The 72,089-nt window shown below is 38.2% G+C and overlaps 2 protein-coding genes and 1 long non-coding RNA gene across 4 annotated transcripts; 2 read left to right on the top strand and 1 right to left on the bottom strand.

Annotated features, from left to right (window-relative positions):
- Positions 1 to 11,707: 11,707 nt before the first annotated feature.
- LOC139941865 (bone morphogenetic protein 10-like) lies at positions 11,708 to 15,388 on the bottom strand. Its single transcript, XM_071938500.1, has 2 exons — positions 14,998 to 15,388; positions 11,708 to 12,627 (listed from the first exon to the last, which is right to left on the bottom strand). The coding sequence occupies exons 1-2, from the start codon at positions 15,386 to 15,388 to the stop codon at positions 11,708 to 11,710; spliced, it is 1,311 nt and encodes a 436-aa protein (XP_071794601.1).
- Positions 15,389 to 25,885: 10,497 nt separating this feature from the next.
- On the top strand, positions 25,886 to 29,263 carry LOC139941716 (uncharacterized). The gene is made up of 3 exons (XR_011786618.1): positions 25,886 to 26,410; positions 27,049 to 27,349; positions 27,689 to 29,263. It is a non-coding gene; the product is annotated as an uncharacterized lncRNA (long non-coding RNA).
- A 5,028-nt stretch (positions 29,264 to 34,291) lies between these two features.
- On the top strand, positions 34,292 to 67,245 carry LOC139942030 (uncharacterized). Of its 2 annotated transcripts, none has more exons than XM_071938701.1 (4): positions 34,292 to 34,488; positions 53,675 to 54,043; positions 59,901 to 60,008; positions 63,576 to 67,245. In XM_071938701.1, the coding sequence occupies exons 1-4, from the start codon at positions 34,383 to 34,385 to the stop codon at positions 63,944 to 63,946; spliced, it is 954 nt and encodes a 317-aa protein (XP_071794802.1). In that variant the 5' UTR covers positions 34,292 to 34,382; the 3' UTR covers positions 63,947 to 67,245. The 2 variants fall into 2 exon arrangements, with proteins under 2 accessions (XP_071794802.1, XP_071794801.1); XM_071938700.1 differs by lacking the exon at positions 34,292 to 34,488 and adding an exon at positions 49,437 to 49,628.
- The last annotated feature ends 4,844 nt before the right edge of the window (positions 67,246 to 72,089 follow it).

Genomic DNA, 72,089 nt, shown 5'->3' with positions numbered 1-72,089 from the left:
AGTTTGTTTTTCATTTTATTCAATGGATGAATGGCAGGTGGGTCCATTTTTTCATTTGATGGTGTTGCTATCACATTTTGTGGCCCACAGGCCACATTTGACGTGATTTACAACAATTAAATAATTTGTGTCTCTCGCAGTTGTCTTGATTTGTATACACCTGTACATGTACTGTACTGACTTATACTGCTCATGTCAGCATGTCCTAAGCTATGACATGTCGTGTTTACAATTCTAGTGTATGTGGCTTGCTCTGTTTTCTCCTATTTGGTGGGGTGCGCTCCTAGGCACACTGAGTCCTTACTAGTGCTACTATTGGGGGGGGGGGTTGCTTGGTGCACTTGGGGGTTTCAAGACAGTCTTTTCTTCTCTTGCGTTTCTGTTCTTCTGTTTTTTCTTCAGCTCATCATTGGTTCAGTGTGGCGGATGAGCTTTGGAAGTGGACGCAACTCAAATTGTTACATTATTGGTGCTAGAGGAAGCACCAGGTGTTCCTTTGTCTAAGGTTCGAGGTGCTTCAGTCTCGGTAGATGTTGGTGCTCTTATTGGCAACAAACTCTGCATAAAACTTGGGAAAAGCGATGCTTTATGGGGCTCAAGAGGTCCAACAACCAGGTCATCATCTTCCTCCTTATCGTCGATTGAACCTTTTTCAAACTTTTGAAATAGTTCACAAATTCTTGCATCTCTTAGCTCCATCAGTCATAAATCGCTCCACCAGCTCTTCCGAGCCACCATAGTAGGTTTAAACAGCAGTTCTTTCTCATTGTTTTCACAACAAGCTAGACTTCAGCTCCAGTTATTTGCCAAAGTTCATGGGCTTTTTTAAAATTGTGTTTTCGCTTCTACGGAGTTGACCTCTTGCCCTTGCTACCGCTTGCAAGACGCTTCAGTAGGACAGTCTTCCTAATGGGAGGGCGCCTTCTGTTGATTTTCTTTCGCAAAAGCTAGTTTTGAACTAAATATATATATCCATAGGTTTCACTGCTGCCGACTCTACACTTTCAAAATGATCACAACACAATTAAAATTAACTGATCTGTCCTTATATGAACATTTTAATAAACCTTAATAAGTATACAGTTATTTGAAATATCTGAAAAGGTGAAAATAATTTTTTGAAAAATGACATTTGAGGTTGTAAAATGGTCCATATTTCAAAGAAGATGCCTTATACATGTACTGCACTGATTTATACTGCTCATGTCAGCATGTCCTGAACTATGACATGTCGTGTTTCAATTCTAGTGTATGTGGCTTGCTCTGTTTTCTCCTATTTGGTGAGGTACACCCCTACATGAAGTCCACTGATTTCTTACTAGTGCTACTATTGGGTGGTTTGCTTGGTGCACTGGGGGGTTTCGAGTCAGTCTTTTGTACTGTCTGTTTTTTCTTCAGCTCATTGGGTCAGTGTAGCGGAGTATTGGTGCTAGAGGAAGCACCAGGTGTTCTCTTGTCTGAGATTCGAGGTGCTTCAGTCTCGGTAGATGTTGGAGCTCTTATCGGCAACGAACTCTGCATAAAACTTGGGAAAAGCGATGCTCTACGGGGCTCAAGAGGTCCAACAACCAGGTCATCATCTTCCTCCTTATCGTCGATTGGACCTTTTTCAAACTTTTGAAATAGTTCACAAATTCTTGCATCCCTTAACCCCATCAGTCTTATATCGCTGCACCAGCTCTTCCGAGCCACCATAGTAGGTTTTAACAGCTAAGTTCTTTCTCTTTGTTTTCACAACAAGCTAGACTTCAGCTCCAGTTAATTGCCAAAGTTCATGGTTTTTTTTTTAAATTGTGTTTTCGCTTTGACATAGATGACCTCTTGCCCTTTGCTGCTGCTTGCAAGACGCTTCAGTGGGACAGTCTTCCTTCTGCTGATTTTTTTTTGCAGCTATCTGCGGTGAACGCCTTCTGTAATGTATAAAATATAAAAAGAAATTCATATCAAATTAATGATTTTAGTTCCTGATTTATAAAGACGTGGTCAGAGATCAAATTAAGTTTTGTGATGCACTCTTTTTAAGAGGAATGGTCATCATGAAAGTGAAAGGGGTTTTGAGACAGTCTTTGAATTGTCTGTTTTTACTCTAGTTATTGGGTTGGTGTGGCGAATGAGCTTTGGAAGTGGACGCAACTGAAATTGTTACAGTATTGGTGCTAGAGGAAGCACCAAGTGCTCCTAGGTCCACGAGTCCTTACTAGTGCTTCTTATGAGGGGTTTGCTTGGTGCACCTGGGGGTTTCGAGACAGTCTTTTGTACTGTATGTTTTTTCTTCAGCTCATTGGTTCGGTGTGGTGGAGTATTGGTGCTAGAGGAAGCACCAGGTGTTCTCTTGTCTAAGATTCAAAGTGCTTCAGTCTCGGTAGATGTTGGCACTCTTATTGGCATAAAACTTGGGAAAAGCGATGCTCTACGGGGCTCAAGAGGTCCAACAACCAGGTCATCATCTTCCTCCTTATCGTCGCTTGAACCTTTTTCAAACTTTTGAAATAGTTCACAAATTCTTGCATCTCTTAGCTCCATCAGTCTTAAATCGCTCCACCAGCTCTTCCGAGCCACCATAGTAGGTTTTAACAGCTAAGTTCTTTCTCGCTGTTTTCACAACAAGCTAGACTTCAGCTCCAGCTATTTGCCAAAGTTTATGTTTTTTTTTAAAATTGTGTTTTCGCTTCGACAGAGTTGACCTCTTGCCCTTGCTACCGCTTGCAAGACGCTTCAGTATGACAGTCTTCCTAATGAGAGGGTGTCTTCTGCTAATATTCTTTCGCAGCTATCTGCGGTGAACTCCTTCTGTAATGTATAAAATATAAAAAGAAATTCATATCAAATTAATGATTATAGTTCCTGATTCATAAAGAGGTGGTCAGAGATCAAATTTAGTTTTGTGATGCACTCTTTTAAGAGGAATGGTCCTCATGAAAGTGAATGGGGTTTCGAGACAGTCTTTGAATTGTCTGTTTTTACTCTAGTTATTGGGTTGGTGTGGCGAATGAGCTTTGGAAGTGGACGCAACTGAAATTGTTACAGTATTGGTGCTAGAGGAAGCACCAAGTGCTCCTAGGTCCACGAGTCCTTACTAGTGCTTCTTTTGGGGGGTTTGCTTGGTGCACCTGGGGGTTTCGAGACAGTCTTTTGTATTGTCTGTTTTTTCTTCAGCTCATTGGTACGGTGTAGCGGAGTATTGGTGCTACATGTAGATGAAGCACCAAGTGCTCCTAGGTCCACCGAGTCCTTACTAGTGCTTCTTTTGAGGGGTTTGCTTGGTGCACCAAAATCTTGTTATAAATTTGGGTTTCCATGAATCTTTCATAAACTTTCTTACACAAAAATTTATGAACATTTCCAAGTCCCAAAACAATAGAGAATTAACTGAACATGCCTCTTGAATACATGTAAATGTAATAAGCATTGAAAATAGCCATGACTTGCATTTTCCCAACCACATCAATTTAAAACTAAGCTTCTTCTTGGAACAAAATAAGCATCATGCACTTGATTTTAGTGTGCAATAAAAATAAGAAATTAACTTACGGTTTCCATAATAGTGTAGCTCTTAAAGTTCAGCTCTCAGTACTGTTGTCTCCTCACTTCAACCAGTTTGCCTTACGATTAATAGCAGCCTGAAAATCTGCTCTGAATTTAGCAATGGCGCACAATCACAAAGATTTGCAGAGACTAACACCCAGTGCAATTTTCTGTCACTGGATCAACAAGGAACACATCCTCTCTCTATCTAAGACGCTGCTAGAATGACCACGCTCTACAAAACACAGCTAGCATACACTCACTCTCCCTGACCGCACCCATGTACTCAACATACCTCAAAATTCCACCCATTCAAAACTTCATACTTGAACGGAACATAATGGCCTAAGGAATTTCTGGGGGGTAGCTTACCAATGCAGACCCAAATAAGGCAAAGCATTTAAATATAACAACGACACAGAATAACTACTTACATGTAATGGCCCTGAATTATTCATGAGGTCAGCAAACTGTTACTGAGCTCACGGCTACTGAGGAGGGAAATACTTTATACACATGTTTACTGTACTCTAAATTGGTCCTTGTTTGTATTTGTTTGATTTTTTTCACACTTTGACTAAGTTACACTGACACTAAACTGTACACGATTTGAGATATAATCCATGGTCTTTGTTGTTCCAGACAAACTAAAGACAAATATAAGGCCAACTCTTTGGAATACAAATATATATTCTGACCCCCCCCCCCCCACAATATCATTCGTTATAACTTATACCATCACCCATTACAGCTCAAACTCACATAAACTTCACTGTACAGTACATTCTACCTTTATGTACATGTATGACTATAAAACAAAAGTGTGTGCTTAAGTTTTAATGAAATCATAAAAATCTCTCATTAATTCATCATTGAACAATCTGAATTGTGATCTATATTGCACAAAATGGTTATTTTAATCTGAATGGAATTCAAACATAATCTTGTTATAAGATGCAGCAACAAATTTTAGAACAAAGTCTTACCTGTAGAGTCAGTTCATGCAGTGAGTTAAGTCCCGGTCACACAGGCCCCGATAATGAGGACGATAAATATGCACGCCCTCGATCGTTCTCGTTATCGTTCTTGTTATCGGCGCCTGTGTGACCGGGCCTTTACATGTAGCCTGTGCATGACAACCAGTTTTTAAATTAGCTTGCAATTCATGTGTTTTAGAATAAATCATTAAAAATTAATTTAAAATACATAAAACCAAATACCATAAACTTATGGATGAGAATTATCATTAAATAAAATTACAAAATACCTAGCATAAAGTAAACTACAATAATGAAACTAATTTATGTTAGATGAGAAATAAGCCAACTACAAGTTCATAGCCTCAACAATACAAAGTTGTTGAGTTTGTTTGTTCGGGTTCCTCAACTCCAGTACAAAATAAAACAAGAGTGTGCAGGTGAGAATGGGCCATTTGGGCGTGTCTGGCTGGCCCAACCCACCACTGAAAATGTCTGGCAGTGTTCATTCATGATACCTGGGACTGTGCCAAACATGTTCCAAGAGGTTTCATCGGGTTAACTCTTCAGCTGATCTAGCTCAATTTTTGGATACTGGTTATGTACATGTACGTCTGGCTGGCCCCGGCCACCACCCAAAATGTTTGGCAGTGGCCATGATACCTGGGACTGTGCCAAACATGTTCCAAGAGGTTTCATCGGGTTAACTCTTCAGCTGAGCTAGCTCAATTTTTGGGCCCTTTCCCAAGGCCCCCATGACCACACCCACCAGAGTGTGCTCGGCAGACGTCCATTTCCTTACTAAGGCATGTACACGCACCATTGCCATATGCATGATAATTGGTTAACTTTCCAGCTAGGCTGACCCCCTGGGCTTCTGCTCTATTGCGACTTTGTAATGATCACATGACGACGCCTGTCGTTTAAAACATAAATCATATACTATATTGCATTTTAAACAGCGCCCGTTTGAACAAAAGTGAGCCATCCTGAGCAACCTTGTTTTAAAAGGTTTAAAGCAATTATTATTAACAGTAAACAGCGTTATTACTGTGCATAATGTCTACATAACTCAAAGTGCGCTCTCAGTGGTCACATGTAAACTGAAAAGAATATGTGACGGTTCATTAAAACCAGTTTTACCATAGAATAACAACAAACAAAAACAACAAATTCTTATCTAGCACATTTTACAATAACCGTATTTCAAGACCGGAACTGAAACCCACACTTACATGTAGCTGATTAGAAACAAATGATGCTTGTTATAACGGCCTCTACATGTAGTACAGTACATGTACATAATGCCCAAATTTGCAATGTATTTGGCAAACCCTAGGAACATTTTGAAAAAGGCTGATTTCAACAGAATGGAAGGTGTGATTGTCAGGACCACAACAAAAAGTGAGAAAATAAGGGGGGGGGGGGTCTTGACCCAACTATGCCTAAGGTATATTATGTTACTCTCTAAATGTAAGAGAGTGAATACACCACTCTTTACATTTCGAGTTGTCCCTTGTATAGCTATTTAAAAAGAGTGGTGGTTATTTCACTCCTTTAGAGGGGTTTCCCTTCAGGACAGATTGAAAAATCACTCAAAATGATGCAAACTTTAATCAAAAAGAGTGGATGACCACTCAAAAAAGAGTTGTCCCTTATAAGGCTCTTCAAAGAGTGTTTTTTCACTTTTGCATTTGGAGAGTACATGTAGGTATCAAAAGAAGGGAAATCTAATTTAAAACACCAAATAAAAATGTTCAAATTAATTTGACTTGTACAAACCTAATTTGGCTCAGTGCTATTATGGTAATTACAGTTTTATATCCATATGATCAAAAGGTCAATAATTGAATAGTGCCTACCAATATGAAAAACAAAAATCCAAATAAACAAATTTTAATTAAAATGTTCCAGGTAGCAATTTAGTGTTTCCTTTCGCCAAACAAATGATATGCAGACCATAAACTCTATTTACCAGGAGCTCCAAAATATGCAAGAACAAGTTGAGTGAGTTCATATTTATTTCACAAAATGACCTTATAGTCCTGCCATCGATTTCACAAAACTCTTCTTAACTTAAGACTAATCTTAGGACTTAGGATGAGTCCCAACCCTGCACTGAAGCATGCAGACCTAAGATTGATCCTAAGTTAGGAAGAGTTACTCGTCCTTAACTCAAGATAAGACGAGTCCTAAATCGACCCTAAAGCAGACGATGAGTCATGTACGTATATCTGTACAATCTTGAGCAACTCACAGAAGGAAGTGTTGCAGTATAGTCTAAATTAAGGCCATTATTACACTTCTCGATGTCAAGAATTGCGGATTTATTTTAAACATGAAACATGCGGAAACAAGGCTGGGTTTTACCGTTATTTTCTCCGGACCCCCGATGACCGATTAAGCCTAAATTTTCACAGGTTTATTAATTTATATATATAAGTTGTGGTACACGAAGTGTTGGGCTTGGACAATACTGTTTACTGGTAGTGACTTTGAACCTGGGAATAATTGTGTAGCTAAGCTTTGTTTTGCATTTACGTTGTATTGAATCATTAACTTTTGGATTACATTTGTATATTCCATGGTTGTCTTTTTATTGTACACTTTTGTAATGTTACTTTTTGTTTATTTGTAGCATATATTTTTGTACTTGTATGTTTTTAGTTGTGTGTGACCCTTGGTTCAGTTCACTTGTTGTGAAATAGGCCATAAGTCATCGATAACAATATATTTCAGTAGTGCTATTTATAAATGTATTAAGTGTTGGTGAGTTTGACTGCTAGAGTGCTGGACCACCAAGACTTGTAACATGTTCGTTATTAAAGCTCAGTGCATTGTGTATCCAACCCTGGAGCAAATACAGACTCGCAGTCTTTCCAAGTGTTGAGCGTTTAAAGGCAGTGGACACTATTGGTAATTACTCAAAATAGTTATCAGCATAAAATCTCACTTCGTAACAAGTTATGGGGAGAGGTGGTTAATATACACAAAATGAATGTTTTTGAGTGCAATGGTGCGAATGTTCATGAGTTGAAATATGGAATGTTCTATTAAACGATTACAGCGGTTAAAATGTTTTTGAAAAAGTTTCCTGAAGTTATTATGTGTTTGTTTGTGTCTTTGTTTGTTTGTTTGTTTTTTGTTTGTTTGTTTGTTTGTTTGTTTGTTTGTTTGTTTGTTTGTTTGTTTGTTTGTTTGTTTGTTTGATGTAGATAAGGCAATCAATGTGTTGTGAAGAGGTTTTCAACTAGTGGTTTAAACCCAACGAGGCTTTGTTGTTGATAATTTTACCGAGACGAAGTCAAGGTAAATTATCAAGAACCAGGCCTCGGCGGGTTTAAACCACTAGTTGAAAACCGATTCAACACACTTTGATTCCCATTCATAAATACCTTTGCTGTCAAAAGACATCAACACTTTTGGTCAAAAAGTGAAATAAATGCAAAAACTATAATTGTTCAATGATTTCACCCCTCCAGCTTGAAATGGTAAGGCCCTCCGCCGCCCTCGAGTAAACAACTCCTTATAAGGGAATGCTGTGCAGGTTGCGCGTATTGCGTGATGTGGCACAACTGTGATGTGGCACAACTGTCCTGGCTGTTGCTCTTGACCAATAGGAATGAAGAAACTGTCTTATAAGCACAGGTGCAAGCTCGTGTGTCACGCCCATGTTTCAACACTTTTTACTGGGCTTAAACACAGGTTTATACACACCCACGTGACGCCCTCTCCACCAATAGAAATAGCGAAAATGTCTGAGGTATTTATGAATAAAGTTTAAGACAAAGTGAATATAGACCAGAATGAGGTGTTCAATACAGCAGATAAGATATATTTTTATATAGTGATAAAACAAAACAAGAAGACTACTCAACAATAAATGAATCAATTATAAAGCTGTATCTAAGTATAAACAAATTACGACTACACAACTTTGCTACTATTATTATTGGTATTTATTCAGCATTCAAACACGTACAAAATACAAGCATCAAAACAAAATCTAGGAATTCAACATTTCATCCCAAAACTCATAACAATCATGAGTTCAGGGAAGTGTTGTTTCAGATAGTTTGTTTTAAAGCCATTATACACTTTCGGAACAAAGATAAACAAAGTTCACAGATTTGCAAATAACTGATAGGGTTTACCGAAGGCTATGGTAAAAGACTAATCTTGAAATATTATTCCATGAAATCCTTAATTTTTTAAGAAAACATTAAAACAATGATCAATTCTCGACTACGAGAATTATGGATTTATAGTTAACACATTTGTAAATTTCCAATTTGTAAATAACATGGAAACTAATTTATGTAAACCTTAGTTATTTTTTTATTCATATTCCACTCATAAAAACACATATTGTAGTGACAAAAACTTTATTTTGACAAAAAACGACTTCCAGAAGACTTTAAAACAATATCAATTCCCAACATCGAGAATTACAGATTTACTATTACACATGTCATGACACGGCGAAACGTGGGGAAACAAGGGTGGGTTTTCCCGTTATTTTCTCCCGACTCCGATGACCGATTGAGCCTAAATTTCCACAGGTTTGTTATTTAGTATATAAGTTGTGATACACGAAGTGTGGGCCTTGGATAATAATGTTTACCGAAAGTGTCGAATGGCTTTAACTTGGCCTTTTCTTTCATTGTTCCACGTAAACAAGACTGCCCTTTGATCTACATCTCTAGTGCTTAGTACACTTCCTGAAAGCCCATAAGTTCCACACCCTCCCTAAGGAGGTTAACTCAAAGGTTTCAAAATACATCACGCATGCAAATATTCAACTTTTCAGCTGATCAGCTACTTCCCTCTTTTTCTGTACAAAAAGTCAAGTGTGATCTGCCATTTCCTCTCTTTTTGCAATTATTAGAAAGTTGCATGTCAGATACATGTAGGCCTTACGTCATTAAATTTTGATGCTATATGTTATTTACAAATTGGGTAAAAAAAAATGCCCAACTTTTTACCCATTTAAGGGCGAATAGTGAACTCCTCCAACTTTTGGGCAAAGTATTACCCATCAAAGTTGGGTGCTCTGATTGCCAAATAATTGGGTAATATTTCATCATCAATAGTTTGGTATATTTTGGTAACCAACAGTTGGGTAATTTTTTGTTTACCCATTTTCTGGGTAATTAATAATTATCAATTACCCACTTATTGGGCGATGATTTTATTCATGATCTAGTTAAAATGTTTAACTATTTTCGGTGTTATCCAACAAATGGTGAATGTATTTAACCCTTTGATTTACAGTTTCTCCTGTGATACGTCATACAACCAGGCATATAAAATATATTTTCCACGATGGCAAACGGTGGTGAGTTGTGACCTTGGCATCTCTCTCAAAATCGTGAGGGTGCTCAGTGGTTTGTAGATGCTTTGGAAGGTTAGTTTTAACTAAATAAAGTTTGTTTCCTGTTCAGTTGTTGTACACAGTCGTGACAGTTGCAGCGCAAGCAATGCAGTGATAGTTCCATGCATGTATTTCATACACGAAGCAACACAACAACCACGCATACACATGCCACAACCGGCGTTGCACATAATGGCATGATAAAACTGAAACTATCACAGTAGTGTCAATGTGTTGCTCGCTCTGCAATTGTCACGACTATGTACGACTGAATAGTAAACACAACTTCATATTTAGTTAAAAAATCACCTTCAAATTGGATCTATATCCACTGGACAACCCCTCGCGTCACAGCCACTCCTCCACTCGCCATGTTAGAAAATATCTTTGTTCTACTGTTTAATGCCCAACTTTTTGGCAACTCTTTAATCGTAGTGCGCATGATCGGACGATTTTGACCAACTAATGTGCATAATTTTAACCAACAATCGAGATTACCAAAAAGTTGCCCAATAAATAAGCAAAAGTGTAACCAAAAGTTATGATGAATTCAGATTACGAAATATTTTCCCAACACTTGCCCAACTTTTGTCCCGCTTTTTAAACAAAGAATGGGCAAACAAAATGTTTGCCCAACAAGACCAATTAATGGTTTTGTTGGGCAATTATCGACCAATAATTGTTGAAGTTACTTTGCCCAACAAATGATTTGACCAACGTTTTTGCAGTGATACGTGTTTTGGGCAATTATCGACCAATAATTGTTGAAGTTACTTTGCCCATCAAATGATTTGACCAACGTTTTTGCAGTGATACATGTTTCAGACCTTTGCCAGAAGTGACTCTCATCTCTGTGGGAGCTACATTAGATAAGCAATAATTACTAGATATTTGTAGATCAATTTAAAGAATTCAAAACCAAAATATATTTTTGTTCTTCAACTGACAATAATTACCATCCTCATGTTAAATGTTTAATGTCGCCATTTTAAGAATTCAAAACCCAAATATTATTTTTGTTTTCAAATGACAAGAACTTGGATGGGCAGTTTCGGTACAGAAAAAAAAGTTCACATGTTTACAAATAACTTAAAGGGTTTAAAAACAGAAGGTAATGGTGAAAGACTTCTCTTGAAATATTATTTCAGGAAATGCTTTACTTTCTGAGAAAACATTTATCAATTCTCGATGTCAAGAATTGCGGATTTATTTTAAACAAATGTCATGAAACATGCGGAAACAAGGGTGGGTTTTCCCGTTATTTTCTCCTGACTCGGATGAGCCTAAATTTTCACTGGTTTGTTATTTTAAGTTGTGATACACAAAGTGTGGGTCTTTGGACAACACTGTTTACCATTAATGTCCAATGGCTTTGATCCTATACAAACCTCAAATACAAAGTCTACTGATAATGCTACTAAAAGTGGAGTTTACTGTTACTGTTACTTATTATTTAAAGGCAGTGGACACTATTGCTAATTACTCAAAATAATTATTAGCATAAACCTTACTTGGTAACGAGTAATGGGGAGAGGTTGGTAGTATAAAACATTGTGAGGAACGACTCCCTCTGAAGTGGAGTAGTTTTCGAGAAAGAAGTCATTTTCCACGAATTTGATTTCTAGACCTCAAATTTAGAATTTGAGGTCCCGAAATCAAGCATCTGAATGCACAATTACTTCGTGTAACAAGGGTGTTTTTTATCTTTCATAGTTATTTCGCAACTCCGACGACCAATTGAGCTCAAATTTTCACAAGTTTGTTATTTTATGGATATGTTGAGATACAGCAAGTGTAGAAGACTGACAATTACCTCTAGTGTCCACTGGCTTTAATGACATCCACATTTTTTGACCACCATGCCCTCATAGCGATACTTGTACGTCAGTACATTGTCCTCATCTAGATATAACATTGATATAGGACCCAGCTCAGTAGGTACACAACATGGATTATCTATATGCCTCGGGTTATGTAAATGAACAAGTGTTTGAATGATTGAGTGTGTGGTTGGATTCCAGTGATCTGTTAATGGAAAAATACACTTTCCTGAACATTTAAAAGCTTCATATCGTCTAGGAGCAATTACCCATTCATGCCATCCTATATCACTAAAGACAACTTCCATCGGTCGCCGCCTACACAAGCTTCGCCGTTCAGCTAAGTCTCTCGCACTTCGAAGCAAGGTGGCGCTGTTGCCTAATTTGTCTGCAGCTGTTGAATAAACATCAGACATTCGATCATTCGCTTCCTCGATGTAATTTTTCAGTTTTCTTGTGCCTTGAATGTTGTCTTTGGTGTTTTCCTCTGTGAAAACTACTAACAGAGGTTCATATATACTATTATTAAAAGCAACATCTAAATATGACTCGCTGTCAGGAACAGTTTGAGTGTGAATCTTAAGTCTTAATGGCTGGAATAGTTTGCGTGTTTTGGAATGAATCCTCTTGACAACTAATCTTATAAAGTCAGTTAAGTCCAAAGATTGCCATCCACTGCGAGGTATGTGGACTGCACTTGACCACACCATTCTGGTATGAGATGTGATATCTTCATAGATTGTGAACTTGGTCATGTCTCCTTCCAGATTGACGTTCTTGGTATTAATGAATATACGAAGTTCAGCCTCAGTCACGTATTCTCCCGGTGGTATAGTCAAATTAAAAAGTACATTGAAATGCATTCTCTGTTGATCCTCTCTATGCAAAGTGGTTCCAGATCTCAATTCATGTATTCCACTAGTTACCGTTTCTGTCGACAAAATGAGAACAATCGAGAATAAGCACACAGAACAATTCAAACTTTAACAATGGTATCAATGCATTACGTGGGATGTGGATCCCCCACATCGAGGGAACTTATGTTGGTTTTTAAATTTAAAGGCATTGGACATTATTGGTAATAATTGTCAAAGACTAGCCTTCACAGTTTGTGTACCTCAACATATGCATCACATAACAAACCTGTGAAAATTGAGCTCAATCGGTCATCGAACTTTCGAGATAATAATGAAAGAAGAAAAAAACACCCTTGTCACACGAACTTGTGTGCGTTTAGATGGTTGATTTCGAGACCTTAAGTTCTAAACCTGAGGTCTTGAAATCAAATTGAAAAATACATTCAGAGGGAGCCGTTTCTTGACAATAATAATAATAATAATGATAATAATAACCGTATTTATAACGCGCCTTTTGCCAAAGGATACAAAGCGCCAGGTATTATTACTGTAAGGAGTGGGACGAAGTTTGAGATATAAGACCTAATCCTTAAGCGCCATGTTATGGTTTACAAGGTGCCGTGGCGCAATATGCTGACAATCCAGCCAGGAACACCAGGGCGAACCCCTTCTCTTTTCGATACGGGCACTGTGTTCTTTTACGTGCGTTTACACAGCACATGGGACCAACGGCTTTACGTCCAGTCCGAAGGACAAAGCAATGGTTAAGTGTCTTGCTGAAGGACACAAGTGTCACGGCTGGGGATTCGAACCCACACTCTGCTGATCAGAAACACCAGAGCTTGAATTAGTTGCTCTTAACCGCTCGGCCGCGACACTCCCACGATTTTTTATACCATCAACCTCTCCCCTTTAATCGTCACCAAGAAAGGCTTTATGCTAGTAAATATTTTTAGTGTTTACCAAAGGTGTCCACTGCCTTTACTAATTATCACTGGGCATAAGTCGGGAGATCAAAACACAATTGTACCAAGTTGAAGTTACTATTTTTAGTAATACAGTTTGGTGGAGATGGGTGCCCAGCATCGGGGAGGTATAAGACCTGTTCTGCCGTGGTATTTCGGTCCACAAAGCTCTTTTTTTACTATACAATTTTTTTTCAGAGTTGTTAGGTATGTTACTTGCGTGTTGAATAATTTTTGCCATATCACGTGAAGACCAAACTAAAATATTTCGGGTCCTGCGAATGCGATGGGTTGCGAATTTGGCGTGAATTTGACGTCACAACAAACAAACAAACAAACAAACAAACAAACAAACAAACAAACAAACAAACAAACAAACAAACAAACAAACAAACAAACAAACAAACAAACAAACAAACAAACAAACAAACAAACAAACAAACAAACAAACAAACAAACAAGCAAGCAAGCAAGCAAACAAACAAACAAGCAAGCAAGCAAGCAAGCAAGCAAGCAAGCAAGCAAGCAAGCAAGCAAGCAAGCAAGCAAGCAAGCAAGCAAGCAAGCAAGCAAGCAAGCAAGCAAGCAAGCAAGCAAGCAAGCAAGCAAGCAAGCAAGCAAGCAAGCAAGCAAGCAAGCAAGCAAGCAAGCAAGCAAGCAAGCAAGCAAGCAAGCAAGCAAGCAAGCAAGCAAGCAAGCAAGCAAGCAAGCAAGCAAGCAAGCAAGCAAGCAAGCAAGCAAGCAAGCAAGCAAGCAAGCAAGCAAGCAAGCAAGCAAGCAAGCAAGCAAGCAAGCAAGCAAGCAAGCAAGCAAGCAAGCAAGCAAGCAAGCAAGCAAGCAAGCAAGCAAGCAAGCAAGCAAGCAAGCAAGCAAGCAAGCAAGCAAGCAAGCAAGCAAGCAAGCAAGCAAGCAAGCAAGCAAGCAAGCAAGCAAGCAAGCAAGCAAGCAAGCAAGCAAGCAAGCAAGCAAGCAAGCAAGCAAGCAAGCAAGCAAGCAAGCAAGCAAGCAAGCAAGCAAGCAAGCAAGCAAGCAAGCAAGCAAGCAAGCAAGCAAGCAAGCAAGCAAGCAAGCAAGCAAGCAAGCAAGCAAGCAAGCAAGCAAGCAAGCAAGCAAGCAAGCAAGCAAGCAAGCAAGCAAGCAAGCAAGCAAGCAAGCAAGCAAGCAAGCAAGCAAGCAAGCAAGCAAGCAAGCAAGCAAGCAAGCAAGCAAGCAAGCAAGCAAGCAAGCAAGCAAGCAAGCAAGCAAGCAAGCAAGCAAGCAAGCAAGCAAGCAAGCAAGCAAGCAAGCAAGCAAGCAAGCAAGCAAGCAAGCAAGCAAGCAAGCAAGCAAGCAAGCAAGCAAGCAAGCAAGCAAGCAAGCAAGCAAGCAAGCAAGCAAGCAAGCAAGCAAGCAAGCAAGCAAGCAAGCAAGCAAGCAAGCAAGCAAGCAAGCAAGCAAGCAAGCAAGCAAGCAAGCAAACAAACAAACAAACAAACAAACCTTTATTTTTGAAGCTACGTATGATGCTTGCATGATTGAGATTAGTGTTGGCAAACTTGTTGTATATTGCAATCATATACGACGGTGTAGCAGCACGTATCCCATTTTCCAAGTTAAGATCGCTCATAGATGACGTCATGTCCAATCCAACATAGTGTAGTCTGTTTTCTTCTTGTTTATTCTTAATACTAGAAGCAGCAAGAATCTCCGTTACTTTGTTACGCGCCCCTTTCACAAGATGTCCACCTCCTGGTCTGTATGACTGGTCATCAATGACCACATCTTGTTCCGGATATTGATCATCCACTCCTAGTTTATTCAATAGACTCTCTTCAGTTTCGACTAACAATATTGCAATCCAAAGAAATTGACAAACACACATAAGTTTCATTTTGCTTTCAAATAATCCCATCAAATAACACGACTTGAGGATACGTCAGTTTTAAGTGAATCAATGTCGTTTAAATCTTACAACTTAAAAGCATTTGCTACTTATGAGCTATACAATTATTGAGCTTCGAGGTGTGGGTTTTCTAGTACACAGCTTCATTTAGATTGAGTAATAATCACTGAAATACTCGCTTATATACAGAGTTCCAAGCTAATGCTCCACAATGTGACGAATTAAGCTTATCATCACACAGGCTCTTCATGATCTTCAAGTATTCAAGCGAAATGTAAACAACTTGATATTACGAGATAAAACAAATCCAAGTATTTTAAGCAACTTAAAGGAACACGTTGCCTTGGATCGGTCGAGTTGGTCCTTGAAAAGCGTCCTGTTACAGTTTTTTATAAAATCGGTATGGTTAGAAAGATGTTGTAAAAGTAGAATACAATGATCTACACAAATATCCCTCGAAATTGCTTGGTTTTCTTTTTACCTCGTCCAGTAACACGATCGGCCATTTATGGGAGTCAAATTTTTTACTCCCATAAATGGCCGACCGTGTTAGTTCGCGACGTATAATGAAAACCGTGCATCTTTGAGTGATACTTGTGTGGATAATTATATTCTACTTTGTAAATATCTTTATAGCCATATGCATTTCATAACAAACGGTTTCAAACGCTTTTTATAGACCAACTCGTCCGATCCAAGGCAACAATGACGTTGTTTGAGATGCGAATAAAGGTCAGCACAATAATATGTGTCTCCTTATAAATACTCTATGGGGTCCCTTTTTGTTTCTACGATTCCCATCCTTTATTTTCCTTCGACCCTAAGACATTGATTTTGTTAAAGCCATTGGACACTTTCGGTAAACAGTATTGTTCAAAGGACCACACTTCGTGTATCACAACTTATATATAAAATAAACCTGTGGAAATTTAGGCTCAATCGGTCATCGGAGTCGGGAGAAAATTAATATTATTGGGAAAACCCACCCTTGTTTCCGCACGTTTTGCCGTGTCATGACATGTGTAAAGTAAAGCGTTTCATGGAATACAATTTCAAGACAACTCTTTCACCATAACTTTCTTTAACCCTGTAAATTATTTGTAAATCTGTGAACTTTTTTGTCTTCTCTTCCGAAAGTGTAAAACGGCTTTAAAGGTAGTGGACACTATTGGTAATTGTCAAAGACTAGCCTTCACAGTTGGTGTATCTCAACATATGCATAAAATAACAAACCTGTGAAAATTTGAGCTCAATCGGTCATCGAACTTGCGAGATGATAATGAAAGAAAAAACACCCTTGTCACACGAACTTGTGTGCGTTTAATGGTTGATTTCGAAACCTCAATTTCTAAACCTGAGGTCTTGAAATCAAATTCGTGGAAAATTTCTTCTTTCTCGTTCACTATGGCACTTCAGAGGGAGCCGTTTCTCACAATGTTTTATATATACCATCAACCTCTCCCAATTACTTGTCACCAAGAAAGGTTTTATGCTTTAAAATATTTTGAGTAATTACCAATAGACGTGTCCACTGCCTTTATATAAAGGCCCTAAAAACTGATGTTTTTTATTTTTGTGTGTGAGAAATTACCGTTTTCTCCAAAATTATTATTGTGTCCAGTGCCTTGAAGAATGTTATTGGTATCTCCTGTATAAAATCCTGTGAGAGTTATAACAGCATAATTTTGGCAAAACACGAAACAAAACCAAAACTGACCAAATCATGACGTGTGTTTTGTCTCTTGCAATAATTTATTCATATATGAACATCCAGCTGCAACTAAAAGTAACATTTTTGACTGAACTTTTTTTCAAACAAGAACTTTTTCAACATTATGTAGACTTCGTAAGAATTATACATATGTTAATTTTAATGTGAATAAGAAAAAAAGTGGAATAAAAATAATCTGTCTTAAATGTAAAACGTTCACAATGTTTTAAAACTATTATCGTACATTGAAAGTGTCTTATTCACTTTGTCTGCTTTAAAACAAAATAAAAACTGATGGGATGAAAAGGAAAAAAAACATATTACATAAACGAAACAAAAAATGCAGCAGTATTATATCTTAAATGGAAATCTAGTTTAAAGTCTAAATGTTACTGTTAATTTATTAAGAAAATATTGTGCTGAAATCAGACGTGAAAATTACCAAAATTATGCATAGCAACGAGGCCTGGTTCTTGATAATTTTGTTTTGATTGATGAGTGAAGTTAAAGAATTTTAAAAGTCAAACGAATATTACATAGCTGGTAGACTTGACTCAAAGCTGCTGGCGCAGTAGGCCACGACCCGGCCGGTGCGGCAAAACTCGTCAATATCAACTGCCGAACAAAGACAGCATGTACATGACGAACAACGTTTACATTGTAGTTTGTACATATTTACATTTATGTAACTGACATACAGATCCTTGTCATTTGATTGGTGGAACTGATTTCACGTGACATTCACTATTACTCACGTGACATTCACTATTACTCCCATCCGCACCGGCGATCAAAACGACCTATTCGCCCATTGGGGATAGCATTACCCATTCAACAGTTAGGATCATCCTTGTTCCCAATGTTTTTGAGCAGTACAAAGCGCCGCCCTACCGCTGCTAAAACAAAGGAGCACCTGTGCAAAAGGTTGTGACCCGATTTGTGCATTGTTGCCGCTACGCGCGCGGCGCTACATGACTTTTGGTTGTCAGTAATTTGTGTGATTTTTCATAATGTTATACTTTTAAAAAAATCAAATGACAAGGATCTATATGTCAGTTATATAAAACAAATGTTGAGTGGCTTTAATTCGTAGAATGGGAGGAATATTATCGCAAGGTAAAATTTGGACTGTTCCATTTCACGAGGCGAAGCCGAGTAAAATGGAACAGTCCAAACTCAATATTGTATATCATTGTTTAGTGATATACAAATAGCGAAATCGCCAGTACGGTCGTTCCTTCAACCTCGTCATTGTGACTCAAACGACGTTAAAAATACTCCTACATTATATACTACAAGTACATGTTCATGTATACTGTGTACATACATGTACATTGTATACTGATACACTGTGTATTATGCACGCTGGGGTTGTGCTGGTGGAATTCCGAGGGGAAGCGGATTATGCCGGTCGCGGTCGGCTGGGGCGCCTTGATCAAGGCTACACAGCTGAGGGTGAGTCTTCCTACCTATAGATCAAACAGGTGACAATTCTTGCTAGCTTCGATATCCCCATCAGCAGCTTCCTTTCGAGACCCGTGATTTAGCTGACAAACAATCTTCATTGAGCCTTGTTCCATCAGCAGATTGAAGGAGCGACATCGGGGCTCTGATCGGCACGCCTTCCCGCACGACACCACACCATCAGCCCGTAGCTCCTTCATGACGTGACCGACCAGACACTGGGTCTCAACGCGGCCATCAGGACCGGTCTGAAGCCAGAATACTTGGTTGTTGATACTGACTGGCAGCTTACATACTGCGATGCGTAGGTTGTAACAATATTGGTCATCCCATTTTGAGTTGAAATTATTCATCATAGCAGCACAGTCTGATATACCGCCCCAGTCATCGGGTTGGTCATCTTTCCAGTTTTCAAATCCCTTATTCTGTCCTCTGAGTGGACATGGCTGCCACTCTCCCTCTACCGCCATATCATTGCATCCAATCCATAGACCAGGCACTCCAAACGCCTCTTTATTGAAACGTTCCCAGATATAATTGTGCTCAGAAATTGAGGTTGGCACAGCGAGGGTTGCTTGTAACTTGGCGCAAGTGCGATTTGCCTCCAACCACGTCATTGTTTTGGTTATAACTAAATAACAAGACTCACCAAACCGTTGCCACTCGGGAGGGCATATTGCTGCCAAATGACGGTCACAGTGGACACCCAGAACCAGAAGGAACACACAAGAGATTTTCATTGTAATAAAACACGATCATGTAAGTTGTATCTGTAACTTGGCAAAATTTTTCTTTACTCTCTACCAAACTGTCACGGCTGCTGCAAAGTCAACACCAACTTCTTCGATCCAATTTGATTTTGTTTTTGTAATCAGCCACTGGAATCGAACCCCATCATCGGATTTTGGTTTCTATAGTAACCAAAATATATTACAATACAACAGTATGACGTACAATAAAAAAAAGATCGTTATGATTTCACGGTTCAGTGATTGTTGTTATGAGCTAAAGTGCAAGAGTGCGGTTCGCGTCAAACCAAATCAGGGAGTCGATCGGTAATTGTTGAGTGTCGAAATGGCTCACTAAACCGTTGCAACTCGGCAGGGCAGATACCCGACACGAAACAGCCATATGTACACTCAAGACAATGAGAATGGTAACAACGTTTGTACTGTTTCTTAAAATGACTTCTTTATCCTTTTGTTTATTTAGAATTGACAGCCAGATAAGGAGTAGCTGATGGTTACCATTTTTAATTTTGTTTTGTTCTTATGCAAATCGCAAGACAGGCCAATTCAAGGTGTGGGCTACACTCATCTATCTAGGTGCCGTTGCCACCTACCCCTGGGGCTGAAACAGAGTTACCCCCTTCACTGGCCATTAAATTTCCCTAAACCATTACAGTATTTCGCATCTCGGAGACTTACCATAAATGGCTGCCCCGTGTGCGAAATAGAACAATGATTGAACACATATGTCAATTTGGGCGTCAGATTAAAAGAAAGATCAATAAGGTTTTAGGAAAATTAGTTAGAACTTTACCCAGCCAGTTTACCGTTGCTATTGAAACACTGCATTTGACGTCAAAACAATGTGTTGGCCTTTGGTTGTCACCTTTATTTCTCCAAGCAACAGAGGGCGGTATGCAAATTTAGTGCTACAATTAATTTGTCTTTTCAGTTTTGATGGATAGTCCAGCAACTATGAAGCCATCAGCTGATTTAAGGTCCCAGATTGAACATTATTTAACCAAAAAAAAAAGCAAAGAAAAAATTAACTGTCCACTGGTGGCGCATCATAATAATTTCAAATTTCCGTTTAAAAACGGAGAACTCGCAAACATTAATATAAAGAAACTGCTTGCACAATGACATTGAAGAATAACTTGATAGCAGTTCTAATTACAAAAAGTAAGCTTGAGAAAATGAAATAAGCAAAATTAAAACTTTACGTCACAGTTGCAGCCTTCACATAAAACATTATTTGCTGCAGTGCTGTAGTGTTTAAGAAATTACTAAAACAATGTAACGAAATTAGTTTTCGTACTAGGAAACGGAAGTTATTTAAGATGTACAACGTATTTAACACTGGTTGCCACATGCACGGTACAAAGGAGACGGCGGTGACCTCTATGAACTTTCCCGTTAAATTTGCACTCAGTGTACAACTTACACAGGTGAAACTATAAATGCGACCCACTCTGTGAAAATGAGTCAGATGTCGCCCAATGCAATATTAAGTCATAGAAAATGGTTGGCTAAAATATCATTTTACTTGTAATTCGTTTTTCAAAAAAGCCATATGGTGTAGTGGCTAATTTCAAACGGGAGTAATTCAGCAACGCGATACACCCCAAAGCTATACAAAATTACTGCTGCTGATGTGTCCTTTCCAGCCATGCATATAACTCAATTCTTGAAATTGCCTACATGTGACTCATTTTCACAGAGCGGGTCACAAACAAATACATAAATAGCTAATTAAATAACACGAAACTGCACATTATTAAACAATTAAGAGACAAAGGTGTACCATATCAGTCTAGCAAAAACAACTTTAAATGCAGAACGAGATACATCAATATAACAAGCAATGAATGAGGACTGATAGAGAATGAAACTTAAAAAGGCACTACAAAGACAAATCCGGCGTTTAAATTACAACAGTGAAATAACTTATACATTTAATAAACTTACATCATTGCCGGGAGAAACTCAGATACTATGTCCGTGCACATGGAGAATGTCCTGCGGTAGTCTGAGGTATTTTGGTATAAACATTACATGAACCAACAATAAATAGACAGGAAACAACGGGAGATTTATACACTAAGAAAAATTCAAAGCAATAATAATAACTACTGAATGAAATACCAAGAAAATGAATTATACGAGAATTTAACTCCAGAGGTTATTATTAGCCGTAAAAGGGGACCCAGGGGAATTGGCTCAACGGTCATTAATAATGTAAGGAAATCAGGAAAAAGGGCAACTCGCCGAACATACCGAACACGGGAATATTTACATAAGAAAAGTTTTGTCTGGGAAGGTTTACATGAAGATATTTATACATGAGGGAAGTAAATGCTAGAAATAATACAGTTGTAAACAAAATAAGGTTACTTACGAGAGATGGCTACGGAAAATTACATGTGTGAGAAGAACTAAAATAAACTCGAACAGAACACAACGGAATCAGGAACAGAAATGAGCCTAAGGTGTACGCTGCAAGAATATATTTAGCAACCAACGCCCACTACGTTGGTACCCGGGCTAATGGACATTCCAAAGCAATACAAAGTAAATACCACAAATGCAGTGGTTGAAATAAATAAAGGGAAAGGCAGGCGGGACAATAGGATAATAGCCTACCATACAAAAAAAAAAAAACACTTATCGACGGAGATATCACTGGTATATATGCGACTCTCCTGAAAACATCGCTCTTTATAGACATTTTCGCAAATACCACTGCGCAAGCGCAAACTGTCGACTAAGGTGCATGCTGGTAACTACTTGGTAAAAAATACTTGGTAACAATCAATGGAGAGCTGTTGATAGTTTAACAAATTGTGAGACACGTCTCCCTCTGAAGTAACGTAGTTGTTGAAAAAGAAGTACTTTCTAACTGAATGATTTTAATTTAACAAAAGACATCAGCCGAGGTCTCGAATTCAAGACACACAACTTGTCGACAAGCGTATTTTTGCTATAATTATTCTCTTGCAACTTCGATGACCATTTGAGTCGAATTGTAACAGGTTTGTTGTTTTATGCATATTTTTTAGATTCACCAAGCGAGAATACTGGTCTTTGACATTTACCAATAGTGTCCAGTGCCTTTGAAATGAAGTCATACGTGATCGATGAAAGCCACGCGTTGTCAAGCAACGTTGTCATCGTCGCCATAGCAATGTGAATTTAGGCAATACTATAACATCCTTCCACCTAGTCTTGGTTCAAGACTCTCCTGGATTTGTCATAACAGGGCGCGCTATCACCCCAACGCGCTATTACTCAAGAACTGCTATCACAGGAGAGTCTTGGCACATTCGTTAAATCTCCCCCCCCCCCCAAAAAAAAAGGGCGGGCTCTGCGGGAAACCTACGCACGCGCATTATGTTTCCCCCCGATTTTGGGGGGAGATTTAACGAATGTACCAAGACTCTCCTGTGATAGCGATTCGTGGTTGGTGATAGCGCGCTCTCTTGTTACAATTCCAGGAGAGTCTTGAACCAACCTTCCACCAAGCTCAATTATTGACCGTGGTCAGCAGTCCATTGTAATGAATTTCGTTTGTCCAAAGGCAATGGACACTATTGGTAATTAATCAAAGTAATTCGTAATCATGAAACATTTATTGATTACGAGCAATGGGGAGAGGTTGATGGTACAAAACGTTGTTAGAAACGGCTCCCTCTGAAGTACCATCGTTTTTGAGAAAGAAGTAATTTTTCACGAATTTGATTTCGAGACCTCAGATTTAGAACTTGAGGTCTTAAAATCAACCATCTAAACGTACACAACTTCGTGTGACAAGGGTGTTTTTGTCTTTCATTATTATCTCGCAAGTTCGATGGCCGATTGATCTCAAATGTTCAAAGGTGAACGAGAACGAGAATGAGAACGAGAACGAGAACGAGAACGAGAACGAGAACGAGAACGAGAACGAGAACGAGAACGAGAACGAGAACGAGAACGAGAACGAGAACGAGAACGAGAACGAGAACGAGAACGAGAACGAGAACGAGAACGAGAACGAGAACGAGAACGAGAACGAGAACGAGAACGAGAACGAGAACGAGAACGAGAACGAGAACGAGAACGAGAACGAGAACGAGAACGAGAACGAGAACGAGAACGAGAACGATAAGGATAAGGATAAGGATAAGGATAAGGATAAGGATAAGGATAAGGATAAGGATAAGGATAAGGATAAGGATAAGGATAAGGATAAGGATAAGGATAAGGATAAGGATAAGGATAAGGATAAGGATAAGGATAAGGATAAGGATAAGGATAAGGATAAGGATAAGGATAAGGATAAGGATAAGGATAAGGATAAGGATAACGATAACGATAACGATATGATAACGATAACGATAACGATAATGATAATAAATATAATAATAATAATAATAATAATAATAATAATAATAATAATAATAATAATAATAATAATAATAATAATAATAATAATAATAATAATAATAATAATAATAATAATAATAATAATAATAATAATAATAATAATAATAATAATAATAATAATAATAATAATAATAATAATAATAATAATAATAATAATAATAATAATAATAATAATAATAATAATAATAATAATAATAATAATAATAATAATAATAATAATAATAATAATAATAATAATAATAATAATAATAATAATAATAATAATAATAATAATAATAATAATAATAATAATAATAATAATAATAATAATAATAATAATAATAATAATAATAACAATAATAATAATGATGGTGATGGTGATGGTGATGGTGATGGTGATGGTGATGGTGATGGTGATGGTGATGGTGATGGTGATGGTGATAATAATAACTAGATATTTATAAAGCGCACATATCCGCCTAAAATGGCATCCAAGGCGCACAAGAAAAAAACACACTCTAGAAACAGTAATTAGCGGAATGACAAGTATGGAAATGACAGTTAATCGTTGGATTCCTTCATGATTCCTTCATGTGATAGTATACAAATATTGACTGCTTCGAGTGCTATGGTTAAAACTATGACTCCCGAGGTGATCCACGGAGCGTTCTATTTTCCCGAGGCGAAGCCGAGGGAAAATAGAACGCTAAGGGGATCACCGAGGGAGTCATAGTTTTTAACCATTGCACGAGTAAAAGCAGTCAATATTTGTTTTATAACACCCCAAACATTTCTAAAACCTGTATTATTATTATTAAGTTACAGACCTGAATGCTACAATCCACGGACGACGCGAACACAGATTGCAAACACTTTTACCTACTGTGTTGCATGTAGTGTCGGACAATCCGAAATGGTTACAGACTATTAATTTATCATCCTCGTACACGCAACTGACGTCTGGGTACTGCACGCCGTGTGCTAGTCTGTCGGACTAGCGCACGGCGCCATGTGCTAGTCTTCGGACTAGCGCATGGCAAACCGACGCTCTATCACACGGCCGTCGTCTAGCAAAACTAAGACATGTCATGTGACGCGCTCTAAACCAATGAGCAGGCACAATACTTGCAAGGGGTGTTATAATATCAAACATTGTGAGAAACGGCTCAATATAATGAAGTGACTTAGTTTTCGAGAAAGGAGTCATTTTCCACGAGTTTGATTTCGAGACCTCGGAATTAGATTTCGAGGTTCCAAAATCAAGCATTGGAAAGCACACAAATTCGTCCAACGAGGGTGTTTTTTTTTCATCATTTTCTCGCAATTTCGTTGATCAATTGAGCCCTTATTTTTTGCATATGTTGATATATAACAAGTGAGAACACTGGTGTTTGACAATTTCCAAACATGTACAGTACCTTTAAAGCCATTGGACACGTTCGGTAAACAGTATTGTCCAAGTCCCACACTTCGTATATCACAACTTATATATTAAATAACAAACCTGTGAAAACTTAGGCTCAATCGGTCATCGGAGTCGGGAGAAAAAAACGGGAAAACTCACCCTTGTTTCCGCACGTTTCGCCGTGTCATGACATGTGTACTAGTAAATCCGTAATTCTCGCTATCGAGAATTGATATTGTTTTAATGTTTTCTCAAAAAGTAAAGCATTTCATGGAATAATATTTCAAGTGAAGTCTTTCACCATTACCTTCTGTAAACCCTGTAAGTTATTGGTAAATCTGTAAACTTTTTTTTTTTCTGTACCGAAAGTGTCTAATGGCTTTAAAAGAACCATAATGTCAAATTGAATTAAATGGATATAGTAATAAGAAAATTAATTAGTTGAAGGGATGTTTAACACTGGTTGACCTGTACAACAATTTACCATACTTTTGTGAAGATGCGTACATACATTATTTTTGCATAACAACTCAATGTCAATACCAAGAGTTGACAGAACGTGCGAACCCAACGGAGCCAACAACGCGTTGCCATAACGATATCAAACAACACTGCGCAACGACTCTGCTAGTCTTGGCCCAAGACGATGGTGCTTGATTCTGGATAGTGTACTACGCGCGGTTGAATCGCCAAAGCGCGCCTGCCACGGTATGATTTAGTTACGTGGACGGCTCGAAATCTAGACTACACTCTGCAAGCTACCATCGTCTTAGTCTTGAAGTCAAGACGGTAATTGTTAAGCGCGGTGTGTAGTTACAGCGCGGTGTAGCTGCGGGGACGATACACACACCCTCGATCCCAGTATGTGTGTGTGAGTCAGTCGCAATTACCGTCTTGAATCACTTGTACCCAGCTTTGTACACATGCAATGGGACTTGCTACCAAAATTGGACGGAGCAGTTTGATTGGTTTAGAATCGCGAAAACATGAATATTCATAAAACATCTTGCAGAGTATGGCATCATGGAGTTTGGTCGCCGTGTGTACATTGTGTGTTTATGTACTCAGTCAATCCAAAAAGCGAACTTGTACAGCATTTCTTCAGAGCATGGAGGTAGAAATAGAGTGACATGGAGCCCTGTCAAGGGTGAAGAAAGTATAAACTGGGGGTTTCCGTGGAGCTGAATGGAGGCTGATAGAAGTGATAGACAGAGGGTCAGACAGAGATGCTTTCGTAAATTTACCAGCTGGCATGACTGGTCACTGTGGTGTGGGTGTATGGGAAGTCGGCAATTTACCAGGTAGGTCTATTTTATCCATGTGTACTCACGAAGCTTTTAAAATTTAAGCCCAGATAGGTAATTAGATTTAGTATAGAATTAACCTAATTTCAAACTGACTTGCCCAATTAATTTAACAGTCAATATAATTTATAAATATATGACATACTAAAACTCTTTCAGCGGTTTGTTGTTGATTTGTAATTGTAGACCCTTTCTACTATTCTCTATGTATGTGGTAGACCCAGTCCCCAGTCAGCCTCTCCGGGCCGGGCAGAGGCTCTGTACGTTATTTTACCATTTTGACATTTGCATGTTCGGTTCGTACTCTCTAGACACAAACATGCAAATAAAATTAGAAAAATGAGGAGAGCCACAGCTACTGGGTCTCCTGAAGTTTGTGATAGGTCGATTAATGATTGAATCATAGAGAAAAGAACTTTATTGACCCTTAAATTTTAAAGAAAAAATCATACAATAATAAGTAAACAATAGTGACCATAGTAATTAAAAGTGAGAGAACTAAGACACTACTAACTTTCCATTTGCACCCAGTATGTCTTGCATGAAAGGACAAATCATTGACATTGTAACCAAGTATGTACTTCATGCATTCATAATTTTCTAATTATTCACACTAATTTTCTACCCCACACTAGGCTCGACGAGGGACTTCTACAGAGGGCACGGCCATTGCAGTAGTCAGTTCTCCTCTCATTGCTTTGATGAAAGAAGTGAAAATGCTAAGATTTGGGAGAATGGAGTTAGAGCAGTACATTGGTGACATAAAGGAGGATGCAATTGAGAGAGTTCAAGTACAACAAAGACAATTTTTGCTGGTCTCTTCTGGCCCAGAAACCCTCCTGGGGCCCTTTGGCAGAAGTCTACTGACAATACATCCTCCTCCTATGAATACCAGCCAAACCTTTTTGTTGACAAAGGTCATTGTGTAGCAAAATGGTAAGCAATTATAATTAAAGTATTTGGTTAGAAAATACACAATACATGAAAATTTAAGGTGAGAGCAATGGTGAATCCAATTATCGTCTTTCACCTAAGTCATTGTTTTCTGATAACTTCTTTGTGCAATTTGCAAGGCACAAATGATGTTATGTACTGGAGGAACAGTAGATTATGGTCGCAAGTTTTTTTTTTTTTATGCCACGAATGTACATGTCCACTTTGTGTATGTGGTTACTCTTTGTCAACAGAAGTTTCAATTGGAAAGCTTTCTTCAAAATGTAGGTAACCTTACAAGAAAATACATTTTGTTTCTTTTTATTTGTTTTACCAAAACAGGGGAATGATATCTGTTGAGGTTGAAGCTTATCGGAGCTGCTATAGTCATTTGGCTGAACTACGCTCCCTTGTGTCGCGCAGTGTTGTGGGGATGGCTCTGACAGAAACAGCTTCTCCTGATATGCGGAAGACCAATGAATCATCTCTTGGGATGTCTGATGTAGGAACTTTAACTGCAGTCTCCCCAGAGCAAACCAATATTAATTACTCTGTTGTAAACACTCATTATGAGTATTAGTTGTACTAATACAAATAATTAGAATAAGGGAATAGGGTAGCGACGAGTTCTTAAACTGCCTTTTAAAACCTGCAGGGTCATGGCCGTGCAACATAGGCCCGAGCCGAAGGCAAGGGTCTTTATTGCAGGAGTTTGACCCTGCAAGAACTGCAGTTTAAAGGCCGAGTCACACTTCAGCGATAACAAAAACGATAAGGATCACGACGCGGATAGAACGCGTTCTATTGGTTGAATTGCTCCACGTAGAATACGTGCACGCTCATTCAACCAATAGAATGTGTTATCTTTACTTCGATATTGTTATCGTTCTGCTTACTGCTTCAGTGGGACTGGGCCTTAATTAAGTCACTACTCTTTTATCGCATTCATAAATGCCTTTTTTGGTAAAAGGCGTAAAAAAGTAATAAACTCTCTAAAACTTAACTGTTTTTCGAGGTCCTCGAGCTCTGTACGTGTGTTGCATTTTTATGACTGAGACATTTTTCGGATATATGCATTCGTGTGTGTTGTGTAGTAAACATTATCGTATTCATGGGCTATAATGGCGTGGCGAGATCCATCACCCGTGGGAACGAGGTTATGGGCTAGCCCGCACAAACATATCCAAAAACAACCGGTTAAAACAGCCCAAGCTGGTCATTCAGCCGTTGAAACACCCCCATGTGACGTGCTCTCCACCAATAGAAATAGCAAAACTATCTGAGGTGGTTATGAATAAACTATTAGTAAACTATTAATCACTTGTGACTAAATGAGGAGTGTTAGCCTTTTCTCAGAGGACTTCAAATACATTTTTGTACACACAAAATTACTAGCTATAGTACAAACTTATTCTCCCACACCATGCTGCTGCAAAGCTTCAAACGCCCCTATTGAATATGATATGATAAAACTGTTTGATTGCTCCACTTCCAAAATTTACTTTGAGTTCCACCCTAGCTCTTTCAAATCAAAGTCAAAATTTTCATCAGGTGAAATACTTTCTGCAAAGTACTGAAAAGTTTTGTTTATTTTTTATTTTTGAGAGAAAGTATTTTATTTGACAGAAAGTATTTTATTTGTTGACAGTATTTTTGTAATTTACTGAAGGTTTTTTCCTTATATTAATATAAATTGAAAAGTCTTTCATTTCTTATAAACACATTTGGCTTGTTACATTAAAAAAATGTATGTCCCGATTAACAAATAATGTTTTGTATTGGTTGTCATTTTACATTTGAGTGGCACACCCTTTAAATGCTGAATTTCACCTAGCATGCCTAGGAAACTAAATGTCTTCAGCCAAAGTATGTATTTAGTTGGGTAATGTTAATAAAAAATAAATGTTTACTCTGCAGTTTATGGAGAAATGTGAGTTATTTATTTTCGATTACTTTCACTCTAGAATTGTTTTGTCAAAGTGTTTGTTATACATGAATGAATGTCTGCAAGATTAAGAAGGCTCAAAATATTGGAAAGGGAAGTCTGGAAAGGCACGTAGTGTTCGACCTGGCTTTGTGTTAAACATTGCCTGAATTTGGTCAATCGGTTGTGCTGCTTGTCCAACCTTTAAAAAAAAAATCCTATGCTCAATTGCCCAGTCCATTTCACTATGTTTGAGCATATCCTAATGACAGGCAACTTTATTCTCATCATGATTAAGCCTGACGAAAATACAGACAGTGAGTAAACAGCAGAGCTTCTGTCACCAGGGGATGGGAGCTTGCACAATCTTGAGGTAAACGGGAATCAAAGTTGTGGGTCGCGAATATATGTGACTATCGAAAACATATGACCCGACGTTATGCTTTCAACCGCAAATGAAGATTGATTCGATTTGTCAACATTGAAGTAGATTCTGCAGCTAAGTAAAAGTGAGTTTCAAACTAGACAAACTCGCCACATTTTGCGAGTACTGGTGGGTGGCCATTTCACCAATATTACAACCACGCAATATTGCGATTTGTACCCATGCAACACGTGAGTTACGCAGATACGTACGTGCAGCCGGGTTGTAAACATAGACGTGGTATGATCCGTTGTTTTGTTTTATAAATTCTACATTGGCAAGCTTATTATTCTGCCATGAAAGTGGTATTGTAAGCTAGTGTAATTGTATATTCTTCCTTTATGATAATCCTTGCTATTTTCACCGGCTCATTATTTGAGAACAATGATTTATGATTGCCAATACAAAACGAGACCGACGAGGGACTGTGAACGAGTTTATTTTCCGGAGTAATCTGCAAACAACGGCAAATCACATGGAGCAAAAGGAGCTAACAGGGCGCACACTTCATTCTTTGATGGGGGATTTATTATTGAGAGTAACATTTTATGAAAATGCATTGGTCAAATTTATATTAAAAGAAGTCACAAAATTGTTTTGATGATTAAAATAAATACTATGTTTTCCAAATCGATGTTAGCAAATAGAATGTCATTAATAAAATTACAAAACAAAACTTACAGAAAAGATACATTCCTATGTTGATAATGAATTCTTCCAATTTTGCCAGACAAGCTACCATTGGCCCTCTCTATGGTATCTTTTGCATATGCATTGTATAATTTACAATAAATGAATACTCGGCTAGGAACAAGCGACTCAAGTCGTTAGAGCTGCCTCGCGCTACCTACGACTGTTGCATGTGTAACATCGCACTGTGACTGTTGCATGAAAGGCAGACAAATAGGCAGCGCCTAACGACTTGTCATCAAGTCTACCATCGTCTTGGCAATCCTGCAGCGCTGTGTTAACTTTTTCACAGTTTTCTTCTACAGCTTTCTGTAGGACCAATCAGCGTGCGATCGTTGTAATAAATTAACATAATGTTTAGTTGACCCCGGGGTCATTCATGTTATGATTACACGGCACTGGCAGCTCCGTGTTTGTCGTGGAGGAAAAATCGTAAGAAAATAGGAAATATTCACGATTATGAATGTTAAAGATGAACAAGTGAGCCGAAGCTATATTGATCGGCTATCTAGATGGCAATTAATGAACGACTATGTCAAAATATACCAGCTAGTGCCCTCTCTGCGGACGGTCTGGTTTTGTGATAAACTCCGTCAGTTCTCGTGTGCTTCGTCTGCTGCATGCAGGCAGCAGTTGTACTATGGAGGTAGGATGTCCGGGTGTGAATAAACTATAGGGAACTCTGAACTAGAGCATGATACCACATACGACCAACGTTTGCAACTGAGCAAGTCATGGATCCCAAGTCATTATGTAACTGTCAGTGTCACAAAGTGGTGAGTGGAGAGAATCTTGTTTATATTGATCGAATCTGTATAGAATTAGAAAACGTAAAGTCATACATTTGTAAGTAGTCATTGTTTGTCATGTTTGAATACTTCAAAACTTGTTGTTATTCATGTAGGTAGACCTCCTTCCTCCTTCCTGCTATTTCATGATGCGAAGCACAATTTTCTTGTGTCTCACTTATGGAAGGGCAGCTCGTAAAAGTATTGCCTCACCAAAATCCACTTCGCATTCGCATTCGAAGGAAGTATGAGCCTACTCCTTGGTTTTGTTTCGGTTTGGAACGAACATAGCCCAGCTTTATGTGAGATTGGATTTGTCTGACTTGAGTCACAAACACTTCAATGCACACAGATTCATATCCCTCGATTTGAAAATGGCTCATTGGCTGACATTTTTTTTTTAACTTACATTTTTCTTCTGTGCACAAGCAATTAACACTTGTTTGCAGTTGCTATAGTTGGGTTGATTGATGATCGTAAATCGTAACCCTCGCTGGTCAACGGTTTAATATTAATAATCAAAACAGATATACATTTTACATTAAGCTTGATGCAGAAAAAGTTTAGCACAATAAGACCCAATATAATCACTGAACTTCGGTTTGTATTTGTTTCATTCTTCTGATAGGGCACATTTCCAGGAAAGGCTTTTAGAGAACTGCTGCATGCCCACCTTGGAGTACTGATACTTTTTAGGCCTCGTCTTGTCAGATGAATGGGTAGTCGACTGCTCTGCAATTAAGGAATGGAGTTCTTGATTCAAGAGAGACAAATCTGTGACAGAATCAAGATTCAAGCGTATATAATTGTGAAAGAGATATTTTGCTGTTTTGCAGAGGAAGTCTCAAGAGAAAAGGAAAAGATGGAACATCATATTAACTGTCGTATGTGAAGAACTGTACTCTACATTTTGCTGCAAAGTTCCACCACATGTATCATACCATACCAATACAGAGATTGACTTTCAAGATGAGTTTACATAGCTTTTTCAACACTGTGGGAACTGTGTGCATACTCTTAAAAACCGATGCTTTTGGACTGGGGTTGATGTTTGTCATTATTTTGAACACCAAGATGAAAATGTACAACTAAGTGGAAGAGTTGGGCGAGATGAGCAACATGGTCTTTCAACTGCCATAAACTATCTAAGACACAGAGAATCAGATGAAAACTGCATTGCACCCCACAATGTAGAAGAGTGGTCGTAGGCTCAGCCGCTCATACAGGTACATAGTACAAACAGTATTGTGTATAACTGCTGTGATACCTGTGCACTTTAAATGCTGCTGTGGGAAAACCTGTGATTGGCAATTAGTGGTACGCACTACGATTGATGTCGAAATCGCAACTAGTTATTGCTTAGTCGAGTTGCGACTGCCATTATTTACCTACTCCGTAAATCGAGCCACCACAACAACTAAAATAGTTACGACTATTCCTGCTTGCTGAAAAAATTTGTCGCTCACAGTCACGACTTTTCATGACAACATAATTTACCTATGAAACACAACCAGACATCAGTAAGCCTGGGCAACTTGTGTAAGTTACTACTCGACTAGTCACACCTCAAAAAGTCATGACTACGACACTAGTCATGACTTGTTTGCCGCAGGGGCAATATGGTAAATTTCGTGCTTAGAGGATTGAAGGATTGTCACTGGTGTCACTGACTGTGTTTCGTAAGTAAATTATGTTGCCATGAATAGTCGTGAGCGATACAATAGACAGTTCACCAAACAGGAAGTTGTTACTATTTTTGGAGTACATGATTATTCAATTAGGAATTAAAAAAAGTAGTCGCAACACGACTTGTGATTTTAATAATCTCGACTGTGCGACAAGTTTGACACTGTGTCACACTAGTCGCCCAGCCCTAGACATAAAGTGACACAATCCTTAAATCCTTTCAGCGTGAGTTTTACTCTATTGCACCTGCAGCAAATAATACGTCGCAATGCATTTTGGGGCATGAAAAATGACTAGTGTGTTGAAGTTGCGACTATTTGAGGCACGAATAGTTGAGAAGCAAATTTCACTAGTCGCTCAGGCTTTAATTGTGGGGTATCGTTGTTATAGCCTGTTTACAAACCTGATCATTTTAATAGCCACTGTTCTGTGAAGAATTTGTGTTTGGCAATAAAATAAAGAAATCAATTTTATGAACAAGTAATTTGTGTTGGCCTTTATTTAGAAATAATTTGAATTAAACTGTATCAATTGACACAATACATCATTGTTAATTATAACATACTGACTATTAGGTATTCATGTGATTGTGACACAATTAGTAGCCCTAAAGTTTAATACATGTGCAAAGTCATATGAGTCGATGCCTCAGAACGACAATAAATTGTACATGTACAGTGAATAGTGTTTGCTGTAGTAAAACTACTATATACGGTAGTATCATGGAGGTTTCTACCTCCATGTGAGTATAATCATAGAGTAAGGACTCTATGGTATAATCATGGAGGTACCTCCATGGTGTAATATATCATAGAGTACTCTATGAATATATGCACTGGGGGTAGTTCGTCTGTCTGTGGTTCATGTGATCTGCCCACGACAAATCATTCGGGAAGTATAAAACCATAAAACAAACACGACACGTAACGAAGCATTTTGTTACTTAATTCCTCCTTAGTTAGTTTTCTCTCGGACATTCTGTAGTCAGCTATTCTTCAGAATAACGACAATAATTATTAATTGGTTTTCTGGGAAAAGGGGATGTAGAATTTAAATCCCTGCATTGCGTTCGTTAAGTATGGCTAGGCAAACCATATTATAGTATCACTCGTTCGTCCCGTACGTCCGACCGTGGCCCGACTTCATTTCATGATGCCGGGCGCTGCCATGTTGTTCACATGTTGAATATGCATTACACAATCTCGACAACGGCCTTATTAACATAATACGGCAACGCCCACAGTGCACGCAGCGCTGCAGGATTGCCAAGACGATGGTAGCTTGCAGAGTGTAGTCTAGATTTCGAGCCGTCCACGTAACTAAATCATACCGTGGCGGGCGCGCTTTGGCGATTCAACCGCGCGTAGTACACTATCCAGAATCAAGCACCATCGTCTTGGGCCAAGACTACGACTCTGCCAGTATGACACGACGACTGGTTGCGTAGATAGGAGCAAGGACAAGCAGTTGCAAACAGCTTCATTTTACGAGTTCTTTTTTCGGCGGCGGTGTTTTGGACATTTTATGCGGGTTACCGGAGGAAACAAAATGGTGACGTCTAAAGTAAGGTGTAATCTCTTGTTGCTAGGGATCCTGGTGATGGTTCAGCTTGAGTTGGCCTTGGCACTTGGTAAGAATTGTTTTTGTTTAAGGAGGATTCAGTGAGCGATGAAATTCGGTCAATATTATAATTGTACTGGACTCAATGGTCGAACAAAAGGATCATTGGTTTGTTGAAGGCGCAGTTTACACTATTGGTAATGACTCAAAATTTTGTTCAGAGGTGCCAATCAAAAGTCATAAAACCGTTCAACCCAAATCATTTAACATCTACCCATTAAAATCCACTAGGTAGTGGTCTATTACTATTTTGTTTTATTTGAACATTTCCATCCAACATTAAAACATTGCCATCTTCTCATAAAGCCGAGCAGAGTATACTTTTCGAAGCCAACACTCCCTCAAAAGAGATATTTATTATACATGCATTGGTTGTACCCGCAAGTTTACTATTTATTTATTTATTTATTTATTTTTTATTTTTTTTTGAAATTGTAGTTACCATTACCATTACCATTTCCATCCGATTACTGTAGTCTTAAATCCTAAATCTTAAGTGATTAGTGCTATTGTCACTTCTTCATCCAAAAAATGAATTGTATTATGCAAATATATCATAAACAGTGTAAGGTTTAGATATGCGGGGAAATATGTTTATAGGTGAAGCAGCAGACCTGAATAACACGGAAAAACACACACAATGTTTGTACATTGCTCAACAATATTCGCTTCTTTCTCTTTTTGCTAGCGTGTGTATCCACTGAAGTATTTTTTAATTATTAAAATATTAGACATATCAGAATTCTCGTCATCCCCCCCGACTCCCTTCATAACCGATTGGTTTTTACATTTTATTGGGAGCTTTCCAACCAATTTAATGAAAACATTTTGTACAGCGTTTGCCACGCCATTGTTTCGTTGCACGGTATAATTGCAGCTTCACCTAGTTCGGGTGTTAACCATTGTCATGTAAATCACGCATGTGTGGTCTGTGTTACACTCGAACACGATTGTCGATTGATTTGTCAAACATTGACAACCAACATGGCGACGACCTTTCCTCATTTCATCTCGTCTGGTTGGTGGTTCTGCTTACATTTGACAATTAGGGGCTTAAGAGTCAGTTCAGGTAAATAATTGACATAGTTGCTCACGGTCAAAAAATGATTTTTTTTTTATACTTTGTGGGTGGAAGGGCCTTGGGGTGCAAGTAAACAAAATTGCATTTTCAATTCTATATATAGTCCGTTGCCATGGTTACGGCTCATTTTATTTTTTTTGCCATTTTAGGCCGATTTTGGGGTCTGAAAAACTGGTTTTTAGCTGATATTTACAACTCCACCCCATCAAAATGCAACATTATTTCAAAAAACCTTTTATATCACTACAAAGTGTCATCCTTGGCCTTCCTTGAGAAAAAAAATTATTGCTTTAAATATCACCCTTGTGCTATTTTTGCATCATGCATTACAGTATGTTTTTAGAACTTGCAAAATCGACATTTTTACCCTATTTTTGGACCCCAAAATGTCAACTTGCCAGGGGTCTCAGAAAATTTTCCTTTCGTCTGTAATTAGGGCCAACATTGGTTTTTCCATATCTGGTGTCAAAAACTTGGGCAATTGTATCCTGTTGGGCCAGTACTGCCTCAAAACTAGACTTTTTTCCCCAAAACGTGAAAAATGCCTTTTTAAGGGTCTTTTCACATAAGATCGACATACGTGTCCACGGTCAAAAAAAAGAATATTTTTCTTATACTTTGTGGATGGTAGGGACTTGGGGTCCAAATAAACAACATTTACATTTCAAATGATAATATAACATGTTGCCATGGTAACAGTTCATTTGTGTTTAGGCCACTTTAGGCCGATTTTGGGGTCTGAAAAACTGTTTTTTTAGTTAATTATTTACAACTCCACCCCACCAAAAAAACAAAAATATTTCTTAAAACCTTTTACATCACTACAAAGTATCATCCTTGGCTTTACTTGAGACAAAAAAATATTGCTATAAATTTCACCCTTGTGCTATTTTTAGAACGTGCATTAGAGTATGTTTTACGAACTTGCAAAATCAACATTTTTACCATATTTTTTGCCCTCAAAATTTCGTTTTTTTCAGGGTCTCAGAATATTTTCCTTTCGGTTTTGATCAGGGCCAAAATTTGTCTTTTTGTTTCTGGTAAGAAAAACTCGGGCAATTGTATCCTGATGTAACAGAACTGTCTCAAAAATAGACCCTTTTCCCCGAAAACATAGAGAAATGCATTTTGAAATATTTGCTTCATTTTGAATTTATAACATTAAGAAGTCAGTAATAATTCCACCATCAATCTGGCAGCTTTTCATAAGCACTCTGTAGGCTTAGTGCATTACCAAACATTGATCAGGACTTGTTGATGACCTAAATCTTAGAATTTGCCCCGCCCCGGCCCCGGCCCAGTCATATTTCTTGACATTGCATAAAATTTAAAAAAAGGTTTGTGAACAGCGCCTCTTTATTGAAAGTCACATTTTGTAATTCCCCTTGCACATCAAGAAAGTTTGAACTGTCTTAATTTTTTATTGGTTCTCAGAATATTTCCCTTTTGGTTGTGATTGGGCTATCATTATTGTTTGCATGTCTGCTGGGGAGAAACACTTTGGTTTATTGTATCCTGTTGCGACACTTCTGCCTCAAACATGGTAATTTTTCCAAAAACAATAAAAATGCATTTTGAAGTTATCCCTTAGTTTGAATTGGTAAAAAAAACGAGCATGCTTGTTAAAAATATATGGCACTGTTTCCATGCTCTTTAAGTAACAAAAGTTTATAACCATGCTTTGCCACTGAGAGTTCTTGATTCGTCATGACTACTTTACCTATAGTTGTACAGGCATGATTCACATTGCAAGAAGAGAAGTAGTGCGATGAGCATTCTTTACTATTCTTGTCTATACATGGCCTTATAACAGTCTCCTTGGTCCCCTGCCCGCTACCAAACTAAACATTTTCATCCCTGATGTAAAAGGTTTTAAGAAATATTTTTGTTTTTTGGTGGGGTGGAGTTGTAAATATTAACTAAAAATAAAGTTTTTCAGACCCCAAAATCGGCCTAAAGTGGCCTAAACACAAATGAACTGTTACGTGTTACGTGGCAACGTGTTATATTATGATTTGAAATGTAAATGTTGTTTATTTGGACCCCAAGTCCCTACCATCCACAAAGTATAAGAAAAATATTCTTCTTTTTTTACCGTGGACACATATGTCGATATTATGTGAAAAGACCCTTAAAAAGGCATTTTTCACGTTTTGGGGAAAAAAGTCTAGTTTTGAGGCAGTACTGTCACAACAGGATACAATTGCCCAAGTTTTTGACACCAGATATGGAAAGACCAATGTTGGCCCTAATTACAGCCGAAAGGAAAATTTTCTGAGACCCCTGGCAAGTTGACATTTTGGGGTCCAAAATTAGGGTAAAAATGTCGATTTTGCAAGTTCTAAAAACATACTGTAATGCATGATGCAAAAATAGCACAAGGGTGATATTTAAAGCAATAATTTTTTTTCTCAAAGAAGGCCAAGGATGATACTTTGTAGTGATATACAAGGTTTTTTGAATTAATGTTGCATTTTGGTGGGGTGGAGTTGTAAATATGAGCTAAAAACCAGTTTTTTAAACCCCAAAATCGGCCTAAAATGGCCAAAAAACTAAATGAGCCGTAACCATGGCAACGGGCTATATATAGAATTGAAAATGCAATTTTGTTTACTTGCACCCCAAGGCCCTTCCACCAACAAAGTATAAAAAAAATTCATATTTTGACCGTGAGCAACTATGTCAACTATTTACCTGAACTGACTCTTAAGTTTTAATATAGGCTTCCTCGGTCAATTTCGGCAAAATGAGCAGTCAACAGTTGTTTTCTACTCGTGCCATCCCTGTACGGCCTCTGCTCGTCAAGATAACTATTGTATTGTCAAAAGAATTACAACAAAAAAATTAAAAAAAGGATACAAACATTTTAACAAATTACTCGGACAATATAGTGTGATCAAAATGTTTATCTTACAAGTTTAAAGGCACTGGACACTATCGGTAGTCACTCAAAATAATTGTTAGCATAAAAGCTTACTTGTTATTACAATAAATAGAGAGCTGTTGAGTGTTGATATAGGTTTTCTCGGTCAATTTCGGAAAATGAGCAGCAAATTTAACACCAAGCTATTCTATTTCGCACAAAATGGAATGCTACTCAAAAGGGTCTTTCGATTTCGTTTTGGGATTAGTCAAATGTAATGTTGCGTCATTCGAATTAACAAAATAATCATTCAATTTAACAACTCATCAAAGCAGCATTCAAATTTGTAGAAGCTTCTTGAGGCGTGTCTGTCACGAAAAAGAATGACGCTGCGCTAATATATAAACAGATTGCTATAAAGGAATTTGACTCGATTAAAAACATAATTGAATGGCCGAATTCTGAATTTGAAACACAGTAACAACTGGAGAGGCAAAACAGCTTTAATTCGAACGCAGGAAAATGAAATTGACTACTCATTTGCCGAATTTGACCGAGAAAACCTATTGTAAAATAAAATAAAAACGTTGTGAGAAGCCGATCCCTCTGAAGTGAGGTAGTTTTTGAGAAAGAAGTAATTTCTCACTAAAGTATTTTAATTTGATTTCGAGACATCAGAATTTGATTTTGAGGTCTCGAAATCAAGCATCTGAAAGTACACAACTTGCCGTGTGACAAGGGCGTTTTTCTTCCATTATTCTCTCGCAACTTCGACGACTAATTGCGCTCAAACTTTCACAGGTTTGTTATTGTATGCATATGTTGAGATAGACTAAGTGAGAAGACTGGTCTTTGACAATTACCGCTAATGACCAGTGTTTTTAAAGGAACATTACATAATTGGTTTTGATAACAAAACTGTTGCTGGCAGTGTAAGCACTTTTTGTAATCCACCATATACGTAAACAAAAAAACCTGTATAAGTTTGAGATCGATCAGCCATCTCGGTCACGAGAACATGGTTAAAACGGTCTACACATTTTTGCATGACATCGATTAAATGTATGACATCGATTAAAATGAACAAAACGTTCACTGAGCGAAATACTCCAAACGGGAAATTATGTTATTTGTTCATCATGAAATATGATATTTCAAAAAGAAATATTTCAAGTGGTGTTTCTATAGGTTTTCTCGGTCAAATTTGGGAAAAGAGCAGCCAATTTCATTTTCACGCGTTCGAATTAAAGCTGTATTACCTCTCCAGTTGTTACTGCGTTTCAAATTCAGAATTCGGCCATTCAATTTCGTTTTGAGTCGAGTCAAATTCCTTTAGCTCTCTGTTCAATTTAGCATATCGCCATTCTTTTTCGTGACAAACAATCATTATTAGCCTGTGTAAGATTTATGTACATCTTTGATCATAGACGTCGAGTTTGCTACTTACCAATTCTTTAATGTTCCTTTAATAGACAAGTTTCATTGGGAAAAAAACTACAATTTCTACTTAAACCTATTTTGTGCGTAAATAGAAAAGGTTTACAAACCTTTCACGATCACACAACCAAACACCATCTTGACAAAGTGACGTAACTTCGCTGGTTGACTAGAGGAGCAGTGCTCCAGCTCCAGAGCTACTAACCCGGTCAAAATGCTTGGGCCACCCATGCCTAATGTTACAAAAACCATTCCCTGTCCACTTCCCCCAGGGGCCAATTTTATAGAGCTGCTTAAGCAAAACAATTGCTTTTAGTGCTTAAAAGCACAAAAATAGCTCGCTTGTTTTACACATGTTACTGGCTAAAATGTCATGCCATATACATGTACATTGATTGTGACCGGTATTTAGCTGTTGTTTACTTAGCATAACAATTGAGTGGAGTCTTAGCAGGTAATCTAATTTTACTAAGCAAAGATTTGTTTGCTTAAGCAACATTTTGTGCTTAAGCAGCTCTATGAAATTGGCCATGACAGTAAACATTCTCTCCCCTGGCCCCCGCTCAATGATGAGTGGATCACACAAGAAGACCATGCAACAATGACAACCAACATTGGAAGGGGGCAGGGGGGCCAACGAGATATGGTCAGGATTGTCTGCAATTTTTTTTCAGCGTGAATTTTTCTTGTAAACGATACAAAATAAGGTTTTGAAAGGACTATAAAATTGGGCCGAAAAAGAAAAAAAGTAGAACTCAGTTGAAGGCCTAAGTCCAGTAATTTGAATCCATAATTAAAAACAAAAATCACAAGAGCATAATTTTCAAATTTGGGCCTAATTTAAGACGAACACAAGGGGTTAATCCAACATTTTTGTCCATGTGGGCAAAAAAAAAAAGTCCAGCATTTTTATCCAATTTGGACAAAATATTAAGTCTTTAATCTTGGGAATCTGTGAACAAGAGAAAGATGGGCAGCATTGGATCGAGCTCGTTGACGGACACATTTAACAGGTTCGATATTTTAAATTGGTGGGCCCTATTGTGTACAATTTCTACCAAGTGAGCCAATTATCGCCCTATTTACGAAACTGTCCCATGTGATCATACATTCTCGATTCTATTCCTTCGACTTTGGCAGAATTTAAGAAGGAACTGTATATCTTCATAAAGCGAACGCAATAACGAGTGCGGTTGTCAGATTGAAACACCCCTTATTTATTTGTTACATTACAACCATGTACTTTGTCTTTATACATCCAGAGTACTTCACGAGTAGGTGCGGTCAAACAATCGACATCAGCACTGACCATAGCGAGCAACTGGATTCCCAATTCTCGCTATCATACGACCCCGATGTAGACTGCACTGTTACCATAGAAACATCACTCCTAAATAAAGTTCTCGTTACGTTCGAGCGAGTGGATATTGAGTGGTCCACAACATGCGACGCGGACTACCTGGAAATCTACGATGGCCCGAATCTCTTAGTGAACAAGTTGGCGACCATCTGCCGTGTGCACCACGGCGCCGTGTGCTAGTCTTCGGACTAGCGCATGGCAAACCGACGCACTATCACACGGCCGTCGTCTAGCAAAACTAAGACATGTCATGTGACGCGCTCTAAACCAATGAGCAGGCAGAATACTTGTAAGGGGTGTTATAATATAAAACATTGTGAGAAACGGCTCATTCTGAAGTGACGTAGTTTTCGAGAAAGGAGTCATTTTCCACGAGTTTGATTTCGAGACCTCGGAATTAGATTTCGAGGTCCCCAAATCAAGCATTGGAAAGCACACAAATTCGTCCAACAAGGGTGTTTTTTCTTTCATCATTTTCTCGCAACTTCGATGATCAATTGAGCCCTTATTTTCACAGGCTTCTTATTTTATGCATATGTTGAGATACAAAGAGTGAGAACACTGGCCTTTGACAAGTTCCAAACATGTACAGTGCCTTTAAAGCCATTGAACACTTTCGGTAAACAGTATTGTCCAAGTCCCACACTTCGTATATCACAACTTATATATTAAATAATAAACCTGTTATCGGTCATCGGAGTCGGGAGAAAATAACGGGAAACTCACCCTTGTTTCCGCACGTTTCGCCGTGTCATGACATGTGTAATAGTAAATCCGTAATTCTCGCTATCGAGAATTGATATTGTTTTCATGTTTTCTCAAAAAGTAAAGCATTTCATGGAATAATATTTCAAGAGAAGTGTTTCACCATTACCTTCTGTAAACCCTGTAAATTATTGGTAAGTCTGTGAACTTTTTTTCTGTACCGAAAGTGTCCAATGGCTTTAAAAGAACCACCACAAGGTCAAATTGAATTAAATGGATATAGTATTAAGAAAATTAATTAGTTGAAGGGATGTTTCACACTGGTTGACCTGTACAACAATTCACCATACTTTTGTGCAGATGCGTATATACAATATTTTTGCATTTAACAACTCAAGGTCAATACCAAGAGTTGACAGAACGTGCGAACCCGACGGGGCCAACAATGCGTTGCCATGTAAACGATATCAAACAACACTGCGCAACGACTCTGCCAGTATGACACGACGACTGGTTGCGTAGATAGGAGCAAGGACCAGCAGTTGCAAACTTCATTTTACGAGTTCTTTTTTTTTCTGCGGCGGTGTTTTGGACATTTTATGCGGGTTACCGGAAGAAACAAAATGGTGGCGTCTAAAGTAAGGTGTAATCTCTTGTTTCTAGGGATCCTGGTGATGGTTCAGCTTGAGTTGGCATTGGCAATTGGTAAGAATTTCAAAAGATTGTTTCGTTTAAGGAGGATTCAGTGAGCGATGAAATTCGGTCAGTATTATAATTGTACTGGACTCAATGGGCGAACAAAAGGATCATTGGTTTGTTGAAGGCAGTTTACATTATTGGTAATGACTCAAAATAATAGCATAAACCTTACTTGGTAACAAGTAATGGGGAGAGGTTGACTAGTATAAAATATTTAGAGAAATGGCTCCCTCTGAAGTGACGTAGTTTTTGAGAAAGAAGTAATTTTCTACGAATTTTGATTTCGATACCTCATAATAAGGTTTTGAGGTCCCGAAATCAAGCATCTGAAAGCACACAGCTTCGTGTGACAAGGGTGTTTTTTATTCCATTATTATCTGGCAAGTTTGACGACCAATTGAGTTTAAATTTTCACCGGTTTGTTATGTTGTGCATATGTGGAGATATACACCAAGTGAGAAGACATGTCTTTGACAATTACCAACAGTGTCTTTAAATGTATGATTTGGGGCGAACTGTAAATTTACTTTGGCGAGATCTGAAACAACTCTTTCTGATTTAACGTCATGGCGCTCTACCAACTGAGCTACCTATAGCCAATATTATGTGGGTGGTATTTTGTTCATATTTTTGTTCAGTCAGAAGCCATACAGCATGTAACTGCCGTCACGCCCTCGTTACAATACATGAATACAACCTGGGAGGCGGCAGCCATGGGAACACATCAAAGGGGCGCGACTTTTTTATTTCAGATATCAAATAATAAACCAAAAGGAAACTGACTGGTATATATTATAAATGATTTGGGGTTGAACAAAGACAAATTCATTATAGCGGGATTTGAACCAACGAGCTCCGGGTTTACGTGCCGGGCCTTTGTTTGGTTACCTTTGTTCAGAGGTGCCAATCAAAAGTCATAAAACCGTTCAACTCAAATCATTTAAGATCTACCCCTTAAAATCCACTAGGTAGTGGTCTATTATCGTTTTTTGTTTTATTTGAACATTTCCATCCAACATTAAAACATTTCCATTTCCTCATAAAGCCGAGCAGTGTATACTTTTCGAAGCCAACCTTCCCTCAAAAGAGATATTTATTATACATGCATTGGTTGTACCCGCAAGTTTACTTTTAGTATTTTTTTGAAATTGTAGTTACTTTTTATTTCCATCCAATTACTGTCTTAAATCCTACCATTGCCCTTTTTCCTGCCAATGTTTTGAAGTCTACGCAGTGATTAATGACTATATTGTCACTTCTTTATCCAAAAAATGAATTGTATTATGCAAATCATAAACAGTGTAAGGTTTGGATATGCGCGGAAATATGTTTATAGGTGAAGCAGCAGACCTGAATAACACGGAAAAACACACACATGTTTGTACATTGTACAATATTCGCTTCTTTCTCTTTTTGTTAGCGTGTGTATCCACTGAAGTATTTTTTAATTACTAAAATATTAGACATATCAGAGTATTCGTCATCCCCCCGACTCCCTTCATAACCGATTGGTTTTTACATTTTATCGGGAACTTTCCAACCAATTTAATGAAAACATTTTGTACAGCGTTTGCCACGCCATTGTTTCGTTGCACGGTATATTGCAGCTGTGAGCTAGTTCGGGTGTTAACCATTGTCATGTAAATCACGCATGTGTGGTCTGTGTTATCCTCGAACACGATTCGTCGATTGATTTGTCAAATATTGACAACCAACATGGCGACGACCTTTCCTCATTTCATCTCGTCTGGTTGGTGGTTCTGCTTACATTTGACAATTAGGGGCTTAAGTTTTAATATAGGCTTTCTCGGTCAATTTCGGCAAAATGAGCAGCCAACTTAACCACCAAGCTATTCTATTTCGCGCGAAATCGAATACGATTGAAAAGGGTCATTCGATTTCGTTTAATATTAGTCAATGTTGCGTCATTCGATTTTAAGGCAGTGGACACTATTGGTAATTACTCAAAATAATTATCATCATAAAACCTTTCTTGGTAACGAGTAACGGGGAGAGGTTGATAGTATAAAACATTGTGAGAAACAGCTCCCTCTGAAGGGACGTAGTTTTCGAGAAAGAAGTAATTTTCCACGAATTTGAATTCGAGACCTCAAAGTTTAGAATTTGAAGTCTCGAAATCAAGCATCAGAAAGCACACAACATCGTGTGACAAGGTTTTTTTTTCTTTCATTAATATCTCGCAGCTTCGACGACCGATTGAGCTCAAATTTTCACAGGTTTGTTATTTTATGCATATGTTGAGATACACCAACTGTGAAGACTAGTCTTTGGCAATTACCAATAGTGTTCACTGGCTTTGACAAAATAATCATTCAATTTAACAATTCATCAAAGCAGCATTCAAATTCGCAAAGGCTTCTTGGGGCGTGTGTGTCACGAAAAAGAATGACGGTACGCTAAATTTAACAGAGTGCTATAAGGAACTTGACTCGACTCAAAACGAAATTGAATGGCCGAATTCTGAAACTGAAATGCAGTAACAACTGGAGAGGCAAAACATCTTTAGTTCGAACGCATGAAAATGAAATTGGCTGCTCATTTGTCGAATTTGACCGAGAAAACCTATACGACGGTTCTTATATTATGTCGCTGAATTGCTTTTAAATGGCATATTTTGTTTAAATTTTCACTACAAGTTTAGATTTCTGTGTAATGTATTGTATATCAATGTTTACTATTTTTTGATGGGCAATTCTGAGAGGGCACTTTTTTTAAAGGCACTGGACACTATCGGTAGTCACTCAAAATAATTGTTAGCATAAAAGCTTACTTGTTATTACAATAAATAGAGAGCTGTTGAGTGTTGATAAAGGTTTCTCGGTCAATTTCGGAAAATGAGCAGCAAATTTAACCACCAAGCTATTCTATTTCGCACAAAATCGAATGCTACTCAAAAGGGTCTTTCGATTTCGTTTTGGGATTAGTCAAATTCAATGTTGCGTCATTCGAATTAACAAAATAATCATTCAATTTAACAATTCACCAAAGCAGCATTCAAATTTGTAGACGCTTCTTGAGGCGTGTGTGTCACGAAAAAAATGACGCTGCGCTAAATTTAACAGATTGCTATAAAGGAATTTGACTCGATTCAAAAATAAATTGAATGGCCGAATTCTGAATTTGAAACACAGTAACAACTGGAGAGGCAAAACAGCTTTAATTCGAACGCGTGAAAATGAAATTGGCTGCTCTTTTCCCAAATTTGACCGAGAAAACCTATAGAAACACCACTTGAAATATTTCTGTCTGAAATATCATATTTCATGATGAACAAATAACATAATTTCCCGTTTGGAGTATTTCGCTCAGTGAACGTTTTGTTCATTTTAATCGAGAAAACCTATTTAGTAAAATAAAATAAAAACATTGTGAGAAGCCGATCCATCTGAAGTAAGGTAGTTTTTGAGAAAGAAGTAATTTCTCACTAAAGTATTTTTATTTTATTTCGAGACATCAGAATTTGATTTTGAGGTCTCGAAATCAAGCACATGAAAGCACACAACTTGCCGTGTGACAAGGGCGTTTTTCTTCCATTATTCTCTCGCAACTTCGCTGACTAATTGCGCTCAAACTTTCACAGGTTTGTTATTTGATGCATATGTTGAGATAGACTAAGTGAGAAGACTGGTCTTTGACAATTACCACTGATGACCAGTGTTTTTAAAGGAACATTACATAATTGGTTTTGATAACAAAACTGTTGCTGGCAGTGTAAGCACTTTTTGTAATCCACCATATACGTAAACAAAAAAACCTGTATAAGTTTGAGATCGATCGGCCATCTCGGTCAGGAGAACATGGTTAAAACCGATTACACATTTTGCATGACATCGATTAAAATGAATGACATCGATTAAAATGAACAAAACGTTCACTGAGCGAAATACTCCAAACGGGAAATTATGTTATTTGTTCATCATGAAATATGATATTTCAGACAAAAATATTTCAAGTGGTGTTTCTATAGGTTTTCTCGGTCAAATTTGGGAAAAGAGCAGCCAATTTCATTTTCACGCGTTCGAATTAAAGCTGTTTGACCTCTCCAGTTGTTACTGCGTTTCAAATTCAGAATTCGGCCATTCAATTTCGTTTTGAGTCGAGTCAAATTCCTTTAGCTCTCTGTTCAATTTAGCATATCGCCATTCTTTTTCGTGACAAACAATCATTATTAGACTGTGTAAGATTTATGTACATCTTTGATCATAGACGTCGAGTTTGCTACTTACCAATTCTTTAATGTTCCTTTAATAGACAAGTTTCATTGGAAAAAACCTACAATTTCTACTTAAACCTATTTTGTGCGTAAATAGAAAAGGTTTACAAACCTTTCACGATCACACAACCAAACACCATCTTGACAAAGTGACGTAACTACGCTGGTTGACTAGAGGAGCAGTGCTCCAGCTGCAGAGCTACTAACCCGGTCAAAATGCTTGGGCCACCCATGCCTAATGTTACAAAAACCATTCCCTGTCCACTTCCCCCAGGGGCCAATTTTATAGAGCTGCTTAAGCAAACAAAATTGCTTTTAGTGCTTAAAAGCACAAAAATAGCTCGCTTGTTTTACACATGTTACTGGCTAAAATGTCATGCCATATACATGTACATTGATTGTGACCGGTATTTAGCTGTTGTTTACTTAGCATAACAATTGAGTGGAGTCTTAGCAGGTAATCTAATTTTACTAAGCAAAGATTTTTTTGCTTAAGCAAAATTTTGTGCTTAAGCAGCTCTATGAAATTGGCCATGACAGTAAACATTCTCTCCCCTGGCCCCCGCTCAATGATAAGTGGATCACACAAGAAGACCATGCAACAATGACAACCAACATTGGAAGGGGGCAGGGGGGCCAACGAGATATGGTCAGGATTGTCTGCAATTTTTTTTCAGCGTGAATTTTTCTTGTAAACGATACAAAATAAGGTTTTAAAAGGACTATAAAATTGGGCCGAAAAAGAAAAAAAGTAGAACTCAGTTGAAGGCCTAAGTCCAGTAATTTGAATCCATAATTAAAAACAAAAATCACAAGAGCATAATTTTCAAATTTGGGCCTAATTTAAGACGAACACAAGGGGTTAATCCAACATTTTTGTCCATGTGGGCAAAAAAAAAAAGTCCAGCATTTTTATCCAATTTGGACAAAATATTAAGTCTTTAATCTTGGGAATCTGTGAACAAGAGAAAGATGGGCAGCATTGGATCGAGCTCGTTGACGGACACATTTAACAGGTTCGATATTTTAAATTGGTGGGCCCTATTGTGTACAATTTCTACCAAGTGAGCCAATTATCGCCCTATTTACGAAACTGTCCCATGTGATCATACATTCTCGATTCTATTCCTTCGACTTTGGCAGAATTTAAGAAGGAACTGTATATCTTCATAAAGCGAACGCAATAACGAGTGCGGTTGTCAGATTGAAACACCCCTTATTTATTTGTTACATTACAACCATGTACTTTGTCTTTATACATCCAGAGTACTTCACGAGTAGGTGCGGTCAAACAATCGACATCAGCACTGACCATAGCGAGCAACTGGATTCCCAATTCTCGCTATCATACGACCCCGATGTAGACTGCACTGTTACCATAGAAACATCACTCCTAAATAAAGTTCTCGTTACGTTCGAGCGAGTGGATATTGAGTGGTCCACAACATGCGACGCGGACTACCTGGAAATCTACGATGGCCCGAATCTCTTAGTGAACAAGTTGGCGACCATCTGCCGTGTGCACCACGGCGCCGTGTGCTAGTCTTCGGACTAGCGCATGGCAAACCGACGCACTATCACACGGCCGTCGTCTAGCAAAACTAAGACATGTCATGTGACGCGCTCTAAACCAATGAGCAGGCAGAATACTTGTAAGGGGTGTTATAATATAAAACATTGTGAGAAACGGCTCATTCTGAAGTGACGTAGTTTTCGAGAAAGGAGTCATTTTCCACGAGTTTGATTTCGAGACCTCGGAATTAGATTTCGAGGTCCCCAAATCAAGCATTGGAAAGCACACAAATTCGTCCAACAAGGGTGTTTTTTCTTTCATCATTTTCTCGCAACTTCGATGATCAATTGAGCCCTTATTTTCACAGGCTTCTTATTTTATGCATATGTTGAGATACAAAGAGTGAGAACACTGGCCTTTGACAAGTTCCAAACATGTACAGTGCCTTTAAAGCCATTGAACACTTTCGGTAAACAGTATTGTCCAAGTCCCACACTTCGTATATCACAACTTATATATTAAATAATAAACCTGTTATCGGTCATCGGAGTCGGGAGAAAATAACGGGAAACTCACCCTTGTTTCCGCACGTTTCGCCGTGTCATGACATGTGTAATAGTAAATCCGTAATTCTCGCTATCGAGAATTGATATTGTTTTCATGTTTTCTCAAAAAGTAAAGCATTTCATGGAATAATATTTCAAGAGAAGTGTTTCACCATTACCTTCTGTAAACCCTGTAAATTATTGGTAAGTCTGTGAACTTTTTTTCTGTACCGAAAGTGTCCAATGGCTTTAAAAGAACCACCACAAGGTCAAATTGAATTAAATGGATATAGTATTAAGAAAATTAATTAGTTGAAGGGATGTTTCACACTGGTTGACCTGTACAACAATTCACCATACTTTTGTGCAGATGCGTATATACAATATTTTTGCATAACAACTCAAGGTCAATACCAAGAGTTGACAGAACGTGCGAACCCGACGGGGCCAACAATGCGTTGCCATGTAAACGATATCAAACAACACTGCGCAACGACTCTGCCAGTATGACACGACGACTGGTTGCGTAGATAGGAGCAAGGACCAGCAGTTGCAAACTTCATTTTACGAGTTCTTTTTTTTTCTGCGGCGGTGTTTTGGACATTTTATGCGGGTTACCGGAAGAAACAAAATGGTGGCGTCTAAAGTAAGGTGTAATCTCTTGTTTCTAGGGATCCTGGTGATGGTTCAGCTTGAGTTGGCATTGGCAATTGGTAAGAATTTCAAAAGATTGTTTCGTTTAAGGAGGATTCAGTGAGCGATGAAATTCGGTCAGTATTATAATTGTACTGGACTCAATGGGCGAACAAAAGGATCATTGGTTTGTTGAAGGCAGTTTACATTATTGGTAATGACTCAAAATAATAGCATAAACCTTACTTGGTAACAAGTAATGGGGAGAGGTTGACTAGTATAAAATATTGTGAGAAACGGCTCCCTCTGAAGTGACGTAGTTTTTGAGAAAGAAGTAATTTTCCACGAATTTTGATTTCGATACCTCATAATAAGGTTTTGAGGTCCCGAAATCAAGCATCTGAAAGCACACAGCTCCGTGTGACAAGGGTGTTTTTTTATTCCATTATTATCTGGCAAGTTTGACGACCAATTGAGTTTAAATTTTCACCGGTTTGTTATGTTGTGCATATGTGGAGATATACACCAAGTGAGAAGACATGTCTTTGACAATTACCAACAGTGTCTTTAAATGTATGATTTGGGGCGAACTGTAAATTTACTTTGGCGAGATCTGAAACAACTCTTTCTGATTTAACGTCATGGCGCTCTACCAACTGAGCTACCTATAGCCAATATTATGTGGGTGGTATTTTGTTCATATTTTTGTTCAGTCAGAAGCCATACAGCATGTAACTGCCGTCACGCCCTCGTTACAATACATGAATACAACCTGGGAGGCGGCAGCCATGGGAACACATCAAAGGGGCGCGACTTTTTTATTTCAGATATCAAATAATAAACCAAAAGGAAACTGACTGGGTATATTATAAATGATTTGGGGTTGCACAAAGACAAATTCATTATAGCGGGATTTGAACCAACGAGCTCCGGATTTACGTGCCGGGCCTTTGTTTGGTTACCTTTGTTCAGAGGTGCCAATCAAAAGTCATAAAACCGTTCAACTCAAATCATTTACCCCTTAAAATCCACTAGGTAGTGGTCTATTATCGTTTTTTGTTTTCTTTGAACATTTCCATCCAACATTAAAACATTTCCATTTCCTCATAAAGCCGAGCAGTGTATACTTTTCGAAGCCAACCTTCCCTCAAAAGAGATATTTATTATACATGCATTGGTTGTACCCGCAAGTTTACTTTTAGTATTTTTTTGAAATTGTAGTTACTTTTTATTTCCATCCAATTACTGTCTTAAATCCTACCATTGCCGTTTCCCTGCAAATGTTTTGAAGTCTACGCAGTGATTAGTGACTATATTGTCACTTCTTCATCCAAAAAATGAATTGTATTATGCAAATATATCATAAACAGTGTAAGGTTTGGATATGCGGGGAAATATGTTTATAGGTGAAGCAGCAGACCTGAATAACCGGAAAAAACACACATGTTTGTACATTGCTCAATAATATTCGCTTCTTTCTCTTTTTGTTAGCGTGTGTATCTGTTGGGCGCGATCGGTCAATCTGCGCGATCAACCGATCGCGCTGCGCTATTGAACGATCAAATTAAGATCAATTGGTCGCGCAGCAATCGGTCGATCGCGCAACAATCGGTCGATCGCGCAATGACATCTTTGCGCGATTGACCGATTGCGCTACGAGTATTTTTTCCTGTTATCAGCGGATCGCGCAGAAAAGGCTTTGCGCGATCTACCGATCGTGCAGGAATGGGTTTGCGCGATCGACCGATAGTGCAGGAAAAGTTTTGCGCGATCAACCGATCGTGCAGGAAAAGTTTTGCGCGATCTACCGATCGTGCAGGAATGGGTTTGCGCGATCGACCGATAGTGCAGGAAAAGTTTTGCGCGATCAACCGATCGTGCAGGAAAAGTTTTGCGCGATCTACCGATCGTGCAGGAATGGGTTTGCGCGATCGACCGATCGTGCAGGAATGGTTTCGCGCGTTCGACCGATCGTGCAGGTAAACTATTCCTTGGGGCGATTTCTCAAAGCAATAAAATTCATAGCAGTACAAATTTTCAGTATCACCATAGTGATTTATATAGTTACGTCACACTACGATTGATTTGCAGTTACAATCAATGTTACATCTTTGTGAATTCGGCCCCTGAACATCAGCCAATCGCGCCAAACCATTCCTGCACAATCGGCCGATCACTCATAACCATTCCTGCACAATCGGCCGATCGCGCAAAATCATTCCTGCACAATCGGCCGATCACGCCAAACCATTCCTGCACAATCGGCCGATCACTCATAACCATTCCTGCACAATCGGCCGATCGCGCAAAATCATTCCTGCACAATCGGCCGATCGCGCCGAGCCATTCCCGCACGATCGGTTGATCGCGCATGTTCGTTTCCGAATGTTGCGCGATCGACCGATTGTTGCGCGATCGACCTATTGTTGCGCGATCGACCGATTGCTGCGCGATCGACCGATTGATGCGCGACCAATAGATCGTTCAATAGCGCAGCGCGATCAACCGATCGCGCAGATTGACCGATCGCGCCCAACATATCCACTGAAGTAATTTTTAATTATTAAAATATTAGACATATCAGAGTTCTCGTCATCCCCCCCCCCCCCCCCGCCGACTCCCTTCACAACCGATTGTTTTTACATTTTATCGGGAACTTTTCAACCAATTTAAAGGCAGTGGACACTATTGGTAATTGTCAAAGACCAGTCTTCTCACTTGGTGTATCTCAACATATGCACAAAATAACAAACCTGTGAAAATTTGAGCTCAATTGGTCATCGAACAATGAAAGAAAAAACACCCTTGTCACACGAAGTTGTGTGCGTTTAGATGGTTGATTTCGAGACCTCAAGTTCTAAATCTGAGGTCTCGAAATCAAATTCATGGAAAATTACTTCTTTCTCGAAAACTATGTCACTTCAGAGGGAGCTGTTTCTCACAATGTTTTAATACCATCAACCTCTCCCCATTATTCGTCACCAAGAAAGGTTTTATGCTAATAATTATTTTGAGTAATTACCAATAGTGTCCACTGCCTTTAATGAAAACATTTTGTACTGCGTTTGCCACGCCATTGTTTCGTTGCACGGTATATTGCAGCTGTGAGCTAGTTCGGGTGTTAACCATTGTCATGTAAATCACGCATGTGTGGTCTGTGTTACACTCGAACACGATTCGTCGATTGATTTGTCAAATATTGACAACCAACATGGCGACGACCTTTCCTCATTTCATCTCGTCTGGTTGGTGGTTCTGCTTACATTTGACAATTAGGGGCTTAAGTTTTAATAGAGGCTTCCTCGGTCAATTTCGGCAAAATGCCACCAAGCTATTCAATTTCGCGCGAAATCGAATGCGATTGAATGCTATGAAATTGGCCATGACAGTAAACATTCTCTCCCCTGGCCCCCGCTCAATGATGACTGGATCACACAAGAAGACCATGCAACAATGACAACCAACATTGGAAGGGGGCAGGGGGGCCAACGAGATATGGTCAGGATTGTCTGCAATTTCTTTTCAGCGTGAATTTTTCTTGTAAAAGATACAAAATAAGGTTTTAAAAGGACTATAAAATTGGGCCGAAAAAGAAAAAAAGTAGAACTCAGTTGAAGGCCTAAGTCCAGTAATTTGAATCCATAATTAAAAACAAAAATCACAAGAGGCAAGTCCAGCATAATTTTCAAATTTGGGCCTAATTTAAGACGAACACAAGGGGTTAATCGAACATTTTTGTCAATGTGGGCAAAAAAAAAAAAAGTCCAGCATTTTTATCCAATTTGGACAAAATATTAAGTCTTTAATCTTGGGAATCTGTGAACAAGAAAGAAAGATGGGCAGCATTGGATCGAGCTCGTTGACGGACACGTTTAACAGGTTCGATATTTTAAATTGGTGGGCCCCATTGTATACAATTTCTACCAGGAGAGCCAATTATCGCCCTATTTACGAAACAGTCCCATGTGATCATAGATTCTCGATTCTATTCCTTCGACTTTGGCAGAATTTAAGAAGGAACTGTATATCTTCATAAAGCGAACGCAATAACGAGTGCGGTTGTCAGATTGACACCCCTTATTTATCTGTTACATTACAACCATGTACTTTGTCATTATACATCCAGAGTACTTCACGAGAAGGTGCGGTCAAACAATCGACATCAGCACTGACCATAGCGAGCAACTGGATTCACAAATCTCGCTATCATACGACCCATATGTAGACTGCACTGTTACCATAGAAACATCACTCCTAAATAAAGTTCTCGTTACCTTCGAGCGAGTGGATATTGAGTGGTCATCAGCATGCGACGCGGACTACCTGGAAATCTACGATGGCCCGAATCTCTTAGTGAACAAGTTGGCGACCATCTGCGGATCGTCCACACAGTCAGCAATTGCTTCAACGGTGAACTCGATTACCCTTACCTTCCGGACTGACAGTATCTTTGAAGATCGTGGCTTTTATATTATAGTCACGTCCTTCTCAACAGGTATATATATTTTGTATAATATTAAGAGTCAGTTCAGGTAAATAATTGACATAGTTGCTCACGGTCAAAAAATGAATTTTTTTTTTATACTTTGTTGGTGGAAGGGCCTTGGGGTGCAAGTAAACAAAATTGCATTTTCAATTCTATATATAGCCCGTTGCCATGGTTACGGCTCATTTTGTTTTTTTGCCATTTTAGGCCGATTTTGGGGTTTAAAAAACTGGTTTTTAGCTCATATTTACAACTCCACCCCACCAAAATGCAACATTATTTCAAAAAAACTTTTAAATCACTACAAAGTATCATCCTTGGCCTTCTTTGAGAAAAAAAATTATTGCTTTAAATATCACCCTTGTGCTATTTTTGCATCATGCATTACAGTATGTTTTTAGAACTTGCAAAATCGAAATTTTTACCCTATTTTTGGACCCCAAAGTGTCAACTTGCCAGGGGTCTCAGAAAATGTTCCTTTCGGCTGTGATTAGGGCCACCATTGGTCTTTCCATATCTGGTGTCAAAAACTTGGGCAATTGTATCCTGTTGTGACAGTACTGCCTCAAAACTAGACTTTTTTCCCCAAAACGTGAAAAATGCCTTTTTAAGGGTCTTTTCACATAATATCGACATATGTGTCCACGGTAAAAAAAGAAGAAGATTTTTCTTATACTTTGTGGATGGTAGGGACTTGGGGTCCAAATAAACAACATTTACATTTCAAATCATAATATAACACGTTGCCATGGTAACAGTTCATTTGTGTTTAGGCCACTTTAGGCCGATTTTGGGGTCTGAAAAACTTTATTTTTAGTTAATATTTACAACTCCACCCCACCAAAAAACAAAAATATTTCTTAAAACCTTTTACATCACTACAAAGTATCATCCTTGGCTTTACTTGAGACAAAAAAATATTGCTATAAATTTCACCCTTGTGCTATTTTTAGAACGTGCATTAGAGTATGTTTTTAGAACTTCAAAATCAACATTTTTACCATATTTTTTGCCCTCAAAATTTCATTTTTTCAGGGGTCTCAGAATACTTTCCTTTCGGTTTTGATCAGGGCCAAAATTTGTCTTTTTATTTCTGGTAAGAAAAACTTGGGCAAGTGTATCCTGATGATAACAGTACTGTCTCAAAAATATACTTTTTTCCCTAAACAGAAAAATGCAAAAATGCATTTTGAATTGTTTTTTCTTCATATTGAATTTCTAACATTAAAAAGTAATAATTCCATCAATCTTGCAGCTTTTCCTAAGCACTAGTGGATTACCCAACATTGATCAGGAACTCTTGATGACCTTAATTTTAGAATTTGCATAAAACAGTGTTTTGTGAATAGCACCTCTTTTTTTGAAAGTGTTCCCTTTCAGTTGTTATTGGTGTTTTCATGTCTTCTGGGTAGAAACACTGTGTTTATTGTATCCTGTTGTGACTGATCATGCCTTAAGATAGTAATTTTTTCCAAAAACAATGCATGCTTGTTAAAAATCTGGCACTGTTTCCATGCCCTTTGAGTAATGAATACAAAGTTGTTATTTAAACATAATGGTATCCAACCAAACCATAACCAATGCTTTGCCACTGAGAGTTCTTGATTTGGCTACTTTACCTATTGTACAGGTATGATTCCCATTGCAAGAAGAGTGCGATGAGCATTCTTTACAAGTTGTCTTTGATACAGGGCCTACTCTCCTTGGTCCCTGCCTGCTACCAAATGTAAAACTTTTCATAGAGATAGAGATCATAAACAATGTAGTTTCTGTGCTTGAGGCAGATGGTTTGGAGCATCCAATCATGTCCAACACAAACGTGGGAAATTAAAAAGCCCGCTTAAAAGTGTTGGAAAAGTTTGCCAAGATCTTATTAAAAACAATGATACTAACGATTTGCAAGATGAGCGTAAGAGATCATCTAAAAGGAACACGTTGCCTGGGATCAGTCAAGTTGGTCTTTGAAATGCGTTTGTAACCGTTTGTTATAAAATGCATGGTTAGAAAGATGTCTTTGAGTGATACTTGTGTGGATCATTATATTCTACTTTTAAAATATCTTTCTAATCATATGCATTTTGTAATAAACGTTTACAAACGCTTTTCAAAGACCAACTCGACCGATCCAAGGCAACGTGTTCCTTTAATGAAACAACATTGAAAGAAGTTGTAAATACTTGCACCTGCTCAACATAAATAAGTAAGATGCATTTGCAGTGACAAAAGTTTATTCAGGCTAGTTTGATTATTTTTCCATTCACTATCTTACTAATTCATAATTATTATATATGTCTCTGAGAACGATCAACAAAAAACATTGTCAAACATTACCTGCTGAAGTGTTTATCACGTTAAATAAACCAACTCTTATTGTTTGCAACAGTACAATTGAAAGGAAGCCCACCATGGATGGGGGGAACTGCTTACAGAAGGCCAAAGCAGGTGAATTGCATGCAGTTTTTTAGATACTTTGGATACAGTCATTTGCTCACTTTTAGAGCCTCTTTGTTCTGATAGGGATGAAAATGTTTAGTTTGGTAGCGGGCAGGGGACCAAGGAGACTGTTATAAGGCCACGTATAGACAAGAACAGTAAAGAATGCTCATCGCACTACTTCTCTTCTTGCAATGTGAATCATACCTGTACAACTAGGTAAAGTAGTCATGACAAAACAAGAACTCTCAGTGGCAAAGCATGGTTATAAACTTTTTATTTGTTACTTAAAGAGCATGGAAACAGTGCCATATTTTTTGTTAACAAGCATGCTCGTTTTTTTTACCAATTCAAACTAAGGGATAACTTCAAAATGCATTTTTATTGTTTTTGGAAAAATTACCATGTTTGAGGCAGAAGTGTCGCAACAGGATACAATAAACCAAAGTGTTTCTCCCCAGCAGACATGCAAACAATAATGATAGCCCAATTACAACCAAAAGGGAAATATTCTGAGAACCAATAAAAAATTAAGACAGTACAAACTTTCTTGATGTGCAAGGGGAATTACAAAATGTGACTTTCAAAAAAGAGGCGCTGTTCACAAACCTTTTTTTTTTAATTTTATGCAATGTCAAGAAATATGACTGGGCCGGGGCCGGGGCGGGGCAAATTCTAAGATTTAGGTCATCAACAAGTCCTGATCAATGTTTGGTAATGCACTAAGCCTACAGAGTGCTTATGAAAAGCTGCCAGATTGATGGAATTATTACTGACTTCTTAATTCAAAATGAAGCAAATATTTCAAAATGCATTTCTCTATGTTTTCGGGGAAAAGGGTCTATTTTTGAGACAGTTCTGTTACATCAGGATACAATTGCCCGAGTTTTTCTTACCAGAAACAAAAAGACAAATTTTGGCCCTGATCAAAACCGAAAGGAAAATATTCTGAGACCCTGAAAAAATGAAATTTTGAGGGCAAAAAATATGGTAAAAATGTTGATTTTGCAAGTTCTAAAAACATACTCTAATGCACGTTCTAAAAATAGCACAAGGGTGAAATTTATAGCAATATTTTTTTGTCTCAAGTAAAGCCAAGAATGATACTTTGTAGTGATGTAAAAGGTTTTAAGAAATATTTTTGTTTTTTGGTGGGGTGGAGTTGTAAATAATTAACTAAAAAAACAGTTTTTCAGACCCCAAAATCGGCCTAAAGTGGCCTAAACACAAATGAACTGTTACCATGGCAACATGTTATATTATGATTTGAAATGTAAATGTTGTTTATTTGGACCCCAAGTCCCTACCATCCACAAAGTATAAGAAAAATATTCTTTTTTTTTACCGTGGACACGTATGTCGATATTATGTGAAAAGACCCTTAAAAAGGCATTTTTCACGTTTTGGGGAAAAAAGTCTAGTTTTGAGGCAGTACTGTCACAACAGGATACAATTGCCCAAGTTTTTGACACCAGATATGGAAAGACCAATGTTGGCCCTAATTACAGCCGAAAGGAAAATTTTCTGAGACCCCTGGCAAGTTGACATTTTGGGGTCCAAAAATAGGGTAAAAATGTCGATTTTGCAAGTTCTAAAAACATACTGTAATGCATGATGCAAAAATAGCACAAGGGTGATATTTGAAGCAATAATTTTTTTTCTCAAGGAAGGCCAAGGATGACACTTTGTAGTGATATAAAAGGTTTTTTGAAATAATGTTGCATTTTGGTGGGTTGGAGTTGTAAATATCAGCTAAAAACCAGTTTTTCAGACCCCAGAATCGGCCTAAAATGGCAAAAAAAAAAAAAAATGAGCCATGGCAACGTGGCAACCATGGCAACGGACTATATATAGAATTGAAAATGCAGTTTTGTTTACTTGCACCCCAAGGCCCTTCCACCCACAAAGTATAAAAAAAATTCATTTTTTGACCGTGAGCAACTATGTCAATTATTTACCTGAACTGACTCTTAAAGGCACTGTACACGTTTGGTAATTGTCAAAGACAATTCTCACTTGTATCCCATCGTAAGCATAAAACAACAATTTGAGCTCAACTGGTCATCGAAGATGCGAGAAAATGATTAAAGAAGAAAAAACCTTGTTGGACGAATGTGTGTGCTTTCAGATAGGAATAAAAGACTTCTAGCTAGAAGTCTTTTGTTATTTTAGTGAGAAATTACCCTTTTCTCAAAAACTACGTTACTTCATGAGGGCGTCGTTTCCCACAATGTTTTATACTATCAACAGCTCTCCAATGCTCGTTACCAAGTCAGTTTTTAAATTAATACTTGTTTTGAGTAATTACCAAACGTGTACCTTCCCTTTCAAAGTAAATCCATCACTAATCCTTTTTTGTTTACCCATATAAACCGATGTGTGGTAATAATGTATACTACCCGAGTTCTGCGGGGGGGGGGGGAAATCAAAGGCATATTATTCGGGTGGGATTCGAACCCAAGATCATGTTATAGAAAATAGGCGTCCGGATGTCTTAGTCTTAGATAAGGCAAAGAAGATGTGTCATCTTATTGACATAGCTGTGCCGGGAGATTTAAGGGTGTAGCTTCGAAGGAGATGGACAAGATCCAAAAGTGCCAAGACCTGGCAAGGGATTTGGCAGGTGAAAATGAAAGTAGTTCGCGGGGTGGTTGGAGCGCTCGGTTCCATTCCGAAAGCACTCGGGAAACATCTTGACGAAAGGGACAAAATGTGAGAATAGATATGTTGCAGAAGGCGGCGCTGTTGGGAACAGCGAGGATCCTAAGAAAGACCCTCGAGATCTAAGGTTATGGGACGTAGCCCGACTAGAGGAGTTACCGGCACAAATGAAAATATGATCTTTCTTGTGCATGCTGTGATAAGATAAAATAATAATGAAACGGCTTTTAGCTCCTTTAACCCCACATGGTCCTGATGCGCAAAAGACATAATTCGCTTCGTATTCGCATTCGCAGGACGTATGAACCGGGCTTTAGGCGAAACTGTTATTAGCTTGTGGGAATCAATAACTTCGTGTCTAAAACTTACAGTTATTCGGTGGTCGATTTACTATTCAAGCGAGACGTTCATCACAAATTCTTTCATATCTTCTTCTGCCAGCCACAGGTATCGCATAGGGTAATAATGTCGGAAGCGCTTTGAGACATGGTGTATAAAGTGCTATATAAAAACTGAATCTTCATATGGTTCTTGGCTCACCAAGAACGCTGCAGTTTACCTCAAAATGTCAAACAGGCTGAAACTATAATGATCAAAACCATGTTCTGTCAATAGTATCACAGTTAATTGAATTCTTTGCTGCCTTTTCAACATCTCTATTTGAAGCGCATAGGGACCTAACCATGATAATCATGCGCTATAAAAGTATGTCTGTGTAGTATTTTTATCATATTTTGTTGACTTTGCAGCACCTTTTGTCTATTTGATACAGGTTTCTGCTCGTTTGATGAGTTTCGATGCGACAACGGACGATGTATTGACGAAAGTCTCAAGGACAACCTTAGAGACAACTGTGGTGACTCAAGTGATGAATCCTTGGGTAAATACCTCCCCCTTTTTAATATTTGTTATGCGAGCGGTTCTCAGTAAAGGGCGTCACCAAGCATTCACTATATAGAGGCCATATATGGGTGCGTTCGTTTAGCTTCCCTCGGTCTACCCCGCGGTGCTCACTCAGGTGAGCCCCTGACAAGAGCTAAACGAACGATCACTCATTGCTCTTGTAGTGACGTCATGCACCTGGGGCCAGCCCCCAAGTGACCCACTCCACAAGCAGGGCACTGGGGGCTGACCTGGGTGAGCCCCTGGAATGACGTCAAGAGCTATTCGAACGCACTGGGGCAGACCGAGGATGGACCACAGATTTACATTAAACTTACACAGTTTGAAAATTATGATAGTAGAAAGCTTCCCTTGAAATGTTACTTACTGAGGTGCTGTAGTTTCTGAGAAATGAGTAAAAGTAATAATTGTTTTTCTCAGTTTTAGCACGTAGAATGCTATGGTTTTGGTATAATATCATAACTGGTTAAGGGGATTTTACATGCTAAAGTAATTTTGGTCTCATGAGACCAAAATTATTTTGTGACTTGTTTTACTCATTTTTCAAAAACTACACAACCTATAGTTAGTAATGTTTGAAGGGAAGCTTTCCAATATCATTATCTTCAAACCCTGTAAGTTTAATGTAAATCTGTGGACATTTTGAAAAAGTACCCAAATCCTTTTAAGCCATTGGACCCTTTCGGTGCAGAAAAAAAATAAAAGTTCACAGATTTACAAATAACTTACAGGGTTTACAGAAGGTAGTGGTGAAAGACTTCTCTTGAAATATTGTTCCATGAAATGCTTTACTTTTTGAGAAAACAGTAAAACAATATCAATTCTCGATAGCGAGAATTACGGATTTATTTTGAACACATGTCATGACACGGCGAAACGCGCGGACAAGGGTGAGTTTCTGTTATTTTCCCCCGACTCCGATGACCGATTGAGCCTAAAGTTTCACAGGTTTTTTATTTGATATAGAAGTTGTGATACACGAAGTGTGGGCCTTGGACAATACTGTTTACCGAAAGGGTCCAAGGGATTTAATACGATTGATTGTTTTACAAGCATTCTGCCGTTCATGCCAACAAAGGCGGTTTGTTTATCAACAAAGGAAACGTCTATAGCAAGTCTGTCAGAAATTTAATTTCATAAAGATGTTATGCAGAAAATAGTGCTTGGTAAAGGTCTTCGCTAAGCAATAATGGAGTGGGCACCAGCCAAAATAATGCAAACTGAAAGTGAATTTTGGCTGGTTAGCTGTTTCTGCTAAACAATACTATTCTGTGCTTAGCAAGTGTTGGTGCTTACAGGCTTTAAGAAAGTAGGCCCTGGTCGCAACCGTTCTCGCAACCGTGTTTAATCGTTGGAACGATTGATTGGGTACTTCGTGATGTTAATGGCGGCACGGTACAAAACAAAGTCATAAAGTTGTCACTTTGGAGACTCCCATTATTTTCATAGTGGACTTTGATTGAGGAAGCATGCTTTATTAGTCCTAATCATTTTTTGTTTTCTGAATGATACTTAGAACGGAAATCGGGCCAAAGGTCACAATAACATGGTCACGGTAACCTACTTTAAAAAAGATTTACAAAGGAATTGATTTGATCATGCAATTCTGACCATTGTTGTAAAGAATTTGCGTTTTATGTGACACAATGTACCAACAAGTTTGTATTTTACTCAAATAATTTCAGATGTTTCTGGTTTCTGCCCCTGACCATTATAGGTCAAATATGGCTAAACAATGAGCAAATTTGATCGAGCTCGGAAGTGCATTGGTCTGACATGAAATCACCCTTCTGAATATACATAAGTGATTGGAAGCAAAATGTACAATCAAAATATAGTTCTTCGCTATCCTTAATTTTTTTTTTATTTTTGTATGCTGTTTTTGATATTGCGTTAGTATAGGTTTTCTCGGTCACAGTCGGGAAATGAGCAGCCAATTTCATTTTCATGCGTTCGAATTAAAGCTGTTTTGCCTCTCTAGTTGTCACTGCGTTTCAAATTCAGAATTCGGCCATTCAATTTCGTTTTGAGTCGAGTCAAATTCCTTATGCACTATGTTCAATTTAGTGTATCGTCATTCTTTTTCGAGACACACACGCCTCAAGAAGCGACTGCGAATTTGAATGCTGCTTTGATGAATTGTTAAATTGAATGATTATTTTGTTAAATCGAATGACGCAACATTACATTTGACTAATAATAAAACGAAATCGAATGACCCTTTTGAGTAGCATTCGATTTCGCGCGAAATAGAATAGCTTGACGGTTAAATTGGCTGCTCTTTTTCCGAAATGGGCCGAAGAAGCTGTATTGGCGGCTGAAAGATGCTGGGCCGGTTCTGGATAGCAGCACCGTGGACACATTTTAAAGACATATTGAAATTTCGTTGGTTTCAAACAGCTTTTCAGTATTATTTTCCTTCTTTTGTTTCCTTTTATCTTACTGTTCCCTCTTCCATCTGTTGCTTTTTATATCCATGAGCTTCAAGCACCTTATAAGATGGATTTTGTGAAATATAAATATGCATTTGTATTATTTTTATTATAGGTTTTCTCGGTCAATTTCGGAAAATGAGCAGCCAATTTAACTACCAGCCTATTCTATTTCGCACGAAATCGAATGCTACTAAAAAAGGGTCATTCGATTTCATTTTAAGACTAGTCAAATCTACTTTTACGTCATTCGATTTAACAAAATAATCATTCAATTTAACAACTCATCGAAGCTGCATTCAAATTCGCAGGAGTGTTTTTGAGGCGTGTGTTTAGTCATGCAATTTCATTTTGAGGCAGTCAATTCTGATATTTGTGCAGTCTTAAAAACGCTTGGTGAACTTGTTGTTTCCTTATACGAATGTTAAAGGCATGCGGTTAATTTGTTGGCACTCTTGAACATAATATGCCAAGATGTCTGGCCCGCCAACAGATGGTTAGTGAATATTTACAAAAACAACAACTGAAAAAACATTTATTAAAAAAAACACCCCAAAACACATTCAAATGTCAGGGATTGGTCAGTTAACCATTAAAGGTCTCCCGAAAAAATAAAGAAGACAACAATTTTTATGGGGCCCAAGGTAAAGTCTACTGGAAACATAAAATAAAGAAAATAAGGTTCGCTTGATTTAAAAGTGAAGGTACGAAACGGTTTGCCTTATACAGTTGATCTGTTTATTCGTATTTCTTTAGTCGTACTTATTTGAATCCTCGGTGAGCGAAATTGATTGCCTCTTTACGAAATTGAAAATGATTAAATCAGCAAAATCTCTAGTCGAACCAGCTTTGCTAAGTTGAATGATGATTGTGTGTCATGAAAAAGAATGGGTGTGCTAGGAACTTGAATGCCTCAAAAACGAAATTGGATGACCGAATTCTGAATTTGAAACGCAGTAAAAACCGGAGAGGCAAAATAGCTTTAATTCGAACGCATGCAAATTAAATTGGCTGTTTATTTGCCGAATTTGACCGAGAAAACCTATATTATTATTATTACTAATATAAGTTTTTAATTTTTTAATTAATATTTTGCTTTTGGGTTTTTTCAGATGACCTTGTTGATGGCATTATTGGCTGGAGCATTGGGATAATAGTCGGTGTCATTGTCGGATGTCTCGTCGGGGGAATCCTCATATGTGTTTGCTGCGGTTGCTTGTGTTATCATCTCTGTTGCAAGAGCAAGCCAACAACAACAACAACGGTTGTAGTACCAACTGGCCATCAACAACAACCTTACGGTCAGCAACCTGGGGCGCCACCACCGGGGGCTTACAACCAACAACATGGGGCGCCACCACCGGGGGCTTACAACCAACAACCTGGAGCGCCACCACCGGCCTATAACCAACCGCCAATGGCTATGCAACAGATCCCCGGGCAGTACGGTCAAAAGCAAGAGCCATACAACGTTGCTACTTAGACCATGGTAGACCGCATGTTAAATTCACACGCTGGTGTACATAATCTACTCTATGGAAATATTAAAATTAGTTCTGAATTAGAAGCTATTTGGAAATTTTAGCAATGTCTGTTGCAACGAATTCATACGTGGTTACATGAAATGTAAACAAAACTCAAACAGGTTTTTAAACAATCTTGTTTTAAAGTTTGTTTTGAATAGTGGTTCAAGTTAACACAATCCTTGGCTCGATTTCATAAGATCTGTGAATTTTAACTGCGAATAAACCTTAATTGCACAATACGAATCGTCTTTGGCAACACTGACGACTCATCTTAAGAAATTGTGCTTTGTGAAATTGTCCTATGTACGACTCGTTCAGTCTTTCTTGAAAATGAATGCTTCGTCGCATCAGAATCAAACTGTCAAAAGAAAAATTTAACTTCAACGTTGTAAAATTCAATGGTCAATAAGATCATTCCATTTAAAGATTGCTCAATTCGTAATGAACACGTGTGCTGACTACTGGAGGGACGTCAACTAGAACAGGAACGACACGATGAATAATCAGTAATATTAAAGGTGTGGAAGAAATTCAATTAAAGTATTGTGAACATTGGGCCTGGAATTCATTTTTTTTTTTTTACGAAGTAACTATAAAAGACTAACCTGAATGAGAATAACGCATCACGTGTTCACAAACACTACATTAAAGACAGTGGACAATATTGGTAATTACTGAAAGTGATTGTTAGCATAAAACCTTTGGTAAAAAGCAACGGAGAGCTGTTGATAGTATAAAACATTGTCTGAAATGGCTCTCTCTGAATTAACGTAGTTTTCAAGAAAGAAGAAATTTTCCACGAATTTGATTTCGAGACCTCATAGTTAAATTTTCAGGTTTAGAAATCAAGCATCTGAAAGCACACAACTTTGTGTGACAAGGGTTGTTTTTTTCTTCCATTATTATCTCGGAACTTCGAAGACCAATTGAGCTCAAACTTTCAAAGCTGATTTGTTATTTTATGTATATGTGGAGATACACCAAGTGAGAAGACTGGTCTTTGACAATTACCAGAGTTTTCAAGAGCAGCTTTATCAAGAAGCCCTGGTTCTTGTCGAATTAGGTGGAAATGCTTGATTATAAAATAATTATAATGAAATAATTTTAGAAGATACATTCTGGATTATACATATTTTGTTTTGTATTAGTAGTTCGTATAAAAAAGAAATCAGTTGTGCATGTATTATTATATACTTTGGCAAAGTTTTTAAACGAAAATGAGTGTTGAGAAAGTAGAAAAGCAGTCGCTCACCAGTAAAAAATTATATTATTATTGGTATAAATGTCAACAAATAGTTAAAGGGTCTATGTACTTTTTGTTTGACACAAAACATAATGTTACATTTAACTTACACAGTTTGAAGACAATGATAGTTGAAAGCTTCCCTGAAAATCTTACTTGCTGAGGTGCTGTAGTTTTTGAGAAATGAGTCATGAAAATAGTTTTCGTCTCACTGATCATGAGATGAAAATAATGCATGTAAAACCGTATTTTCATGACACTGTTTTACTCATTTCTCAAAAATTACAGCACCTCAGCATGTAATGTTTTCAGGGAAGATTTCTACTATCATTATCGTCAAACGGTGTAAGTTTGATGTAAATCTGTTGACATTGTGTTTTGTGTTACAAAAAGTACCCAAATCTCTTAACGACCTGACGTTTCTATCCTTTAGGAAGATACATTCTGGATTCTACACATTATGTTTTGTAGTTCGTTAAAAAATAACAATCAGTTGTGTATAATTATTACTTTGGCAAAGTTTTTGTTAGCGAAAATAAGTGTTGAGAAAATAGAATTAGCTGTTGCAAACTGCTCACCAGCCTAAGGGACATAAATATGATATAAATGCAAAAATAAATAGCTAAAAGCCTGGCGTTTTGACTCTAATAGATCAGAGAAAAAGTTAGGGTCAACATGTCAGTTCATCAACTACTTCTTTTTGCAACTAGTGTTTGCACACAATTCAATAACAGATGGAATTAGTTTATATAGTTTTATTTTTAATAATACAAATTCTAATAATAATGATTAATTAACCATTCAATTTAGTTTATATAAACCATGTGACATTTGTTTACAATAAGTGTGACCCTTTACATTCTTTGGCTATTCTAGCAGGCAAGATACTGCACTGGTCATATGAGAAAGTTGACATTTTGAGTGATAATGTCCACATAAATCCAAGAGTTATGAGAGTAAAAGCTGGACAGGTTTTGAGATGTGCCTCCTTTAATCATATCAAAAGTTGATTAGAGTTAGACTTTGCAATCCCCATAAAATATAATATGTTTTCTTCCATTAGGCTGTGTACAAATCATGCCTGCAGGAAGTACAGGCTCCGTGGCTCTTTTGTAAACATGTGATGTCACAGGTCACATCGTCTATAAGTAGCCAGTGTATAATTCACGTTTTAGTATTTGAACATTGTACATTTATATCGGTCCCGTTTCTGTTTACTCTCTTTTTGTGGAAACACATTGCTGCAGCTGTGACTCAGAAAGACTTTGTAAATTATAGTTTGAAAAATACTTTTTATATCTTAGATTATTATAAATATCCATATTAACACGGATCAGAGCACGTATTATAATTGTTTAAAAGAAAAATAGTGAGTAGAACATCAACGGTTTTTTTTTCTAAAATGTTATCATATAAGATTGATTTCATTGTAACAGTGGATTAAAGGCACTGGACACTATTGGTAATTACTCAAAATAATTGTTAGCAAAAATACTACTTGGTAAAGAGCAACGGAGCAACGGAGAGCTGTTGATAGTATGAAACATTGCGAGAAACGGCTCCCTCGGAAGTAACGTAGTTTTTTTTAGGAAGAAGTGCTTTCATACTGAAATATTTGAACTTGTGCGACAAGGGTTTTTTCTGTCATTATTCTCTCGCTACTTTGACGACCAATTGAGTTAAAATGTGAACAGGTTTGTTATTTTATGCTTATGTTGAGATAGACCAAGTGAGAAGACTGGTCTTTGACAATTAATTATTACCAAAGGTGTTCAGTGCCCTTTAAAGCTTAACTTACACTAGTTTAAAGGAACACGTTGCCTTGGATCGGACGAGTTGGTCTATAAAAAGCGTTTAAAACCGTTTGTTATGAAATGTGTACGGTTAGAAAGATGTTTTAAAAGTAGAATATAATGATCCACACAAGTATCACTCAAAATTGCACGGTTTTCTTTTTACGTCGCGAACTATCACGGTCGGCCATTTATGGGGGTCAAAATTTTGACTCCCATAAATGACCGACCGTGTTATTGGACGAGGTAAAAAGAAAACCACGCAATTTCGAGGCATATTTGTGTAGATCATTGTATTCTTATTTTAAATCATCTTTCTAACCATATGCATTTTATAACAAACGGTCACAAAACGCTTTTCAAAGACCAACTCGACCGATCCAAGGCAATGTGTTCCTTTAAAATGTCATGCATGGGCGAGCATCTTATATTTTATGACCTATGATAACGAACATATAAGTGTAGTCGGTTCAAAATACAGATATCGAAAAAAAAAAGCAAGAATTTAGACACACTTATTGAAACAGTTTGAAATTAATTCAAAAGTTACCCACCGATCAACAGATGAGTTGTGCTGATTTGAACCAGTGCACCATTATATGATCAAGCAATTAATTATGCTGGGAGAAAGTACTCGGAGATATTAGGGGACGAGGCTGGGAAGTAAATGGCTTTTGTCTTTCTTTGAAAACTTTTCTGTTGCACGAGATGCCTTTGAAATGATGAAAAGTGGTAATACGACCAATGTGTATATCACATTGTAAGGAATTTGAGCACTAGACCCTCAGCCTACCCCCCCCCCCCCCATCCCCGTTTGACATCTTTTGGTGATTACATCCCCAAAGCAAAACACTGGTTTGGCTAAAAACTTACTTAACTTCAAGTTGAGAGCTCATGTAAAAACCAAGTGGCAAATAGGTTTTTAGTCATACCGATGGGTAGGGTTGAGTGGAAACTACCCAGTTGCTCCGAAATAGTGTTAGTTTATAGACACGGCCTCGCGCTCGACCAAAAATATGCCTTCAGTAGAATCACGCACAGCTGGAACAAAAAAAGGAAACAAACCTTTCTTTTGCATGTCTTGCTTTATCCTTCCACTGCTTGTTTTTCGGCCCGAACTGATTGGCCCATAATGCTCAAAATAACAAAAACGGAGGGCATTTATACAACAACTATTGCGTGATTGGAATAATTGACTTGTTAAGATCAACATCATTATCTGAAGCCAGAATTAAATGATATATAAATCGATGTCGCATCATATGCGACAAAAAAATGAATAAAATTTCAAAATCTGAAACAATAGCATTTCATAGTGGTCGTTTCAGGCGTAGATATTGAGACCTCGAAAAAAAGAAAAAATTGTATGCATGGAAAGGTTAGAACTTGACCAACACATCTTCAGTTATGGGAAGTATGTAAGAAGTTATTTCGAACAGGAGTTTTTGCGAGAAATGTGTTCAGAATATTAATTGAAATCAGCCGTTAGAGGGCGCTATTGGAATTGAACGTCATCAACGAAATCGTTTCATCGTCATTTGACATGTTTTTGAGAGTTAGGCCGTGTCCGAAACGGCGACTTCGGCTACAGCTACGGCTAGATCGCGCGCGTCTGCCTATTCTTCAACACTGGTAGACGCGCTGATCTAGACGTAGCTGTAGCCGAAGTCGTCGTTTCGGACACGGCCTTAGAATGCCGATGATGTCAAATGCTGAAACAATTAGCATAGCGTCACTTCGAGATATTATAAGTTTTCACACAAGCGCGAGTGGAATACGGAAAAATATAGCGCTTTTGCGTCCCATGTCCAACGAGGCCGAAGGCCGAGTTGAATATGGGACGCAGACGCGCTATATTTTCCGTATTTCCACTAGACTTGATGACAAGTCGTTAGACGCTGCCTATTTTGTCTGCCTTTCATGCAACAGTCACAGTGCGATGTTACACATGCAACAGTCGTAGGTAGCGCGAGGCAGCTCTAACACACACATACTGGGATCGAGGGTGTGTGTATTGTCCCCGCAGCTACACCGCGCTGTAACTACACACCGCGCTTTACAATTACCGTCTTGACTTCAAGACTATATTTCCACGAGCGCGCGTGTGATAACGTATTTATCTTCAAGCAAACTTGGCGCGTGACATAGAACACACAAGACGCATGGTAGTGACATTAGCCGTGCAATATTATACAAATATTGACTGCTTCGAGTGCTATGGTTAAAACTATGACTCCCGAGGTGATCCCCGGAGCGTTCTATTTTCCCGAGGCGAAGCCGAGGGAAAATAGAATGCTACGGGGATCACCGAGGGAGTCATAGTTTTTCACCATTGCACGAGTAAAAGCAGTCAATATTTGTTTTATAACACCCCAAACATTTCTAAATACTGTACTATTATTATTAAGTTACAGACCTGAATGCTACAATCCACAGACGACGCGAATACAGATTGCAGACACTTTTACTTACTGTGCTGCATGTAGTGTCGTGCAATCCGAAATGGTTACAGACTATTAATTTATCATCCTCGTACACGCAACGGACGTCTGGGTACTGCACGCCATGTGCTAGTCTTCGGACTAGCGCATGGCAAACCGACGTACTATCACACGGCCGTCGTCTAGCAAAACTAAGACATGTCATGTGACGCGCTCTAAACCAATGAGCAGGCAGAATACTTGCAAGGGGTGTTATAAAGGTTTTTATCACAACTCCACTCTGCGAATCTGATTGGAGGATTAGCGCGTACTTGAAGATAATATAAGTTATCACACAAGCGCGAGTGGAATACGAAAAAATATAGTGCTTCTGCGTCCCATATCCAACGAGGCCGAAAGCCGAGTTGGATATAGGACGCAGACGCGCTATATTTTCCGTATTTCCACGAGCGCGCGTGTGATAACGTATTTATCTTCAAGCAAACTTGGCGCGTGACATAGAACACACAAGACGCATGGTAGTGATATTAGCCGTGCAATATTATACAAATATTGACTGCTTCGAGTGCTATGGTTAAAACTATGACTCCCGAGGTGATCCACGGAGCGTTCTATTTTCCCGAGGCGAAGCCGAGGGAAAATAGAACGCTCCGGGGATCACCGAGGGAGTCATAGTTTTTAACCATTGCACGAGTAAAAGCAGTCAATATTTGTTTTATAACACCCCAAACATTTCTAAAACCTGTATTATTATTATTAAGTTACAGACCTGAATGCTACATTCCACGGACGACGCGAACACAGATTGCAAACACTTTTACCTACTGTGTTGCATGTAGTGTCGGACAATCCGAAATGGTTACAGACTATTAATTTATCATCCTCGTACACGCAACGGACGTCTGGGTACTGCACGCCGTGTGCTAGTCTGTCGGACTAGCGCACGGCGCCATGTGCTAGTCTTCGGACTAGCGCATGGCAAACCGACGCTCTATCACACGGCCGTCGTCTAGCAAAACTAAGACATGTCATGTGACGCGCTCTAAACAATACCTGCAAGGGGTGTTATAAAGGTTTTTATCACCACTCCATTCTGACAATCTGATTGGAGGATTAGCGCGTACTTGAAGATAAAGCTTTTTATATAACAACCACGCAGATCATTGTCATTTGATTGGAGGATTGTCCGTCACGTGATAGCAAATAAAAGTACCATTGCACGCTGAGTCACTCACCGTGCTTTTTCGTTCCATCCGAAAAGTACCAATGCACGCTGGCACGCTACCAGCGTGCAATATTACTTTTCGGATGCAACGAAAAAGCTGAGTAAAAACATCACTGCGTGCGCGTGTCTTGGTAACGCAGCAGTGTTACTGCAAGGCATATTAGTAAAATTACTAGCATTCGGCTTCTACAATTAAAAATTGTAGCCTACGCTATGTTTGTTTTGAAAGTTGTATCTTTCAATCAAAATGACAAAGATCTACTTGGATGTTATATAAAACAAATAATGAATGTTTTTCATTCGTGCAATGGTGCGAATATGTTCATTCGTTGAAAGCTGGAATGTTCCATTCAACTCGCCTCCGCCTCGTTGAATAGAACATTCCATCTTTCAACTCATGAACATATTCGCACCATTGCACTCATAAACATTCATTATGTGTATAATATTTTGTGGTGCTAAAAGGTGTGACGATCGTTTTAAAATAAGCTGGATTTTGCACAATATCAAATGTCCCCCCCCCCCCCCCGTCTTTTTGACCACCTTGATCATGAAGACCAAGTATTCAGGTATTGCATAGTATTGGTTCCATGACTATTGGTGTATCCGTTGCGCGGTCACACACAACCAACATTCCGATCTAATGTACGGCAAACTGTACACGCTTGTAATGAATGAACGTAGAGGGCGCTCTGTTTTTCTATTTCCGGATCCGATTTGCCCACTAAAATTCGTGTCATAGATCAACACCTGAAGATACTGTTAACCCAAAAGGTTTTACTGCTGCTCACATTTCAAAGGCTTTATATTCTGTTTCATTCCTGATGCCTGTTATTGGCCTAAACACCACTGAGCATCTATAATGCAAAGTTTTCCCGGGCCCTTAAGCCGGCCCGAACCGATGCCGAAAGAATTTCACACTTGCATGCTAACTCTTTAACAGATTTGCCCCTAAAATGTCATAGATCAACATCTGAAGATGCTGTTAACCCAACACGTTCTACTGCTGCTCACATTTTTATTGGCCTAAGATTGCACCACCGAGCACCTAAAATGCAAATTTTTACAGGGCCCTTGAGCGGGCCCGGACCCCACGCCGCAAAAGACTACCCTAAAACTTCCTGTCTGGATCCATCCATGACGATGTTGTGGTGAGGATTGGGAAGAAACGCCGTCTGAGCATTAAATATGCAGAAATAATAATATAGATAAATACGAAGCTATTATTGAGTTGATTTTTAGATACAATTACCAATAGCAAAAAAAAACCTGTGCACCAAAACTTGAAAAAGGCCTTAAATAGTAAAATAAGTTATTTTCCACGAATGAGATACAGCAAGTGAGAAGACTGGTCTTTGACAATAACCAATATTTTTTCAAGGCCCCACGCCGTAGACA

This window comes from Asterias amurensis, chromosome 9, assembly GCF_032118995.1.
Source record: "Asterias amurensis chromosome 9, ASM3211899v1".
NCBI classification, from domain to species: Eukaryota; Metazoa; Echinodermata; class Asteroidea; order Forcipulatida; family Asteriidae; genus Asterias; species Asterias amurensis.
Note: the sequence above shows the minus strand (reverse complement) of the source record. Positions and strands in the feature narration are given on the sequence as shown.

What these genes read in the sequence shown, in the direction of transcription:
- LOC139941865 (XM_071938500.1), bottom strand. Translation starts at nt 15,388, where the DNA reads ATGAAACTTATGTGTGTTTGTCAATTTCTTTGGATTGCAATATTGTTA. An exon ending in ACGTAGCTTCAAAAATAAAG is followed by an intron (nt 12,628 to 14,997) that starts GTTTGTTTGTTT and finishes TTTTGTCGACAG; the next exon opens with AAACGGTAACTAGTGGAATA.
- LOC139942030 (XM_071938701.1), top strand. Translation starts at nt 34,383, where the DNA reads ATGCGGGTTACCGGAGGAAACAAAATGGTGACGTCTAAAGTAAGGTGT. An exon ending in TGAGTTGGCCTTGGCACTTG is followed by an intron (nt 34,489 to 53,674) that starts GTAAGAATTGTT and finishes TTATACATCCAG; the next exon opens with AGTACTTCACGAGAAGGTGC. An exon ending in CTCAAGTGATGAATCCTTGG is followed by an intron (nt 60,009 to 63,575) that starts GTAAATACCTCC and finishes GGGTTTTTTCAG; the next exon opens with ATGACCTTGTTGATGGCATT.